This window comes from Papaver somniferum, chromosome 11, assembly GCF_003573695.1.
Source record: "Papaver somniferum cultivar HN1 chromosome 11, ASM357369v1, whole genome shotgun sequence".
Lineage (NCBI taxonomy): Eukaryota > Viridiplantae > Streptophyta > Magnoliopsida > Ranunculales > Papaveraceae > Papaver > Papaver somniferum.
Window position 1 is genome coordinate 10,966,711 of NC_039368.1, and position 72,089 is coordinate 11,038,799.

At 37.5% G+C, this 72,089-nt stretch overlaps 1 protein-coding gene and 3 long non-coding RNA genes across 6 annotated transcripts; all 4 read left to right on the forward strand.

The window, feature by feature from the left end:
• Window positions 1–10,936: 10,936 nt before the first annotated feature.
• Window positions 10,937–12,474, forward strand: LOC113323046. 2 transcript variants are annotated; one of them, XR_003347405.1, is made up of 5 exons: window positions 10,937–11,066; window positions 11,161–11,379; window positions 11,497–11,539; window positions 11,643–11,797; window positions 12,043–12,474. It is a non-coding gene; the product is annotated as an uncharacterized LOC113323046 (long non-coding RNA). The 2 variants fall into 2 exon arrangements; XR_003347406.1 differs by having other exon boundaries at window positions 11,237–11,379.
• A 13,326-nt stretch (window positions 12,475–25,800) lies between these two features.
• On the forward strand, window positions 25,801–26,377 carry LOC113320564. Of its 2 annotated transcripts, none has more exons than XR_003346172.1 (3): window positions 25,801–25,930; window positions 26,025–26,243; window positions 26,357–26,377. It is a non-coding gene; the product is annotated as an uncharacterized LOC113320564 (long non-coding RNA). The 2 variants fall into 2 exon arrangements; XR_003346173.1 differs by having other exon boundaries at window positions 26,101–26,243.
• Window positions 26,378–26,381: 4 nt separating this feature from the next.
• LOC113320565 lies at window positions 26,382–26,997 on the forward strand. Its single transcript, XR_003346174.1, has 3 exons — window positions 26,382–26,397; window positions 26,501–26,655; window positions 26,901–26,997. It is a non-coding gene; the product is annotated as an uncharacterized LOC113320565 (long non-coding RNA).
• Window positions 26,998–64,994: 37,997 nt separating this feature from the next.
• On the forward strand, window positions 64,995–65,477 carry LOC113324081. Its single transcript, XM_026572422.1, has one exon. It carries the CDS (start codon window positions 64,995–64,997, stop codon window positions 65,475–65,477), a length of 483 nt encoding a protein of 160 aa, XP_026428207.1.
• Window positions 65,478–72,089: the final 6,612 nt, after the last annotated feature.

Here is a 72,089-nt window from a genome sequence, read left to right on the forward strand (position 1 = left end):
GGATTGTTGCCTTGCTCAATATTAACAATTTGTGGCCATTACTAAATCAAAACCATTCGCAATATATAGAACCAAGATTTGCTAAATATACAATCAAACAAGAGGACCCTTGAGTGAAAACTTTAAGCTAAATTAAAACATTACTCTAAATATTGCAAGCATCAAGAAATTCAATCAAGGATGGTAGTTAAAAGATGGAGAATAAGTCAGATGAAATAATTTACATAAGCATTTTCTTTCGTGCTTGTCATTAATATTGTATGAACTTCGGCGAAGTTAATTTTCACCAAAAAATTATATTTACATGATCCTAGTGTACAAAATTTGAGAATTCGGTGTTGTCATTTGATCACAAGTCATTTAGCTATCGTAAATTATATTTACATTATATTATTGTATGTACTGTTTTTGATGGTGGATTGAAAAGTAAACCTATGAATTCCAAATTATAGTCATACGAAATTGTTAGCCGATACTTTTAAGATAGCTTATAAGAAGCTAACCCTTATATGAAAATATTTGACCAAACTAAATCTATTACTCTAGAATCTAGATATTGCACTCATCAAGAAATGAAATGTTAATTTAAGATGGAGAATAAATCATTTGCAACAATTTTCATAAGAATTTTCTTTCTATACTTCTCATTAATGTCAGTTATGAATTTCAGTAAAGTTTGCTTTTACAGAAAAATTATATTTACATGATCCTAGTATACAAAACTTGAGAATTCGATGTTGTCATTTGATCACAAGTCATTTAACTGGGAAACAAGATCAATAAAAGAGGCTTCACTGCAAGGAATTGTGAGCCCGCCCATTGGATGATCAAATCCAAATTCTTCTTCGGCTAGACTTAAAAGGTGTTGGAAAGAAGGCTGGTTCAAGTACCACATTGGAACCACAAATCTCTTCTTGAGTTGAGTACCACCACCAACATAAACTGCGAAATGTCCTTTTGGAATTATCTCAGCATCAGTCCTTCCTTTGGAAAATGATCGTCTGATAATCTTTGCATGTAAGTTGAAACCCATGTTGCTAATGAAAATAGAGATCGAATTAGATCTTAAAATGCTAGTAGGAGAATAACGAGAGAATACGAGAGTTGTAGAAGGATATGCAAACTACTGGTTTTGGATGTTTGAAGTACTACATATATGGGTGACTATATATACTAGAAAATGAGAACTGGATAAAAGAAATTGCAAAATAGGTGGCTATGCAAATGTTTCTTTTGAATTGAAACGATTGGCGAACAAACATTTACTTGTCTATTCGATAAGTGTACACTCACATGGGTTTGCCTCCTTACAAAACATTGTGTGGCCAAGTGGGTAATCTCAATAATATTCTGATGTTGTATATCTTGCATGTAGCCCTACCTTTTGAGAGAGCTCTTACAACTATAATGGACATCTCATACAGCTATAAATGTTGTATATCTTGCATGTAGAAGATTATTTAGTGTCCAGACATGTTTAATTGTCCAGGCTAATTAATATCTTTATATATAGTTGAGATGACGGACAGTAGAAGAGACCATTAGTTTGACGAGGTGCCTACTAAAAAGTTAAGGTGGAAATTGAAAGATGGGAGAAGAAGTATTTGTTTGGTTGGTTCACAGATCATTATTTACTATCACATCAGATGGTTTGGTTCGGTTTACTTAAGATGGTGTTTGTTTGTTTGCCTCCAAAGAATATGACAAGTGACAACTACCATTACAAAAATACAAAAGAAATCTAACACGAGTGGACAGCATAAACTGGTATCTGAAGACTTAAGTTTTGAACACTATATATGTCTAACAAATCTAATAGGGATCTCTAAATAGTTTTGTTGCTGGGTTGTTGAAACACACAATGGCCTAGTGACTAGTGTACTACTTGATGGAAGCTGAAGAGATGAAGATCTTATCTCGTTAGTCACATGGATTTGCTTCCACACTAATAATCAACTCTTTGTGTTTTCACGAACTGCTTAAAGTAAGTTGTACTCTAGTGGTTTTAACACTGTATATGGCCTATGAATTAATTGGTGAGAGACCTTAAACCACCACATGTTCCATATCTATCATACACAAACTCAGTCAGGGGTCCATTAGCTTGTCTTCTTGATACCCGTGGTTTTTTGATCGGCTAAGATGAAGTCGCAAGGACCAAGGAAAGAACAAAAAAAAGCTACAATTATGTCCAATATATAAGGTGGATTGAAGAATTACGAGGTCCAATATACAATTATGTTGTCAAGCTTATAGCATTGGAGAAAGAAGGGAAAGAGCTAGCCCAAGTAAAGGACTTCAGCTTTACTTCCACAATGATCGCTTCAGGAGATCTTTCCTTGTTGTGGAAAGTCCTTCCATGGATATTAAAAATAATTGATGGCCAATTTTAAACTAAATATGATCACTTAATCAAAAATGTTGAAGCAAAAAATAACGGTCAGTTGAAAATGTATAAATTCTGCTAATTTTTGTATTGTCAATTTGTACAAGAGATTAACATGACCCTATTTTACAAAATTATGAGAGACTTTCTCTGCACATAATTACAAGTTATTTAATTGACACATAAGATTCAAAAACATTTCTTCGTTGCAAGGAATCGTTACACCTCCCATTGGATAATCAAACCCAAATTCCTCTCCTGCTTGGTTTAGAAGTTCTTGGATACAAACATGATTCAAATATGATATCGGAACTACAAATCTCTTCTTGAATTGAAACTCTCCAACGTAAACTGCAAAATGTCCTTTGGGGATCACCATCTCATCATTCTTTCCTCTAGAAAATGATCGTCCGAGAATTTTTGAAGTCAAATTGAAACCCATATCTTTTGCTTAATAAGGGAAAAATAAAAGGTAGATGATCACTATGTTGTGGATGTACACTTGATTGAACAATCTTAGAGAAAGAGGTTTAATATGCGAAAACTTTGTTTTGGTTGTTTGAGTCCTTGAAATATGTATTTGTATATATTGAGAGACGATGGACAGCAGTAGAGACCATTATTTTGGTCGAGGTGCCTACCAAAAATTTAAGGTGGAAATGAGAGGAGGGGAGATGACAGATTTGTGTATGTCATAGATCAATATGTATACTATCACATGGTTTGGTTCTTCATACCTAATTAAGATGACTGTTTTGTTTGTTTGCTTCCAAAGAAATATGACCAGTTATTCCCTACCAAAAGCTTAAATGAGAAGAGGGGAGACGGACAACTCATCCAACTTTTAATACGATAATAATGAAAAGAGTGGTGAAGCAACATTTGCTTGGGTATAACAATTTGGCCTGATCACATGGTTTTGCCTCCTTTGTAGTACTCCATGTGTGGTCAAGTAAGTAGTTGCAGACTGCAGTCGTATATATGTATTATTATGTTTCAACGTATTATGCCCTTACCAAACTTGGAAAGTATAATTCGAGATATTAAGATCCAAGCTTACCTCTGGGCGGAGTCAAATACTAGCATGTTGGATTTAACGGCTAACATGATGATAGTTTTATGGGATTCGTATTTCCATCGGCCGCTTTGATTTGGATACGAGACGTTTGGTGTATGGTTTGTTTGTTAAATTCTTTTGGCTCTTTGTTTTTTTGTTTTGGGTGATCGTTTCCAAACTCGATCTCCCTCTTTTGGATCGGTTGTATTTATTGGGTTGAGGTACCCCTTAAGTACCTATTTTTCAATGAATTTTTTCCTTTTGACCAATCAAAAAAACTAAACATATGATGCCCTTACCATTTGGGGATGTTGGAAGTTAAACCAAGATATGGTGATTTGGTTTTGGATCAACAATTATAGTTGACACAGTATGAAGTAGACAACATGGATCAACAACTGTAGTTCATGCAGTCAGGATGAATCAACAAGAAAAGTTGACACATCGTGTCATATTTGGAAATCGAGTTTACTTGAGAAGAAAGATGTTCGAGTTCTAGAGAGTTCTATTTAGAGTCTGTTTTATGTTAGGAAAGTGTGTTTGCTTCGAGTTTTATCTTTGTTAGAAAAGTTTGCTTTGAGCGATCATCAAGTTTGTGAGACTATAAGTAAGCTATTCAGCCATAAGAATTGTACACCGAATTTTATTATCAATGTAGTCTTTTTATTGCTTCCGCGTGTGCTCTCTCTCTTGCTCCATCCTACATATGGTATCAGAGAAAGATGAGAGGAAGAGGTGGAGAGGAGATAGAGTTCGAGAAGATTCATAAGTTTTTTCTTTTCGATGTTAGAGAATTGTTTTGAAGGTTATCTTGTTGTTGTGTCGCTGTTTTTTTTTTTCTTGAAGGTTCGAGAGTTGTAAAAAAAAAAGAGTTTGTAGCTGCTACAACAACATCGAGAACGAGTAAAAGAAGGAAAAAGTTGTTTCCCTTGATTTGATTTCCGGAGACGATGGTTCTGCTTATAGTTAGATGGTGAGATGGAAAAAGGGACGTTCACTGTTTTTCTTTTGATGCTGTTAACGATGAACATGAATAGGTTGATGATGATCGTGATAGTAACCGGAATGCTACTGTATCTATCAAGTCAATGATGAACAAGGTATAGTACGTAATCTTGTGATGCTGCTAAAGAGTTTAAAAACCGTGTTAAAAAAAAGAGGATCAAGTTCGACAGGTTAGGTTTAATGGATTGTAAGCTGCTGGATCCATAAGGTGATGTTGTGGGCTTAACAAAAGTTGCGCAACAAGTTGCTGGAAGAAAAAACAATTAGGGTTGAAAACTTGTGAAAGTTCGAGTTATGTTAGAAGAGATTTGTTGCAAAGGTTGACGTGAATCGAAGTCAAAAAGATAGCTGAATCTAGGTCACGAAGACTTGGATATTAGTTTCATCGAGAACAGTCAAGAAGGAAAGGAGATTTGGTATTATTTTAGTTCGACTTGTTGGTGAGATTTGATCAAGCAGTTTCGGGAAGAAGAACTGACGCCGGAAAGGCATGGTCATTGTGAGTCTGAACGAGTTTTAGAAGCCGAGAAATCAGCTGGATATCTTTGCAGAAGGGAAACTTCGTTCTGGAGTTTGCAACTGAGAAGAATTAGAAGTTTAGATAAACAAGCAGGAGTTTGGAGAAGAAGAGTTGTTTATGGAAACGGGTTGATCAATAGAAAGGTGCAGTGAAGAAGGAAACAGAGAAGATGATGTTGTTGTGATCGAATCTGAAGGATAAGTAGCCTGTAGGGATCAATGAAGACTGATGCCGTTTGAACGAGATGCTGCTACTGAGAAGGAAAAATATAGCAGTAATAAGGCAAGGCGAAAGTTGTCGTTGTAGTTTTGATCGTGTGGTCGTTGGCATGATGGAAATCCAAAAAACATGGGTATATGGCTCAATTCTGTCGAGATCATATTAAACAGAGATTTGTTCGAAGTTTGGTAAGGGTTCGGAGCTATAAAAAAAAGTGGGAAAGTGCTATTGAAAGTTTGTAACAGTATGGGTGTTACAAAGGTTAAAGTCACAGTTGAAGGAGATTGTTACAGATGAACAAAGGTGTTACTAAAGAATTGTTACAGAATCTTAACAGAAAAAAGAAGCGTGATATAGGGTAGTGACAGTAAAAAGGTGTGACAGTTTCTGTCAGAAATGTTGCAGAAAACAGTTTTTTGTGTATGTTGATGATTGTTGAGGTAGTTTAAGAAAGGGTGGTTGTGGAAGAGCATTGGTTGATTTTAGAAGGTGAAGAAGCTTTTCGAAGGGTTATGGATTCGAAATAGATGCAATAGGATCAAAGTTGGTACTGCAGTCAGATGATTGCTACAGTTTGATGGAGGTCAAAGCTGGTATTGCAGTCAGAGTTAGTACAATTTGATTAAGTTGATCGAATTCAGAGACTTAGAATGACAATGAATGTTGGGTGGATATGTTTGAGCTTAAGGTAGGATGTTGAAGTTCAAGCTCAAACATGTTAAGCTTAAGTGTGGTTGAAGAGTTTGTGGCAGAAACTTGGAAGACCTGCAAAGTGTGGCAGACTTTGTGATAGTTATTTCTTGTGGCAGAAGCGTAACAAGAGAAAGATTGTGAGAGAATACTAAAGAAGAAGAAACAACAGTAAGGTTGTGAAGATGATGAGAGAGTGAAGAAAAGATAAGTAATAACCAAGGGTGATGTGTGAGAGAGAACAACAATAGTAGGTGAAAATCCCATGACTTGTGATCGTGAAGATAAAGCAATGTATGCTTGAGAAGAGACGTCACATGGTGTGCTTGTGAATAGTGAAGCAATCCCATGTAGGAATTTGAATAGAGAAGTGAAGCAAGTCCAGTGTGTAATTTGAAGAGTATGGAAATCCTACAACAGAAGTAGGTAAACAAGAAATGAAGTTGAGATACAATGCTTGGTGATGAGTCATATAATTTGGTTTCGGGTTTGTTAAGGATATCTTGGTTGAAAGGAGGATGTTGGAAGTTAAACCAAGATATGGTGATTTGGTTTTGGATCAACAATTATAGTTGACACAATATGAAGAAGACAACATGGATCAACAACTGTAGTTGACGCAGTTAGGAAGGATCAAAAAGAAAAGTTGACACAGTGTGTCATATTTGGAAATCGAGTTTACTTGAGAAGAAAGGTGTTTGAATTCTATAGAGTTCTATTTGAAGTTTTCTTTATGTTAGGAAAGTGTCTTTGTTTAGAGTGTTATCTTTTTTAGGAAAGTTTGTTTTGAGTGATCATCAAGTTTGTGAGACTATAAATAGGTTATTGAGCCATAAGAATTCGGTGTGCCGAATTTGATTATCAATGTAGTCTTTTTATTGCTTCCGCGTGTGTTTTCCTCTCTCTTGCTCGATCCTACATACGATATCAGAGCAAGGTGAGAGGAAGAGGGAAGAGAGGAGATAGAGTTCGAGAAGATTCATAATTTTTTTTTTTGATCCTTCCTAACTGTGTCAACTACAATTGTATTGCTGCTGTGTTGTGTCGCTGTTATTTTTTTTTTTTAAGGTTCGAGAGTTATAAAAAAAAAAGAGTTTGTTGCTGCTACAACAACATCGAGAACGAGTAAAAGAAGGAAAACGTTGCTGCCCTAGATTTGATTTCCGGAGACGATGGTTCTGCTGATAGTGAGATGGTGAGATGGAAAAAGGGACGTTCACCGTTTTTCTTTTGATGTTGTTAACGATGAACATGAACAAGTTGATGATGATCGTGATAGTAACCGGAATGCTACTATATTCATCAAGTCAAGGATGAACAAGGTATAGTATGTAGTCTTGTTCTGCTACTAAAGAGTTTAATAATATAAATAATATTTGATCATTACTTAATTAAAAATGGATGCAAAGAGTGCATGTATAAGTGAACTTATGTAGTTAAACCCAGCATATCGAAATGTCAAATGGTTTATCTATCTTGGTAAAGCTACTATTATATGTACTGTTTTTTATGGTGGATTGAAAACTTATGAATTCCAAATTTTAACTATTCAAAAATTTTAGCAGATACTCTTAAGATAGTTAATAAGAAGCTAACCCTTATGTGAGAAGTTTTAACCATATGTTGATGGTGGTTTTTAGCTTAGGGTTAAAATCGTAAAACCTTACATCTGACATGACGTCACTACAACCACTAGCGTATTTATTGAATAATTCAACATACCTACGTAAGAATTACCAGGGTCCCTTTTTTTATATACATGTGTGATGTTCCACGGCAGAACCCTTAGTATTGACCGACATCATCTTCGTACATACCAAACCCTAATTCTCATGCTACCACGCCAAGGCATGCCAACCATGCCAGCCGCACCACTGTGCCAATAGCAAACCATGCCAGCCACATCTCTGCGCTAAGGCATGCCAACCATGCCAGCCGCACCACTATGCCAATGGAAAACCATGCCAGCCACATCTCCGCACCAAGGCATGCCAACCATGCCAGCCACATCTCCGCGCCAAGGAATGGCAACCATGCCAGCCGCATCACTGTGCCAATGGAAAACCATGCCAGCCACATCTCCGCGCCAAGGCATGCCAACCATTCCAGCCTCACCACTGTGCCCATGGGAAACCATGCCGGCCACGTCTACCGAGCCAAGGCATGCCAACCATGCTAGCCGCACCATGCGCCAATGGCATGCCAAACCCTTGTCCCCACCATGCCAAGCCAACTGCACCTTGCCTTGGCCCACCCATGCTAGCCGCACCATGCGCCAATGGCATGCCAAACCCTTGGCCCCACCATGTCAAGCCAACCCCACCTTTCCTTGGCCCCAACCACACTATCCGCACCATGCGCCAATGGCATGCCAAACCCTTGGCCCCACCATGCCAAGCTAACCGCGCCTTGACTTGGCCCCAACCATGCTAGCCGCACCATGCGCCAATGGCATGCCAAACCTTGGCCCCACCATGCCAAGCCAACTGCACCTTGCCTTGGCCCCACCATGCCAAGCCGTCCGTACCAAACCCTTGGCCCCACTATGCCAAGCCTTCCGCGCCATGGGCCTTGGCCCCACCATGCCGGCCTTCCCTATGTGGCTACCAAAACGAAGGCGTGTGATGATCAACGACCACCCTTCCATATTAGATGCAAATCCTAACCGCCCAAGGTCGCCAAACAACGCATGGTAACCTTTGGCCCAAAACCCTAGTTTTGGCCACGCCAAACCGCGACAAGGCATGACATGCCACATGTGCCAATGGCATGCCAACCACCTTGCCGCTCCATACCATGTCGGCCTTCCCCATGCGGCTACCAAAACGAAGGCGTGCGACGATCAATGACCACCCTTCCATCCTGGATGCAAATCCTAGCCGCCCAAGGTCGCCAAACAACGCATTGTAACCTTTGGCCCAAAACCCTAGTTTTGGCCACACCAAACCGCGCGAAGGCATGCCATGCCACATGTGCCAATGGCATGCCAACCACCTTGCCGCGCCACACCATGCCGGCCTTTCCTATACGACTACCAAAACGAAGGCGTGCGACGATCAACGGCCACCCTTCCATCCTAGATGCAAATCCTAGCCGTCCAAGGTCGCCAAACAACGCATGGTAACCTTTGGCCCAAAACGCTAGTTTTTGCCACGCAAAACCGTGCCAAGGCATGCCATGCCACATGTGCCAATGGCATGCCAACCACCTTGTTGCGCCATACCATGCCGACCTTCCCCATGCGGTTACCAAAACGAAGGCGTGCAACAATCAACGGCCATCCTTCCATCCTAGATGCAAATCCTAGCCGTCCAAGGTCGCCAAACAACGCATGGTAACCTTTGTCCCTAGTTAACTCCTGGACTTCGTATATTTTTGTTCCTTCTAGTGGTACTGGGTGGCACGAGAGCCAGTTATGAAGAATATTACTGCTAGCGGTTTGTGTATAAAAACATCTCACTTTGATGACGCATTCAGTTGGGACTCCCTATTTATGTGGCTGTGCCCTATTTATGTATTCTGTAAGCTTGTTTCCCTTCGCACATTCTCATTTATTGTATAAATACAAGAACACCACATTTTCCACCAGGAAAAGTATGTGCGGCATGCTACATGGCTTACAAAAACATCTCACTTTGATGACAGAAGGGCATTCAGTGGCATTGGCTTGTAGATTAGCCTTCAGATTATGCCAAGTTATATATGTTGGAAATCTAAGGCAATGGATGTTATAAATACGAGTAGAACTTGATCTAGGCGTGAACATGTTATTGTCTTTAAGAATAGATTTCGCCTCTCAAGATGCAATGCGATCTAACGGCGTCTATTCCCCAGGGTTCAACGATCACAATCCGGTTAGAGTGCACTCTCTGAAACTGGATTCTAATGAACAAAATGAAGTATGTTTTATTGGCAATCAAAGTGTCACAATAGTGGTGCCGATTTAGAGAGAACGAATGAGACAAATTTCTCCTTTCCCATATTACAGTTGAGAAGTCTCACTGTTTATATCGGAGTTCAACATATTATGAATCGATGTGTCTCTTAGGATTAGAACCCAACTACACATCTGTTCATTCTTATGCAACGGCTGTCTTTGGTGTTAACCAATCAACACAACTCCTCACCAAATGGTGCAATTCTCTTTATCACTCTTCTCTGTAACCAACCGATTCTACCTATTTGAACGGTAGGGAATGATGTTTGTAACTGCCTGTAACTTAAATGGACAGATACAAAACCACATTACAGTATGTATTTGAAACACATGAGTAAATCTCCAACAATATATATAGTTCTTTTCATGCTTAGTAATTTATGCAGCATGGGGAGGATGGAAACTTGCAGAGAAAATAGAGTTCTGGGGCATATATATGGTATATATGCTCAGCCTCTGACCTCTGAACAAAACATTGGGAATTCAAAACAATGGGGTATTTGCACTCCGTTCTTTTCTTTTTCACAGTGAGTTTTTCTTATTAAAGAAATAAGTTTGTGCACAACTATCGAATCTGAGTTCTGAAGGTCTGTTGCTTAACAGTTAACAACTGCATTTTCTTAGGGCTCCAATTCTGCATGTTTAGTTCCAAAATGGAATAATTTTTTTCCCAGGTGCGATAAATAATTTGATGAAGTTGTGTGAATCTCTCAGTATTGTCAGCTGCATTACCTGAAAACTGTAATGAGGGGATATACTTCTGAAATGAAGGATAAATATTCGTAGAAAATGAGAGGAACTTCCTCACATAAATCAAATGTTGGCTTACAACCATGCGAGTCTCAGGAGACACTATCTCTGTCAGGCCTCTCCAATACCCACGATAAATTCACCCCCAACCTCTGCTTCAGATCTCTATTACTCTTTCTACTTAGGGAAAATCCAAAGATATCGGGCAATCATGGCTTGAACAGATTGTACACTGAGGTAAGCAGGGTATGGGCTTATAGGAACGTATGGGCTTTTCTCATCAACGGGCCTTAGCAAACCTGATCCTACAAAAGATTTTTTTCCCATTATAAAAACAAGTTACACCGGCATGCAGAAACGCGCAAATTATTCTCTCACGCTCGCTCTGCTCTATCACATAATACCACTTCTGCAGCTCCCTGCGAATAATCAAACCACTTCTGCAGATCCCTGCGAACAATCAAACAATCAAACCAGCGTCGCAACCGCAAACCACCAAAAGGTAATTTGAGGTTTAATGAGCTGATTTTGATACTATTTCGGTTTCATCTCAATAATTATGTGTGTGAATTAGGTTTTTCCCGTTTTGATCTTAGGTTTCGAAATTTGTTGGATGATTCGTAGTGGTGTTTAGAGAGAGATAATACTGAACGTTTGAATTGTTGCAAGCAGCAGCAGGTTAGGTACTCTCAATTTCCTCAAATGGCTAGTATCCATGATGAGCCGGAAATTTCTCCCGAGGAGGAGGAGCATATGAAGAACATGGCTAGATACAGGGACCATTTGATAGCAAAAACAATTGAGCGAAGAGAACGGTAATTTTATTTTGTTTTTAGATTTTGTTAAATCCTCTACATTATTATAACTTATAATTTCTAAGTAACTCTGTATGAACTGATTAATCCACCTCAATATATTCTCTTGTTGTGTAGTGCTGCCAAAGAGGCTATAGCTGCGGGGGCGCGAGCCCGAAAGGTAATTAAGCAGTAAATCATCATCCATTTTGATTCATTATGTTTTGTATCAGTGTCCAGCGGTTTCTGTCATTCACACTCTAATGTATACTACGCTCTTGCAGTTACAATCACAAAATCACCCAATATGATTGGCTCCTTCTTCCCCCAAGCATACTCAATTAACCAATATCGTATGACGAGCTCAGGAGATGGTCATTGCACGTCAAGTGCTCCCAAGGAAGCCACTAGTGCCAATAAGGAAGCTAATGGAGTGGAGGTGTGTTACTAGCTAATTCATCAGCTTTGATTATTTACAGTTAACTAGACGCAATCATTTTCTTTAATACGAACGAATGAATTATATTTTACATTACTTTGTTAGGAATGAATGAATCATACGAGTATTGAGCGTTATCATTATTTCCGTAATCAGCTAACTTAGATTCAGCTTGTTTTCTCATCTGTAATTACTCATATACTTATTTATTTATACTGACATTCCCCTTGGAATTCATAATTCAGGGTAAAACTGTTTGAAAATGTTTAAAGTCCATTCCCTGTTGCCTCGTGAAGGAAAGGTAGTTATGCACCAGTCTTCTCTCATTTGGCAGAAGTCTGCTCTGGTTTCTTTTTTGTCCCATTCAAATTCTTTTGTACATACTGTAATCTGGATATTTCTAACGCACAGAGTCCGTTTTGGTTCATTATCAGTATTCAATTCAGTCTCGTGTTTAACTATTTTCTACCGAATGTATGCATCACATGCTTTGGTGATTGGCGTAAGGATGGATCTTAATCCATCACAAACTGTTATTGGTTGCGGTCCTTGATCTTTAACGTTACAATATTTTACATACATCTTTAAATATATGTTAGCATCGCCAGTGGCAGAGCCAGGCCACGGTTTTTTATTTGAAATGATATTTGTTCCCAATAATTTTGGGTTTGGATGGATTATTTATGGATTCTAAAAAATTAGTACAAGAACTTTACACAATAAGAACACTTAATTAAAGATCGACAAGGAATTACTATCATTTGATTGATTAATATGTTCTAACTAAATTTGGTATTTCAATATCATAAATTTGTACAAGATATTAACACGACCCTATATTACAAAAAATTTGAGAAGGTTTCTCTGCCCTTGATTACAAGTCACTCAATTGGGATGTAAGATTCATAAACGTTTCTTCGCTAATAGGAATCGTAACACCTCCCATTGGATAATCAAATCCAAATTCTTCTCCTGCTTGGTTTAGAAGTTCTTGGATACAAATTTGATTCAAAAACGATATTGGAACTACGAATCTCTTCTTGAATTGAGTCTCTCCAACGTAAACAGCAAAATGTCCCTTGGGAATCACCATCTCATCATTCTTTCCTTTAGAAAATGATCGTCGGAGAATTTTTGAAGCCAAATTGAAACCCATATCTTCTGCTTAAAAGAGAACTAGGAAAATTAGGTTATCTGGACGTACAATTAATTAAACGATGTCAGAGAAAGAGGTTTAAGATGTGAAAATTTTACTGTTTTGGTTGTATAATTTCTTGAATGTGTTTACGTATATATAGTTGAGATGGTAGACAGTAGAAGAAACCATTATTTGGTAAGAGGCCTACCTAAAAGTTGTGGTTTAAATTGGAAGATGGGAGAAGAAAATATGTGTATATGGTGGGTTCGTAAAACATCATTATGTACTATCACATGGTTTGTTTGTTTGGTTCCAAAGAAATATGACCACTTATCCCTTACCATTACAAAAGAAATCTAATACGATCAGTGGACAGCGTGATCTGGTTATCTGTAGACTTCAGTTTTGAACACTATGTCTAACAAATCTAATAGGGATCTCAAAATAGCTTTGTTGCTGGGTTGTTGAAACACACAATGGCCTAGTGGCTAGTGGACTACTTGATAGAAGCGGAAGAGGGTTTGGTTCCACGCTAATAATCAACGTCTTTGTGTTTTCACGAACTGCGTAAAGTAAGTTGTATTCTCGTGGTTTCAATACTGTATATGGCCTACCATTAATTGGTGAGAGACCTTCAACCACCGCATGTTCCATATCTATCGTACACAGACTCAGTCAGGGGTCCATTAGCTTGTCTTCTTGATATAACTGGTCGAAAAATGGTGAATTGGAATTACTAGAAAATAGGTAGTTTTCTAATAGATGTATTTACGTTGGTTTGTTTGTTTTCTTCTGGGCAACATAGTACCGATGGTAGAACAGAAGTCGCAAGGATCGAAAGAAAAAAAAAAACAAGCTAGGGTAGATTAAAGAATTTCGAGGTCCAATATATTATGTTGTCAAGATTATAGCGTTGGAGAAAGAAGGGAAAAAGCTAGCCCAAGTAAAGGCCTTCAGCGTTACTTCCACAATGATCGTTTCAGGAGATCTTTCCTTGTTGTTGAAAGTCCTTTCATGGATATTAAAAATAATTGATGGACAATTTTAAACTGCATGATCACTTAATTAAAAATGTTGAAGTAAAGAATAACTATTCAGCTGAAATGTATAAATTCTACTAATTTTTGTATTTCACTTAATATTATCAATTTGTACAAGAGATTACATGACCCTAGTTTACAAAATCGTGAGAGATTTTCTCTGCACTTAATTACAGGTCATTTAATTGAGATGTAAGATTCATAAATGTTTCTTCGCTACAAGGAATTGTAACACCTCCCATTGGATAATCAAACCCAAATTCTTCTCCTGCTTGGTTTAGGAGTTCTTGGACACAAGTGTGATTCAAATATATATTGGAACTACGAATCTCTTCTTGAATTGAGACTCTCCAACGTAAACTGCAAAATGTCCTTTGGGGATCACCATCTCATCATTCTTTCCTTTGGAAGAAGATCGTCGGAGTATTTTAGAAGTCAAAGTGAAACCCATGTCTTTTACTTAAGATTAAGAGAAAAAGGAAAGCTAGTTGAAAACTAGAAAAAGAAGTTTAAGATGTGAAAACTTTGTTGTTTTGGTTGTTTGAGTTCTTGAAATGTGCATTCGTATATATAGTGGAGATGATGGACAGTAGAAGAGACCATTCGTATATATGTGGAAATGAGAGAGAGGGGAGAGAGACAACTTACCCAACTTTAATTGCGATAATGGAGAGTGGTGAAGCAAAATTTGCTTGTCTATTAACAATTTGGGTTGATAATGAGCCTAATCACATGGTTTTTCCTCCTTTGCAGTACTCCTTGTGTGGTCAAGTAAGTAGTTGGAGTCGTATGTATTATTATTATGTTTCAACATATTATGCCCTTACCGTTATGAGGTGCGGAAATGAAAGGAGTGATGATGAAAGAGTCGTCTTTCAATAAGGGGTGGGCTCATCGTCTTAGCTATATATGACGGGATCGAATTTCACATGGGATTGTTGCCTTGCTCAATATTAACAATTTGTGGCCATTACTAAATCAAAACCATTCGCAATATATAGAACCCAAGATTTGCTAAATATACAATCAAACAAGAGGACCCTTGAGTGAAAACTTTAAGCTAAATTAAAACATTACTCTAAATATTGCAAGCATCAAGAAATTCAATCAAGGATGGTAGTTAAAAGATGGAGAATAAGTCAGATGAAATAATTTACATAAGCATTTTCTTTCGGTGCTTGTCATTAATATTGTATGAACTTCGGCGAAGTTAATTTTCACCAAAAAATTATATTTACATGATCCTAGTGTACAAAATTTGAGAATTCGGTGTTGTCATTTGATCACAAGTCATTTAGCTATCGTAAATTGTATTTACATTATATTATTGTATGTACTGTTTTTGGATGGTGGATTGAAAAGTAAACCTATGAATTTCAAATTATAGTCATACGAAATTGTTAGCCGATACTTTTAAGATAGCTTATATGAAGCTAACCCTTATATGAAATTTTTGACCAAACTAAATCTATTACTCTAGAATCTAGATATTGCACTCATCAAGAAATGAAATGTTAATTTAAGATGGAGAATAAATCATTTGCAACAATTTTCATAAGAATTTTCTTTCTATACTTCTCATTAATGTCAGTTATGAATTTCAGTAAAGTTTGCTTTTACAGAAAAATTATATTTACATGATCCTAGTATACAAAACTTGAGAATTCGATGTTGTCATTTGATCACAAGTCATTTAACTGGGAAACAAGATCAATAAAAGAGGCTTCACTGCAAGGAATTGTGAGCCCGCCCATTGGATGATCAAATCCAAATTCTTCTTCGGCTAGACTTAAAAGGTGTTGGAAAGAAGGCTGGTTCAAGTACCACATTGGAACCACAAATCTCTTCTTGAGTTGAGTACCACCAACATAAACTGCGAAATGTCCTTTTGGAATTATCTCAGCATCAGTCCTTCCTTTGGAAAATGATCGTCTGATAATCTTTGCATGTAAGTTGAAACCCATGTTGCTAATGAAAATAGAGATCGAATTAGATCTTAAAATGCTAGTAGGAGAATAACAAGAGAATACGAGAGTTGTAGAAGGATATGCAAACTACTGGTTTTGGATGTTTGAAGTACTACATATATGGGTGACTATATATACTAGAAAATGAGAACTGGATAAAAGAAATTGCAAAATAGGTGGCTATGCAAATGTTTCTTTTGAATTGAAACGATTGGCGAACAAACATTTACTTGTCTATTCGATAAGTGTACACTCACATGGGTTTGCCTCCTTACAAAACATTGTGTGGCCAAGTGGGTAATCTCAATAATATTCTGATGTTGTATATCTTGCATGTAGCCCTACCTTTTGAGAGAGCTCTTACAACTATAATGGACATCTCATACAGCTATAAATGTTGTATATCTTGCATGTAGAAGATTATTTAGTGTCCAGACATGTTTAATTGTCCAGGCTAATTAATATCTTTATATATAGTTGAGATGACGGACAGTAGAAGAGACCATTAGTTTGACGAGGTGCCTACTAAAAAGTTAAGGTGGAAATTGAAAGATGGGAGAAGAAGTATTTGTTTGGTTGGTTCACAGATCATTATTTACTATCACATCAGATGGTTTGGTTCGGTTTACTTAAGATGGTGTTTGTTTGTTTGCCTCCAAAGAATATGACAAGTGACAACTACCATTACAAAAATACAAAAGAAATCTAACACGAGTGGACAGCATAAACTGGTATCTGAAGACTTAAGTTTTGAACACTATATATGTCTAACAAATCTAATAGGGATCTCTAAATAGTTTTGTTGCTGGGTTGTTGAAACACACAATGGCCTAGTGACTAGTGTACTACTTGATGGAAGCTGAAGAGATGAAGATCTTATCTCGTTAGTCACATGGATTTGCTTCCACACTAATAATCAACTCTTTGTGTTTTCACGAACTGCTTAAAGTAAGTTGTACTCTAGTGGTTTTAACACTGTATATGGCCTATGAATTAATTGGTGAGAGACCTTAAACCACCACATGTTCCATATCTATCATACACAAACTCAGTCAGGGTCCATTAGCTTGTCTTCTTGATACCCGTGGTTTTTTGATCGGCTAAGATGAAGTCGCAAGGACCAAGGAAAGAACAAAAAAAAGCTACAATTATGTCCAATATATAAGGTGGATTGAAGAATTACGAGGTCCAATATACAATTATGTTGTCAAGCTTATAGCATTGGAGAAAGAAGGGAAAGAGCTAGCCCAAGTAAAGGACTTCAGCTTTACTTCCACAATGATCGCTTCAGGAGATCTTTCCTTGTTGTGGAAAGTCCTTCCATGGATATTAAAAATAATTGATGGCCAATTTTAAACTAAATATGATCACTTAATCAAAAATGTTGAAGCAAAAAATAACGGTCAGTTGAAAATGTATAAATTCTGCTAATTTTTGTATTGTCAATTTGTACAAGAGATTAACATGACCCTATTTTACAAAATTATGAGAGACTTTCTCTGCACATAATTACAAGTTATTTAATTGACACATAAGATTCAAAAACATTTCTTCGTTGCAAGGAATCGTTACACCTCCCATTGGATAATCAAACCCAAATTCCTCTCCTGCTTGGTTTAGAAGTTCTTGGATACAAACATGATTCAAATATGATATCGGAACTACAAATCTCTTCTTGAATTGAAACTCTCCAACGTAAACTGCAAAATGTCCTTTGGGGATCACCATCTCATCATTCTTTCCTCTAGAAAATGATCGTCCGAGAATTTTTGAAGTCAAATTGAAACCCATATCTTTTGCTTAATAAGGGAAAAATAAAAGGTAGATGATCACTATGTTGTGGATGTACACTTGATTGAACAATCTTAGAGAAAGAGGTTTAATATGCGAAAACTTTGTTGTTTTGGTTGTTTGAGTCCTTGAAATATGTATTTGTATATATTGAGAGACGATGGACAGCAGTAGAGACCATTATTTTGGTCGAGGTGCCTACCAAAAATTTAAGGTGGAAATGAGAGGAGGGGAGATGACAGATTTGTGTATGTCATAGATCAATATGTATACTATCACATGGTTTGGTTCTTCATACCTAATTAAGATGACTTTTGTTTGTTTGCTTCCAAAGAAATATGACCAGTTATTCCCTACCAAAAGCTTAAATGAGAAGAGGGGAGACGGACAACTCATCCAACTTTTAATACGATAATAATGAAAAGAGTGGTGAAGCAACATTTGCTTGGGTATAACAATTTGGCCTGATCACATGGTTTTGCCTCCTTTGTAGTACTCCATGTGTGGTCAAGTAAGTAGTTGCAGACTGCAGTCGTATATATGTATTATTATGTTTCAACATATTATGCCCTTACCAAACTTGGAAAGTATAATTCGAATATTAAGATCCAAGCTTATCTCTGGGCGGAGTCAAATACTAGCATGTTGGATTTAACGGCTAACATGATGATAGTTTTATGGGATTCGTATTTCCATCGGCCGCTTTGATTTGGATACGAGACGTTTGGTGTATGGTTTTTGTTAAATTCTTTTGGCTCTTTGTTTTTTTGTTTTGGGTGATCGTTTCCAAACTCGATCTCCCTTTGGATCGGTTGTATTTATTGGGTTGAGGTACCCCTTAAGTACCTATTTTTCAATGAATTTTTTCCTTTTGACCAATCAAAAAAACTAAACATATGATGCCCTTACCATTTGGGGATGTTGGAAGTTAAACCAAGATATGGTGATTTGGTTTTGGATCAACAATTATAGTTGACACAGTATGAAGTAGACAACATGGATCAACAACTGTAGTTCATGCAGTCAGGATGAATCAACAAGAAAAGTTGACACATCGTGTCATATTTGGAAATCGAGTTTACTTGAGAAGAAAGATGTTCGAGTTCTATTTAGAGTTGTTTTATGTTAGGAAAGTGTGTTTGCTTCGAGTTTTATCTTTGTTAGAAAGTTTGCTTTGAGCGATCATCAAGTTTGTGAGACTATAAGTAAGCTATTCAGCCATAAGAATTGTACACCGAATTTTATTATCAATGTAGTCTTTTTATTGCTTCCGCGTGTGCTCTCTCTTGCTCCATCCTACATATGGTATCAGAGAAAGATGAGAGGAAGAGGTGGAGAGGAGATAGAGTTCGAGAAGATTCATAAGTTTTTTCTTTTCGATGTTAGAGAATTGTTTTGAAGGTTATCTTGTTGTTGTGTCGCTGTTTTTTTTTTCTTGAAGGTTCGAGAGTTGTAAAAAAAAAAGAGTTTGTAGCTGCTACAACAACATCGAGAACGAGTAAAAGAAGGAAAAAGTTTCCCTGATTTGATTTCCGGAGACGATGGTTCTGCTTATAGTTAGATGGTGAGATGGAAAAAGGGACGTTCACTGTTTTTTTTTTGATGCTGTTAACGATGAACATGAATAGGTTGATGATGATCGTGATAGTAACCGGAATGCTACTGTATCTATCAAGTCAATGATGAACAAGGTATAGTACGTATCTTGTGATGCTGCTAAAGAGTTTAAAAACCGTGTTAAAAAAAAGAGGATCAAGTTCGACAGGTTAGGTTTAATGGATTGTAAGCTGCTGGATCCATAAGGTGATGTTGTGGGCTTAACAAAAGTTGCGCAACAAGTTGCTGGAAGAAAAAACAATTAGGGTTGAAAACTTGTGAAAGTTCGAGTTATGTTAGAAGAGATTTGTTGCAAAGGTTGACGTGAATCGAAGTCAAAAAGATAGCTGAATCTAGGTCACGAAGACTTGGATATTAGTTTCATCGAGAACAGTCAAGAAGGAAAGGAGATTTGGTATTATTTTAGTTCGACTTGTTGGTGAGATTTGATCAAGCAGTTTCGGGAAGAAGAACTGACGCCGGAAAGGCATGGTCATTGTGAGTCTGAACGAGTTTTAGAAGCCGAGAAATCAGCTGGATATCTTTGCAGAAGGGAAACTTCGTTCTGGAGTTTGCAACTGAGAAGAATTAGAAGTTTAGATAAACAAGCAGGAGTTTGGAGAAGAAGAGTTGTTTATGGAAACGGGTTGATCAATAGAAAGGTGCAGTGAAGAAGGAAACAGAGAAGATGATGTTGTTGTGATCGAATCTGAAGGAGAAGTAGCCTGTAGGGATCAATGAAGACTGATGCCGTTTGAACGAGATGCTGCTACTGAGAAGGAAAAATATAGCAGTAATAAGGCAAGGCGAAAGTTGTCGTTGTAGTTTTGATCGTGTGGTCGTTGGCATGATGGAAATCCAAAAAACATGGGTATATGGCTCAATTCTGTCGAGATCATATTAAACAGAGATTTGTTCGAAGTTTGGTAAGGGTTCGGAGCTATAAAAAAAAGTGGGAAAGTGCTATTGAAAGTTTGTAACAGTATGGGTGTTACAAAGGTTAAAGTCACAGTTGAAGGAGATTGTTACAGATGAACAAAGTGTTACTAAAGAATTGTTACAGAATCTTAACAGAAAAAAGAAGCGTGATATAGGGTAGTGACAGTAAAGGTGTGACAGTTTCTGTCAGAAATGTTGCAGAAAACAGTTTTTTGTGTATGTTGATGATTGTTGAGGTAGTTTAAGAAAGGGTGGTTGTGGAAGAGCATTGGTTGATTTTAGAAGGTGAAGAAGATTTTCGAAGGGTTATGGATTCGAAATAGATGCAATAGGACAAAGTTGGTACTGCAGTCAGATGATTGCTACAGTTTGATGGAGGTCAAAGCTGGTATTGCAGTCAGAATTAGTACAATTTGATTAAGTTGATCGAATTCAGAGACTTAGAATGACAATGAATGTTGGGTGGATATGTTTGAGCTTAAGGTAGGATGTTGAAGTTCAAGCTCAAACATGTTAAGCTTAAGTGTGGTTGAAGAGTTTGTGGCAGAAACTTGGAAGACCTGCAAAGTGTGGCAGACTTTGTGATAGTTATTGCTTGTGGCAGAAGCGTAACAAGAGAAAGATTGTGAGAGAATCATAAAAAACTAAAGAAGAAGAAACAACAGTAAGGTTGTGAAGATGATGAGAGAGTGAAGAAAAGATAAGTAATAACCAAGGGTGATGTGTGAGAGAGAACAACAATAGTAGGTGAAAATCCCATGACTTGTGATCGTGAAGATAAAGCAATGTATGCTTGAGAAGAGACGTCACATGGTGTGCTTGTGAATAGTGAAGCAATCCCATGTAGGAATTTGAATAGAGAAGTGAAGCAAGTCCAGTGTGTAATTTGAAGAGTATGGAAATCCTACAACAGAAGTAGGTAAACAAGAAATGAAGTTGAGATACAATGCTTGGTGATGAGTCATATAATTTGGTTTCGGGTTTGTTAAGGATATCTTGGTTGAAAGGAGGATGTTGGAAGTTAAACCAAGATATGGTGATTTGGTTTTGGATCAACAATTATAGTTGACACAATATGAAGAAGACAACATGGATCAACAACTGTAGTTGACGCAGTTAGGAAGGATCAAAAAGAAAAGTTGACACAGCGTGTGTCATATTTGGAAATCGAGTTTACTTGAGAAGAAAGGTGTTTGAATTCTATAGAGTTCTATTTGAAGTTTTCTTTATGTTAGGAAAGTGTCTTTGTTTAGAGTGTTATCTTTTTAGGAAAGTTTGTTTTGAGTGATCATCAAGTTTTGTGAGATAAATAGGTTATTGAGCCATAAGAATTCGGTGTGCCGAATTTGATTATCAATGTAGTCTTTTTATTGCTTCCGTGTGTTTTCCTCTCTCTTGCTCGATCCTACATACGATATCAGAGCAAGGTGAGAGGAAGAGGGAAGAGAGGAGATAGAGTTCGAGAAGATTCATAATTTTTTTTTTGATTTAACTGTTGAACTACAATTGTATTGCTGTGTGTTGTGTCGCTGTTATTTTTTTTTTAAGGTTCGAGAGTTATAAAAAAAAAAGAGTTTGTTGCTGCTACAACAACATCGAGAACGAGTAAAAGAAGGAAAACGTTGCTTGCCCTAGATTTGATTTCCGGAGACGATGGTTCTGCTGATAGTGAGATGGTGAGATGGAAAAAGGGACGTTCACCGTTTTTCTTTTGATGTTGTTAACGATGAACATGAACAAGTTGATGATGATCGTGATAGTAACCGGAATGCTACTGTATTCATCAAGTCAAGGATGAACAAGGAATAGTACGTAGTCTTGTTCTGCTACTAAAGAGTTTAATAATATAAATAATATTTGATCATTACTTAATTAAAAATGGATGCAAAGAGTGCATGTATAAGTGAACTTATGTAGTTAAACCCAGCATATCGAAATGTCAAATGGTTTAGCTATCTTGGTAAAGCTACTATTATATGTACTGTTTTTGATGGTGGATTGAAAACTTATGAATTCCAAATTTTAGCTATTCAAAAATTTTAGCAGATACTCTTAAGATAGTTAATAAGAAGCTAACCCTTATGTGAGAAGTTTTAACCATATGTTGACGGTGGTTTTTAGCTTAGGGTTAAAATCGTAAAACCTTACATCTGACATGACGTCACTACAACCACTAGCGTATTTATTGAATAATTCAACATACCTACGTAAGAATTACCAGGGTCCCTTTTTTTTATATACATGTGTGATGTTCCACGGCAGAACCCTTAGTATTGACCGACATCATCTTCGTACATACCAAACCCTAATTCTCATGCTACCACGCCAAGGCATGCCAGCCGCACCACTGTGCCAATAGCAAACCATGCCAGCCACATCTCTGCGCTAAGGCATACCAACCATGCCAGCCGCACCACTATGCCAATAGCAAACCATGCCAGCCACATCTCCGCACCAAGGCATGCCAACCATGCCAGCCACATCTCCGCGCCAAGGAATGGCAACCATGCCAGCCGCATCACTGTGCCAATGGAAAACCATGCCAGCCACATCTCCGCGCCAAGGCATGCCAACCATTCCAGCCTCACCACTGTGCCCATGGGAAACCATGCCGGCCACGTCTACCGAGTCAAGGCATGCCAACCATGCTAGCCGCACCATGCGCCAATGGCATGCCAAACCCTTGTCCCCACCATGCCAAGCCAACTGCACCTTGCCTTGGCCCACCCATGCTAGCCGCACCATGCGCCAATGGCATGCCAAACCCTTGGCCCCACCATGTCAAGCCAACCCCACCTTTCCTTGGCCCCAACCACACTATCCGCACCATGCGCCAATGGCATGCCAAACCCTTGGCCCCACCATGCCAAGCTAACCGCGCCTTGACTTGGCCCCAACCATGCTAGCCGCACCATGCGCCAATGGCATGCCAAACCTTGGCCCCACCATGCCAAGCCAACTGCACCTTGCCTTGGCCCCACCATGCCAAGCCGTCCGTACCAAACCCTTGGCCCCACTATGCCAAGCCTTCCGCGCCATGGGCCTTGGCCCCACCATGCCGGCCTTCCCTATGTGGCTACCAAAACGAAGGCGTGTGATGATCAACGACCACCCTTCCATATTAGATGCAAATCCTAACCGTCCAAGGTCGCCAAACAATGCATGGTAACCTTTGGCCCCAAACCCTAGTTTTGGCCACGCCAAACCGCGACAAGGCATGACATGCCACATGTGCCAATGGCATGCCAACCACCTTGCCGCTCCATACCATGTCGGCCTTCCCCATGCGGCTACCAAAACGAAGGCGTGCGACGATCAATGACCACCCTTCCATCCTGGATGCAAATCCTAGCCGCCCAAGGTCGCCAAACAACGCATTGTAACCTTTGGCCCAAAACCCTAGTTTTGGCCATACCAAACCGCGCGAAGGCATGCCATGCCACATGTGCCAATAGCATGCCAACCACCTTGCCGCGCCACACCATGCCGGCCTTCCCTATACGGCTACCAAAAAGAAGGCGTGCGACGATCAACGGCCACCCTTCCATCCTAGATGCAAATCCTAGCCGTCCAAGGTCGCCAAACAACGCATGGTAACCTTTGGCCCAAAACGCTAGTTTTTTCCACGCAAAACCGTGCCAAGGCATGCCATGCCACATGTGCCAATGGCATGCCAACCACCTTGTTGCGCCATACCATGCCGACCTTTCCCATGCGGTTACCAAAACGAAGGCGTGCAACAATCAACGGCCATCCTTCCATCCTAGATGCAAATCCTAGCCGTCCAAGGTCGCCAAACAACGCATGGTAACCTTTGTCCCTAGTTAACTCCTGGACTTCGTATATTTTTGTTCCTTCTAGTGGTACTGGGTGGCACGAGAGCCAGTTATGAAGAATATTACTGCTAGCGGTTTGTGTATAAAAACATCTCACTTTGATGACGCATTCAGTTGGGACTCCCTATTTATGTGGCTGTGCCCTATTTATGTATTCTGTAAGCTTGTTTCCCTTCGCACATTCTCATTTATTGTATAAATACAAGAACACCACATTTTCCACCAGGAAAAGTATGTGCGGCATGCTACATGGCTTACAAAAACATCTCACTTTGATGACAGAAGGGCATTCAGTGGCATTGGCTTGTAGATTAGCCTTCAGATTATGCCAAGTTATATATGTTGGAAATCTAAGGCAATGGATGTTATAAATACGAGTAGAACTTGATCTAGGCGTGAACATGTTATTGTCTTTAAGAATAGATTTCGCCTCTCAAGATGCAATGCGATCTAACGGCGTCTATTCCCCAGGGTTCAACGATCACAATCCGGTTAGAGTGCACTCTCTGAAACTGGATTCTAATGAACAAAATGAAGTATGTTTTATTGGCAATCAAAGTGTCACAATAGTGGTGCCGATTTAGAGAGAACGAATGAGACAAATTTCTCCTTTCCCATATTACAGTTGAGAAGTCTCACTGTTTATATCGGAGTTCAACATATTATGAATCGATGTGTCTCTTAGGATTAGAACCCAACTACACATCTGTTCATTCTTATGCAACGGCTGTCTTTGGTGTTAACCAATCAACACAACTCCTCACCAAATGGTGCAATTCTCTTTATCACTCTTCTCTGTAACCAACCGATTCTACCTATTTGAACGGTAGGGAATGATGTTTGTAACTGCCTGTAACTTAAATGGACAGATACAAAACCACATTACAGTATGTATTTGAAACACATGAGTAAATCTCCAACAATATATATAGTTCTTTTCATGCTTAGTAATTTATGCAGCATGGGGAGGATGGAAACTTGCAGAGAAAATAGAGTTCTGGGGCATATATATGGTATATATGCTCAGCCTCTGACCTCTGAACAAAACATTGGGAATTCAAAACAATGGGGTATTTGCACTCCGTTCTTTTCTTTTTCACAGTGAGTTTTTCTTATTAAAGAAATAAGTTTGTGCACAACTATCGAATCTGAGTTCTGAAGGTCTGTTGCTTAACAGTTAACAACTGCATTTTCTTAGGGCTCCAATTCTGCATGTTTAGTTCCAAAATGGAATAATTTTTTTCCCAGGTGCGATAAATAATTTGATGAAGTTGTGTGAATCTCTCAGTATTGTCAGCTGCATTACCTGAAAACTGTAATGAGGGGATATACTTCTGAAATGAAGGATAAATATTCGTAGAAAATGAGAGGAACTTCCTCACATAAATCAAATGTTGGCTTACAACCATGCGAGTCTCAGGAGACACTATCTCTGTCAGGCCTCTCCAATACCCACGATAAATTCACCCCCAACCTCTGCTTCAGATCTCTATTACTCTTTCTACTTAGGGAAAATCCAAAGATATCGGGCAATCATGGCTTGAACAGATTGTACACTGAGGTAAGCAGGGTATGGGCTTATAGGAACGTATGGGCTTTTCTCATCAACGGGCCTTAGCAAACCTGATCCTACAAAAGATTTTTTTCCCATTATAAAAACAAGTTACACCGGCATGCAGAAACGCGCAAATTATTCTCTCACGCTCGCTCTGCTCTATCACATAATACCACTTCTGCAGCTCCCTGCGAATAATCAAACCACTTCTGCAGATCCCTGCGAACAATCAAACAATCAAACCAGCGTCGCAACCGCAAACCACCAAAAGGTAATTTGAGGTTTAATGAGCTGATTTTGATACTATTTCGGTTTCATCTCAATAATTATGTGTGTGAATTAGGTTTTTCCCGTTTTGATCTTAGGTTTCGAAATTTGTTGGATGATTCGTAGTGGTGTTTAGAGAGAGATAATACTGAACGTTTGAATTGTTGCAAGCAGCAGCAGGTTAGGTACTCTCAATTTCCTCAAATGGCTAGTATCCATGATGAGCCGGAAATTTCTCCCGAGGAGGAGGAGCATATGAAGAACATGGCTAGATACAGGGACCATTTGATAGCAAAAACAATTGAGCGAAGAGAACGGTAATTTTATTTTGTTTTTAGATTTTGTTAAATCCTCTACATTATTATAACTTATAATTTCTAAGTAACTCTGTATGAACTGATTAATCCACCTCAATATATTCTTTGTGTAGTGCTGCCAAAGAGGCTATAGCGGGGGGCGCGAGCCCGAAAGGTAATTAAGCAGTAAATCATCATCCATTTTGATTCATTATGTTTTGTATCAGTGTCCAGCGGTTTCTGTCATTCACACTCTAATGTATACTACGCTCTTGCAGTTACAATCACAAAATCACCCAATATGATTGGCTCCTTCTTCCCCCAAGCATACTCAATTAACCAATATCGTATGACGAGCTCAGGAGATGGTCATTGCACGTCAAGTGCTCCCAAGGAAGCCACTAGTGCCAATAAGGAAGCTAATGGAGTGGAGGTGTGTTACTAGCTAATTCATCAGCTTTGATTATTTACAGTTAACTAGACGCAATCATTTTCTTTAATACGAACGAATGAATTATATTTTACATTACTTTGTTAGGAATGAATGAATCATACGAGTATTGAGCGTTATCATTATTTCCGTAATCAGCTAACTTAGATTCAGCTTGTTTTCTCATCTGTAATTACTCATATACTTATTTATTTATACTGACATTCCCCTTGGAATTCATAATTCAGGGTAAAACTGTTTGAAAATGTTTAAAGTCCATTCCCTGTTGCCTCGTGAAGGAAAGGTAGTTATGCACCAGTCTTCTCTCATTTGGCAGAAGTCTGCTCTGGTTTTTTTTTGTCCCATTCAAATTCTTTTGTACATACTGTAATCTGGATATTTCTAACGCACAGAGTCCGTTTTGGTTCATTATCAGTATTCAATTCAGTCTCGTGTTTAACTATTTTCTACCGAATGTATGCATCACATGCTTTGGTGATTGGCGTAAGGATGGATCTTAATCCATCACAAACTGTTATTGGTTGCGGTCCTTGATCTTTAACGTTACAATATTTTACATACATCTTTAAATATATGTTAGCATCGCCAGTGGCAGAGCCAGGCCACGGTTTTTTATTTGAAATGATATTTGTTCCCAATAATTTTGGGTTTGGATGGATTATTTATGGATTCTAAAAAATTAGTACAAGAACTTTACACAATAAGAACACTTAATTAAAGATCGACAAGGAATTACTATCATTTGATTGATTAATATGTTCTAACTAAATTTGGTATTTCAATATCATAAATTTGTACAAGATATTAACACGACCCTATATTACAAAAAATTTGAGAAGGTTTCTCTGCCCTTGATTACAAGTCACTCAATTGGGATGTAAGATTCATAAACGTTTCTTCGCTAATAGGAATCGTAACACCTCCCATTGGATAATCAAATCCAAATTCTTCTCCTGCTTGGTTTAGAAGTTCTTGGATACAAATTTGATTCAAAAACGATATTGGAACTACGAATCTCTTCTTGAATTGAGTCTCTCCAACGTAAACAGCAAAATGTCCCTTGGGAATCACCATCTCATCATTCTTTCCTTTAGAAAATGATCGTCGGAGAATTTTTGAAGCCAAATTGAAACCCATATCTTCTGCTTAAAAGAGAACTAGGAAAATTAGGTTATCTGGACGTACAATTAATTAAACGATGTCAGAGAAAGAGGTTTAAGATGTGAAAATTTTACTGTTTTGGTTGTATAATTTCTTGAATGTGTTTACGTATATATAGTTGAGATGGTAGACAGTAGAAGAAACCATTATTTGGTAAGAGGCCTACCTAAAAGTTGTGGTTTAAATTGGAAGATGGGAGAAGAAAATATGTGTATATGGTGGGTTCGTAAAACATCATTATGTACTATCACATGGTTTGTTTGTTTGGTTCCAAAGAAATATGACCACTTATCCCTTACCATTACAAAGAAATCTAATACGATCAGTGGACAGCGTGATCTGGTTATCTGTAGACTTCAGTTTTGAACACTATGTCTAACAAATCTAATAGGGATCTCAAAATAGCTTTGTTGCTGGGTTGTTGAAACACACAATGGCCTAGTGGCTAGTGGACTACTTGATAGAAGCGGAAGAGGGTTTGGTTCCACGCTAATAATCAACGTCTTTGTGTTTTCACGAACTGCGTAAAGTAAGTTGTATTCTCGTGGTTTCAATACTGTATATGGCCTACCATTAATTGGTGAGAGACCTTCAACCACCGCATGTTCCATATCTATCGTACACAGACTCAGTCAGGGGTCCATTAGCTTGTCTTCTTGATATAACTGGTCGAAAAATGGTGAATTGGAATTACTAGAAAATAGGTAGTTTTCTAATAGATGTATTTACGTTGGTTTGTTTGTTTTCTTCTGGGCAACATAGTACCGATGGTAGAACAGAAGTCGCAAGGATCGAAAGAAAAAAAAAAAACAAGCTAGGGTAGATTAAAGAATTTCGAGGTCCAATATATAATTATGTTGTCAAGATTATAGCGTTGGAGAAAGAAGGGAAAAAGCTAGCCCAAGTAAAGGCCTTCAGTGTTACTTCCACAATGATCGTTTCAGGAGATCTTTCCTTGTTGTTGAAAGTCCTTTCATGGATATTAAAAATAATTGATGGACAATTTTAAACTGCATGATCACTTAATTAAAAATGTTGAAGTAAAGAATAACTATTCAGCTGAAATGTATAAATTCTACTAATTTTTGTATTTCACTTAATATTATCAATTTGTACAAGAGATTACATGACCCTAGTTTACAAAATCGTGAGAGATTTTCTCTGCACTTAATTACAGGTCATTTAATTGAGATGTAAGATTCATAAATGTTTCTTCGCTACAAGGAATTGTAACACCTCCCATTGGATAATCAAACCCAAATTCTTCTCCTGCTTGGTTTAGGAGTTCTTGGACACAAGTGTGATTCAAATAATATATTGGAACTACGAATCTCTTCTTGAATTGAGACTCTCCAACGTAAACTGCAAAATGTCCTTTGGGGATCACCATCTCATCATTCTTTCCTTTGGAAGAAGATCGTCGGAGTATTTTAGAAGTCAAAGTGAAACCCATGTCTTTTACTTAAGATTAAGAGAAAAAGGAAAGCTAGTTGAAAACTAGAAAAAGAAGTTTAAGATGTGAAAACTTTGTTGTTTTGGTTGTTTGAGTTCTTGAAATGTGCATTCGTATATATAGTGGAGATGATGGACAGTAGAAGAGACCATTCGTATATATAGTGGAAATGAGGAGAGGGGAGAGAGACAACTTACCCAACTTTAATTGCGATAATGGAGAGTGGTGAAGCAAAATTTGCTTGTCTATTAACAATTTGGGTTGATAATGAGCCTAATCACATGGTTTTTCCTCCTTTGCAGTAGTCCTTGTGTGGTCAAGTAAGTAGTTGGAGTCGTATGTATTATTATTATGTTTCAACATATTATGCCCTTACCGTTATGAGGTGCGGAAATGAAAGGAGTGATGATGAAAGAGTCGTCTTTCAATAAGGGGTGGGCTCATCGTCTTAGCTATATATGACGGGATCGAATTTCACATGGGATTGTTGCCTTGCTCAATATTAACAATTTGTGGCCATTACTAAATCAAAACCATTCGCAATATATAGAACCCAAGATTTGCTAAATATACAATCAAACAAGAGGACCCTTGAGTGAAAACTTTAAGCTAAATTAAAACATTACTCTAAATATTGCAAGCATCAAGAAATTCAATCAAGGATGGTAGTTAAAAGATGGAGAATAAGTCAGATGAAATAATTTACATAAGCATTTTCTTTCGGTGCTTGTCATTAATATTGTATGAACTTCGGCGAAGTTAATTTTCACCAAAAAATTATATTTACATCATCCTAGTGTACAAAATTTGAGAATTCGGTGTTGTCATTTGATCACAAGTCATTTAGCTATCGTAAATTGTATTTACATTATATTATTGTATGTACTGTTTTTGGATGGTGGATTGAAAAGTAAACCTATGAATTCAAATTATAGTCATACGAAATTGTTAGCCGATACTTTTAAGATAGCTTTATGAAGCTAACCCTTATATGAAATTTTTGACCAAACTAAATCTATTACTCTAGAATCTAGATATTGCACTCATCAAGAAATGAAATGTTAATTTAAGATGGAGAATAAATCATTTGCAACAATTTTCATAAGAATTTTCTTTCTATACTTCTCATTAATGTCAGTTATGAATTTCAGTAAAGTTTGCTTTTACAGAAAAATTATATTTACATGATCCTAGTATACAAAACTTGAGAATTCGATGTTGTCATTTGATCACAAGTCATTTAACTGGGAAACAAGATCAATAAAAGAGGCTTCACTGCAAGGAATTGTGAGCCCGCCCATTGGATGATCAAATCCAAATTCTTCTTCGGCTAGACTTAAAAGGTGTTGGAAAGAAGGTTGGTTCAAGTACCACATTGGAACCACAAATCTCTTCTTGAGTTGAGTACCACCACCAACATAAACTGCGAAATGTCCTTTTGGAATTATCTCAGCATCAGTCCTTCCTTTGGAAAATGATCGTCTGATAATCTTTGCATGTAAGTTGAAACCCATGTTGCTAATGAAAATAGAGATCGAATTAGATCTTAAAATGCTAGTAGGAGAATAACAAGAGAATACGAGAGTTGTAGAAGGATATGCAAACTACTGGTTTTGGATGTTTGAAGTACTACATATATGGGTGACTATATATACTAGAAAATGAGAACTGGATAAAAGAAATTGCAAAATAGGTGGCTATGCAAATGTTTCTTTTGAATTGAAACGATTGGCGAACAAACATTTACTTGTTTATTCGATAAGTGTACACTCACATGGGTTTGCCTCCTTACAAAACATTGTGTGGCCAAGTGGGTAATCTCAATAATATTCTGATGTTGTATATCTTGCATGTAGCCCTACCTTTTGAGAGAGCTCTTACAACTATAATGGACATCTCATACAGCTATAAATGTTGTATATCTTGCATGTAGAAGATTATTTAGTGTCCAGACATGTTTAATTGTCCAGGCTAATTAATATCTTTATATATAGTTGAGATGACGGACAGTAGAAGAGACCATTAGTTTGACGAGGTGCCTACTAAAAAGTTAAGGTGGAAATTGAAAGATGGGAGAAGAAGTATTTGTTTGGTTGGTTCACAGATCATTATTTACTATCACATCAGATGGTTTGGTTCGGTTTACTTAAGATGGTGTTTGTTTGTTTGCCTCCAAAGATATGACAAGTGACAACTACCATTACAAAAATACAAAAGAAATCTAACACGAGTGGACAGCATAAACTGGTATCTGAAGACTTAAGTTTTGAACACTATATATGTCTAACAAATCTAATAGGGATCTCTAAATAGTTTTGTTGCTGGGTTGTTGAAACACACAATGGCCTAGTGACTAGTGTACTACTTGATGGAAGCTGAAGAGATGAAGATCTTATCTCGTTAGTCACATGGATTTGCTTCCACACTAATAATCAACTCTTTGTGTTTTCACGAACTGCTTAAAGTAAGTTGTACTCTAGTGGTTTTAACACTGTATATGGCCTATGAATTAATTGGTGAGAGACCTTAAACCACCACATGTTCCATATCTATCATACACAAACTCAGTCAGGGTCCATTAGCTTGTCTTCTTGATACCCGTGGTTTTTTGATCGGCTAAGATGAAGTCGCAAGGACCAAGGAAAGAAAAAAAAAAGCTACAATTATGTCCATATATAAGGTGGATTGAAGAATTACGAGGTCCAATATACAATTATGTTGTCAAGCTTATAGCATTGGAGAAAGAAGGGAAAGAGCTAGCCCAAGTAAAGGACTTCAGCTTTACTTCCACAATGATCGCTTCAGGAGATCTTTCCTTGTTGTGGAAAGTCCTTCCATGGATATTAAAAATAATTGATGGCCAATTTTAAACTAAATATGATCACTTAATCAAAAATGTTGAAGCAAAAAATAACGGTCAGTTGAAAATGTATAAATTCTGCTAATTTTTGTATTGTCAATTTGTACAAGAGATTAACATGACCCTATTTTACAAAATTATGAGAGACTTTCTCTGCACATAATTACAAGTTATTTAATTGACACATAAGATTCAAAAACATTTCTTCGTTGCAAGGAATCGTTACACCTCCCATTGGATAATCAAACCCAAATTCCTCTCCTGCTTGGTTTAGAAGTTCTTGGATACAAACATGATTCAAATATGATATCGGAACTACAAATCTCTTCTTGAATTGAAACTCTCCAACGTAAACTGCAAAATGTCCTTTGGGGATCACCATCTCATCATTCTTTCCTCTAGAAAATGATCGTCCGAGAATTTTTGAAGTCAAATTGAAACCCATATCTTTTGCTTAATAAGGGAAAAATAAAAGGTAGATGATCACTATGTTGTGGATGTACACTTGATTGAACAATCTTAGAGAAAGAGGTTTAATATGCGAAAACTTTGTTGTTTTGGTTGTTTGAGTCCTTGAAATATGTATTTGTATATATTGAGAGACGATGGACAGCAGTAGAGACCATTATTTTGGTCGAGGTGCCTACCAAAAATTTAAGGTGGAAATGAGAGGAGGGGAGATGACAGATTTGTGTATGTCATAGATCAATATGTATACTATCACATGGTTTGGTTCTTCATACCTAATTAAGATGACTGTTTGTTTGTTTGCTTCCAAAGAAATATGACCAGTTATTCCCTACCAAAAGCTTAAATGAGAAGAGGGGAGACGGACAACTCATCCAACTTTTAATACGATAATAATGAAAAGAGTGGTGAAGCAACATTTGCTTGGGTATAACAATTTGGCCTGATCACATGGTTTTGCCTCCTTTGTAGTACTCCATGTGTGGTCAAGTAAGTAGTTGCAGACTGCAGTCGTATATATGTATTATTATGTTTCAACATATTATGCCCTTACCAAACTTGGAAAGTATAATTCGAAATATTAAGATCCAAGCTTATCTCTGGGCGGAGTCAAATACTAGCATGTTGGATTTAACGGCTAACATGATGATAGTTTTATGGGATTCGTATTTCCATCGGCCGCTTTGATTTGGATACGAGACGTTTGGTGTATGGTTTGTTTGTTAAATTCTTTTGGCTCTTTGTTTTTTTGTTTTGGGTGATCGTTTCCAAACTCGATCTCCCTCTTTTGGATCGGTTGTATTTATTGGGTTGAGGTACCCCTTAAGTACCTATTTTTCAATGAATTTTTCCTTTTGACCAATCAAAAAAACTAAACATATGATGCCCTTACCATTTGGGGATGTTGGAAGTTAAACCAAGATATGGTGATTTGGTTTTGGATCAACAATTATAGTTGACACAGTATGAAGTAGACAACATGGATCAACAACTGTAGTTCATGCAGTCAGGATGAATCAACAAGAAAAGTTGACACATCGTGTCATATTTGGAAATCGAGTTTACTTGAGAAGAAAGATGTTCGAGTTCTATTTAGAGTCTGTTTTATGTTAGGAAAGTGTGTTTGCTTCGAGTTTTATCTTTGTTAGAAAAGTTTGCTTTGAGCGATCATCAAGTTTGTGAGACTATAAGTAAGCTATTCAGCCATAAGAATTGTACACCGAATTTTATTATCAATGTAGTCTTTTTATTGCTTCCGCGTGTGCTCTCTCTCTTGCTCCATCCTACATATGGTATCAGAGAAAGATGAGAGGAAGAGGTGGAGAGGAGATAGAGTTCGAGAAGATTCATAAGTTTTTTCTTTTCGATGTTAGAGAATTGTTTTGAAGGTTATCTTGTTGTTGTGTCGCTGTTTTTTTTTTTCTTGAAGGTTCGAGAGTTGTAAAAAAAAAAGAGTTTGTAGCTGCTACAACAACATCGAGAACGAGTAAAAGAAGGAAAAAGTTGTTTCCCTTGATTTGATTTCCGGAGACGATGGTTCTGCTTATAGTTAGATGGTGAGATGGAAAAAGGGACGTTCACTGTTTTTCTTTTGATGCTGTTAACGATGAACATGAATAGGTTGATGATGATCGTGATAGTAACCGGAATGCTACTGTATCTATCAAGTCAATGATGAACAAGGTATAGTACGTAATCTTGTGATGCTGCTAAAGAGTTTAAAAACCGTGTTAAAAAAAAGAGGATCAAGTTCGACAGGTTAGGTTTAATGGATTGTAAGCTGCTGGATCCATAAGGTGATGTTGTGGGCTTAACAAAAGTTGCGCAACAAGTTGCTGGAAGAAAAAACAATTAGGGTTGAAAACTTGTGAAAGTTCGAGTTATGTTAGAAGAGATTTGTTGCAAAGGTTGACGTGAATCGAAGTCAAAAAGATAGCTGAATCTAGGTCACGAAGACTTGGATATTAGTTTCATCGAGAACAGTCAAGAAGGAAAGGAGATTTGGTATTATTTTAGTTCGACTTGTTGGTGAGATTTGATCAAGCAGTTTCGGGAAGAAGAACTGACGCCGGAAAGGCATGGTCATTGTGAGTCTGAACGAGTTTTAGAAGCCGAGAAATCAGCTGGATATCTTTGCAGAAGGGAAACTTCGTTCTGGAGTTTGCAACTGAGAAGAATTAGAAGTTTAGATAAACAAGCAGGAGTTTGGAGAAGAAGAGTTGTTTATGGAAACGGGTTGATCAATAGAAAGGTGCAGTGAAGAAGGAAACAGAGAAGATGATGTTGTTGTGATCGAATCTGAAGGAGAAGTAGCCTGTAGGGATCAATGAAGACTGATGCCGTTTGAACGAGATGCTGCTACTGAGAAGGAAAAATATAGCAGTAATAAGGCAAGGCGAAAGTTGTCGTTGTAGTTTTGATCGTGTGGTCGTTGGCATGATGGAAATCCAAAAAACATGGGTATATGGCTCAATTCTGTCGAGATCATATTAAACAGAGATTTGTTCGAAGTTTGGTAAGGGTTCGGAGCTATCAAAAAAAGTGGGAAAGTACTATTGAAAGTTTGTAACAGTTTGGGTGTTACAAAGGTTAAAGTCACAGTTGAAGGAGATTGTTACAGATGAACAAAAGTGTTACTAAATAATTGTTACAGAACCTAAACAGAAAAAAGAAGCGTGACATAAGGTTGTGACAGTAAAGAAGTGTGACAGTTTCTGTCAGAAATGTTGCAGAAAACAGTTTTTTTTGTATGTTTATGATTGTTGAGGTAGTTTAAGCAAGGGTTGTTGTGGAAGAGCATTGGTTGATTTTATAATGTGAAGAAGCTTTGGGTGAGAGGTTGATTCGAAGGGTTAAGTCATGGATTCGAAATAGACGTAATAGGATCAAAGTTGGTATTGCTGTCAGAGGATTGGTACAGTTTGATGGAGGTCAAAGCTGTTATTGTAGTCAGAATTGGTACAATTTGATTAAGTTGATCAAATTCAGAGACTTAGAATGACAATGAATGTTGGGTGGATATGTTTGATCTTAAGGTAGGATGTTGAAGTTTAAGCTCAAACATGTTAAGCTTAAGTGTGGCTGAAGAGTTTGTGGTAGAAACTTGGAAGACCTGCAAAGTGTGGCAGACTATGTGATAGTTATTGCTTGTGGCAGATGCGTAACAAGAGAAAGATTGTGAGAGAATCATAAAAAAACTAAAGAAGAAGAAACAACAGTAAGGTTGTGAAGATGATAAGAGAGTGAATAAAAGAGAAATAATAACCAAGGGTGATGTGTGAGAGAGAACGACAATAGTAGGTGAAAATTCCATGAGTTGTGATCGTGAAGATAAAGCAAGGTATGCTTGAGAAGAGACGTCACAAGGTGTGATGGTGAAAAGTAAAGCAATCCCATGTAGGAATTTGAATAGAGAAGTGAAGCAAGTCCAGTGTGGAATTTGAAGAGTATGGAAATCCTGCAACTGAAGTAGGTAAACAAGAAATGAAGTTGAGATACAATGCTTGGTGATGAGTTATATAATTTGGTTTCGGTTTTGTTAAGGATATCTTGGTTTAAGGGAGGATGTTGGAAGTTAAACCAAGATATGGTGATTTGGTTTTGGATCAACAATTATAGTTGACACAATATGAAGAAGAAAACATTGATCAGCAACTGTAGTTGACGCAGTTAGGAAGGATCAACAAGAAAAGTTGACACAGCGTGTCATATTTGGAAATCGAGTTTACTTGAGAAGAAAGGTGTTTGAGTTCTATAGAGTTCTATTTAGAGTTTGCTTTATGTTAGGAAAGTGGCTTTGTTTAGAGTTTTATCTTTGTTAGGAAAGTTTGCTTTGAGTGATCATCAAGTTTGTGAGACTATAAGTAGGATATTGAGCCATAAGAATTGTACACCGAATTTGATTATCAATGTAGTCTTTTTGTTTCTTCCGCGTGTGCTCTCCTCTCTCTTGCTCGATCCTACATATGGTATCAGAGCAAGGTGAGAGGGAGGAGAGGAGATAGAGTTCGAGAAGATTCATAAGTTTTTTTTTCGATTTTAGAGAATTGTTTTGAAGGTTGTCTTGTTGTTGTGTCACTGTTTTTTTTTTTCAAGGTTCTAGAGTTATAAAAAAATAAAAAGAGTTTGTTGCTTCTACAACAACATCGAGAACGAGTAAAAGAAGGAAAAAATTGTTGCCCTAGATTTGATTTCCGGAGACGATGGTTCTGCTGATAGTTTGATGGTGAAATGGAAAAAGGGATGTTCACTGTTTTTCTTTTGATGCTGTTAACGATGAACATGAACAGGTTGATGATGATCGTGATAGTAACCGGAATGCTACTGTATTCATTAAGTCAAGGATGGACAAGGTATAGTACGTAGTCTTGTGCTACTGCTAAAGAGTTTAATAATATAAATTATATGTGATCATTACTTAATTAAAAAATGGATGCAAAGAGTGCATGTATAAGTGAACTTACGTAGTTAAACCCAGCATATCGAAATGACAGATGGTTTAGCTATCTTGGTAAAGCTACTATTATATGTACTGTTTTTTATGGTGGATTGAAAACTAATTAATTCCAAATTTTAGTTATTCAAAAATTTTAGCGGATACTCTTAAGATAGCTAATAAGAAGCTAACCCTTACGTGAAAAGTTTTGACCATATGTTGATGGTGGTTTTTAGCTTAGGGTTAAAATCGTAAAACCTTACATCTGACATGACGTCACTACAACCACTAGCGCATTTATTGAATCATTCAACATACCTACGTAACAATTACCAGGGTACCTTTTTTTATATACATGTGTCATGTTCCACGGCAGAACCCTTAGTATTGACCGACATCATCTTCGTACATATCAAACCCTAATTCTCATGCTACCGCGCCAAGGCATGCCAACCATGCCAGCCGCACCACTGTGCCAATGGAAAACCATGCCAGCTACATCTCCGCTCCAAGGCATGCCAACCATGCCAGCCGTACCACTGTGCCAATGGCAAATCATGCCAGCCACATCTCCACGCCAAGGCATGCCAACCATGCCAGCCGCACCACTGTGCGAATGGAAAACAATGCCATCCACATCTCCGCGCCAAGGCATGCCAACCATGCAAGCCGCACCACTGTGCCAATGGCAAACCATGCCAGCCACGTCTACCGCGCCAAGGCATCCCAACCATGCTAGCCGCACCATGCGCCAATGGCATGCCAAACCCTTGCCCGCACCATGCCAAGCCAACCGCACCTTTCCTTGGCCCCAACCATGCTAGCCGCACCATGCACCAATGGCATGCCAAACGCTTGGCCCCACCATGCCAAGCCAGCCGCGCCTTGCCTTGTCCCCAACCATGCTAGCCGCACTATGCGCCAATGGCATGCCAAACACTTGGCCCCACCATGCCAAGCCAACCGCACCTTCCCTTGGCCCCAACCACACTAGCCGCACCATGCGCCAATGGCATGCCAAACCCTTGGCCCCACCATGCCAAGCCAACCGCGCCTTTCCTTAGCCACAACCATGCTAGCGGCACCATGCGCCAAAATGGCATGCCAAACCTTAGCCCCACTATGCCAAGCCAACCGCACCTTTCCCTAGTTTGGTCGCACCTAACCAAATCCAAAACCCTAACTTTTGGCCGCGCCTAAACTGGGACATATTAAAGCCATACTGATTATACTTTTGTGCCACTGGCTACCAAACGAAAGGTTGCAATAATCAACGGCTCCCTTCCTCTTAAGATGCAAAATCTCGACCGTTGAAGGTCACCACAGAGACGGCAAGTCTCCCAAGCTCAACTTTCCATACAACAACAATATGCTACATGTTTTCCACGAAAACACTCGAGACATCAACACATGTCACAAACTGGGGGATGCTCATTGGGTATTGGTTTGGCGGTTTACATCTTGCGGCGTACACTACGCTCGTTATTAGAAAGTGTCATAAGGATGAGGCGGTTAGTAAATACAGGGAGTAATGGTGAAACGCTTTCTTTTATGGAACATCAATTCCAAGCGTTACCGGTTACCACCGTCTCCCATTTACTCACCCGTTTTCCATTTCCTAATGAGACCAGAGTACGTTTCACTTTGACTTGTATAAATAGACATTACCTATTTTCACCGAACGACGGGTTCTGGTCAGGAGCATACAACAATCAGAAAACGTTTGCTAGCTTTCCCATCTGTTAGCTTCCCACTTTCTGATATAAGTCACAAAACAACTACTCTTCCAGAATCAACTATTCTGGTCTCAACACTCTCTTCGCTTTCCTCCCCGAAACCAACCCTTCTCCTCCACTTTGTGACCGAAGCAAGTCTAGAAAGGCCATTTCTTGATTTAGGCCGGACTTGTACAGATTGATCTCTCGAATCTAAAGTACTCCGTTGCAGTACATTATTTAGGGTTTAGATTTGTTTCTCACCCACATCACACGAAATTACCAAAACCAGCAGAAACTGTTTCCACCCTCAAACACCATATTAAAGCTAATACTCTAAAATCGAGAGTCAAGATGTTGCACTCATCAAGCATTGAAATCCAGGATTGTAGTTAATATAAGACGGAGGATAAATCACTTGAGACAATTTTCACAAGAATTTTCTTTCTGTGCTTTTCATTAATATCAGTTATGTACTTCAGCAAAGTTCGCTTTTATAGAAAAATTATATTTGCATGATCCTAGTATACAAAATTTGAGAATTCGGTGTTGTCGTTTGATCACAAGTCATTTAGCTGAGAAACAAGATCAATAAAAGAGGCTTCGTTACAAGGACTTGTGAGCCCTCCTATTGGATGATTAAACCCAAATTATTCTTCGGATAGACTTAAAATGTCTTGGAAAGAAGGCTGGTTCAAGTACCACATTGGAACCAAAAATCTCTTCTTGAGTTGAGTACCATCACCAACATAAACTGTGAAATGTACGTTTGGAATTATCTCGGCCTCATTCCTTCCTTTGAAAAATGATCGTCTGAGAATATTTGCATGTAAGATGAAACCCATGTTGCTAATTAAAATATAGAATTAGATCTTAAAATGCTAGTAGGAGAAGAACGAGAGAATATGAGAGTTGTAGAAGGATATAATAGTTTGACTACTGGTTTTGGATGTTTGAAGTATTACATATGTGGGTGACTGTATATACCAGAAAATGAGAAATGGATAAAAGAAATTGCAAGCAGCATCACCTGTAAATATGAGGAGAGGCAGATTTGGAAGGGAGGTCGTACACAGGGAGAAACTAGGGTTTGAGTTTTCAATATGCTTAATTTATTTCCTTTATCAATTTCTATGATTTTCTAAATATTGTTAGGATGAAGGATGAACTTGTAGGTTAATATTGCTTGTGTTTCTTAAACAATGGTTTCAAAAGTAAAATCTTAATTTCATGTTTGTGTTTCTCAAAAATGGGTTGTTTGTTTAATGAGTTTTTCATGTCTTATAGCATGTATATTTCAGAGTTGAATTCTAAAACAACATCCATAGGAAACCTTGGTAACAATTGCTTTATGAATATTCTTTGACTATATATGCCATGTATGCCTAGTACTTTGGATTTCTATATTTAGGATGAAAACAAACATATCCTCTTGATAATTCTTGTCTATTGTTTCTAACTGAAATATCTTCCGTGTTTCGATAGCTAGGTTTTCTATTGTACATGAGTTAAATGAAACCTTTGGATAGAACATGAGTAAAACCTAACCTACAAAGGATTCCGAAGCTCTAATATCTCCACATCCTTGATTATAATTCCTTATAAATTTTCTTTATTCTACTTGTTAGTTTATTTTCTTGGTACCACAATCTCTGAAAATATTGAATTTGGTTGGATAGTTCTTGATATTAATTAGTAGTAGTTTTCACACTCCTTGAAGGAACGAACCGTGCTTGCTATTGTGTGCTCTTTTTGACACCGTGCACTTGCGATAAAACAAAGTCGGTCTACCGACCCATCAAGTTTTTAATTCTCTAGAGCATTATGAGAAACAGGATTTGTCCAGGGCCAAATTGGACAAAACGGCACGAGCTTGGCAGCAACCTTGTAGATATCATCCGTGGTCGTTATCGCGAATTACATCAAACGCTAGCAGTTCAAGACATAGTTCACTGTCTTTAGATAGTAATTCATGTAATATCTCACTAAGCAAAGGTTCAAGACCTCATGGACACCTCTGCCTAAAATGGTATTTCCTGCACGTTTTATGTGATTTTGTTTTGATGGTTTTGGTATTACTGGAACTTAGGACCTAAGGGTCAGTAAGGGTTCACTAGTTCATGCTTTTTCACTTTGGTGAAAGGAACCTTTAGTCTCACTTGTGAGAAACTAAAGATGAAAGCTCTCTATACTATATGATTTTTGCAATCCATAGTATGACCCTGGGGTCAACACACTGTTGTGCGAGGGAGATGACGTTGGAATGCTTAGTATGACTTCAACATACATGATTTGTCTTCAAGTTCATTCAGTTCGGGTCGTGAGATTGGGTTATTGACTTACCAAGATCTATATGTGTTTTCGTGTTTTATTGAGTTTTCATTCATGTAGGGGATTGTTGTAAAACGATTAATAAAATATAATTTTTAAAGTTTTAATAAAAATTATAATTTGTTGTTTTCTTTTGTGAATGAAAAATTTATTAGTCACACTCCATGGAGTTTCCACTTTTTAGTTGTTTTAAGAGACTATATAAGATAATTAGTCCCACACCGGGGAGTTCCTCTTCTTAAGTTGTATTTGTCAATTATATAAACAAATAAACTAGTTTTGTAAAATCTATGGGAAAGGGGATTCTCTATTTTTTAGAGAGACCCCCAAGGGAAAATATTTTATAGTGATTTCTTTAACGTTCGTGATTTTCCTTAAGGGTTTTTTCGGAGTTTCCAAGCTCAAGTTGAGCATCTACTACATATGCTAGTAGTAGGTGTAGTAGAGGTGTTTTATCCTGGAGATATCAGTCCTGTGAGGATTATAGAATCACTCTTGAGTGTAGCCGGGCGCTAATGCCTTAAGGGAAGCGTGTTGAATACGTGACTTACTCTGTTTTTCAAAGTTTTGCCTTGTTGTTGTTATGGAGATATGGGAAGCTCGCTCGTTTCGTCAAATCCATAACTTCCATTATAAAGGAACTAAGTATCAATAACTATTTTCTTATTTGATTTTTCTTTGTTTTGATTATTGAACCCAACAGAAATATTTCAGGATATGGTGAAACAGACTCATATGGAGACATAACAATCGTAGATGTGAAATAAACACAACATAATATCGTAAAAATGTAATTGATTGCAGGGGACACTATACATTATAATTCATTGTCAAAATCATCAAGATTAACACATCTTTGATGAGAACGTTCGAAACCTTAAATGCTTATCTATGGAGAAGCATAACTAAGAATGAAGGACCTAAAGAAAATTAAGCTACCGTACTTGTTACTGGTACTTTTCAATAATTTCCATTGGAATCTATACTAACGAATAGTAACATTTCACCATTACAATTGACATTATTGAAAAATATTAGCATCTGATATCGCGGGAATGAAACGACACTTCTAGGAAATTATTAAAATAATCTAATGCATTAACATTGCTAGAATTACCGAGGGAAATCCCAAGAGAATATTCAATGGTAACTGGACAACTCCTTTATCATTGGGGTAGGTAATGGACAGAGTGAGGCAATTGCTTCTCTCAGTCTGAATTTTCCACGAAAAAATTATTGATAAAGCTGAAAACGCGGGGTATAACAACCAAACCCAATATTTCGTTCGGAAATCTGTATGGACTAAACTCCAATATAATTCTGAGAGCACCAACTTAAAAGTGAGACTCAATCAAGAAAGATATCAAATATCTTTATCTCTTTGTCAGTACAATCAGTAAATTAACTAGATAGAAATCCGCGAGACTGATTGATATGAGAATAACTCGGATGGTACCAAAGACCAATGTCCGAGTGTCAATCAAGTCTTATACAACAAACAAGGTCGAATTTATTAACTATGATTGAACTACGCACAACCTGTGATATTTCAATTATATAAACAAATATAATGTGGAAAAAAAATAACACAGACACCAGAAATTTTGTTAACGAGGAAACCGCAAATGCAGAAAAACCCCGGAACCTAGTCCATATTTTAACACCACACTGTATCAAGTTGGTATAAACTCATTCCTACTACAAGTTAACTTGGGACTGGAATGTAGTTGAAAACCTAACCAAGTCTCACACCGATTAAGGTACAGTCACGTTCCTTACGCCTTTTGAATCCCAACAGGACTCTGCGTACTTGATTCCTTTAGTTGATCTCAACCACAACTAAGAGTTTCTACGACCCAAAGTCGAAGACTCATAAACAAATATGTATCCCACAGATAAGTCTATTCTGGTTATTTTTTTCGTCCTTAGATAAAGATCAAGGTGTACAGGAAGCTCAACTAATAACTTAACTGATTAGCATAAGAAGTTATTGCGGACTGAGATGAAGAGCTTTTGTGATTATTTTTTATATCTTACCTATCGGAGATAAATCTCGAGAAAATCTTAGAGAAGATTAAACTAAACATCATAGAAAAAGTAAGATCAGAATATGCAACTACAAAAAAAATATTTGGATATGTCTTCACAAATCACAAATGAAGTCTTCAAGTTGTTAACCTAATAATGGTTTTGGAAAACCCTAGGTTAATGGAAAATCGACTCTAGTTTGCAACTAGGATACATGAGAGTGTCGGGATTAGGTTTCCCAGATGCTCGAGTTCTCCCTTATATAGTCTTTCAAATCAGGGTTGCTTACAATAAAAGCTAAGATAGCTTAGTAACAAAGAAATTAATTTTCGCCGTAAGATGAACTCCTTATTTAAGATTCAAGCTAAGTATGCTTAGAAAATAAGCAATCAATCTCCACTGTGAGATGGTATTAGTTTGATACACACAAATGAAATATACTTATATTTAGATATGGATGAACCGTACCTAAACGTGTATAAGTGTTGGCTCAATAATAGTTAACTGAAGTTAGCCACATGAACACTTATAGTTTAGCCATATTCATCTAACACTTCTAGATTAAACATGATGATCAATCAATCATGATAGATAATTAAATGAATCTAAATGTGCTTCAAGAGAGTTGTTCAAATGTTCACCATATCATAGAAATATATATGAACCATTTGAAACATATTCGGTTTGGTTTGTAATTGTACAAAGTACTTATACAAGAACCAATTCATGAACATAATGCCACGGCTTGCAAAACAAGATCGTACACCTTATTTCATTAAAGTTCCGGGGACTTTAGTTTGCAAAAGAACCTGAGTTCATGAGTATGAATTTTCATACTTACTGATTTTAGAACCTAACCAATGTGTTTGCAAATAGAGTACGCGAAACACAGTTCCGGACCTACCTAGTCTAGCCTTTCGCAAACAATAGTTCTGGACCTTTTGATAGTTAAACCCGTTTGCAAACACAGTTCACAAACAAGAGTTCCGGACCTGAACTTGTATTCACAGTTCGCATACAGGGTACGCATATTGTGTTATATCCAGACATTGGTAGTAGTTCTAAAACTCTCATTTAATTATTGAAACATCCTTAGAAGACAACAATGGTAATCTTACACATACTACTAGCTTCAAGTAATTCTCAAGTGATTAATCGATCAATACGAAACTTCCCAAGTTAATATCAAATTATTGTGTCACACAAATCATGTAAGATGTTCAAGGTAATTTTCACATGATAATCTTGACTTAATATTTAGTTTCCAACAAATAAATTGTCAACAACTAAACTCGTCAAGTAAATGATGAAGTTTAGTTGAATCTGAAAAGCTTTCAACACGTATTTGAAAAGTATACAAACGAGATAAACTCGGCTCAAAATTTCAAATGTGTATAATGTAAAAGTCTGTATAGCTATCCGACTTAGTCTCTTTAAAAGATAGAATAGAGTAGACTTCTGAGTGATAGATAAGTTTTTGTCTCCACATACCTTTTGTTGATGAATTTCCTCCAAGATATTAATTATATCTTATCTTCATTTGGTGAACGCCATGAAGTCTAATGCTCAACTACACACTTCTATCCTAATCTGACCGAGCAGTGCTCTAACAAAAACTAATATTTTTGTATCTTCGTTTTGTGAGTGTTCATGCATGCAATGATCATATAAAAGTGGAAAAGTACATTTTAGCATAAATTCATGCGTTAAGGCCTAGTACATATATAAAATCAACATAAACATGTTTTAGTTCGCTAAAGCTTTAAGCTATGAAAATGGATATCTTCACTGCATCATTTCTTCTGATAACTGAAAGTGAAGCGGAAACGAATGAGCATATCATCTTAAAGGGGCGCGCAGTGGAAATGGATCACACTCAAGTAATCACTGATATGCTTGTAATACCCCTATATTCAGCAGTGGTTGGCCGAATGTAATATAAGTAATAGTTCGTCCTTTCCTAACACCGTGGAGTTTTCAGCACAATTGGCTCCATAGTTGTCAGAAACTCTGCAGTTAAGCGTGCTCTGACGGGAGTAATCCAGAGATGGGTGACCTCCCGGGAAGTTGTTTTTGGACTACCGCAACGATGCCGGTTAAAAAACCCACAATGTCGGATCACCGCAGTGGCTAAGTGGGGACAGTATCGGTGTATGGACGGGTCATTACAATGATTCATAATTCTAAAAGAACGATAACTTAAGGAGACAATAATGAATGCAGTTTAAGCATTTATGAAAATAATGAATGAAATCATTCAACAATCTAAGCCTTTATGAAGCAAAGTGTTACCCTAACCTCAATCTACTTATTGGAGAAGACAACGTTAGAACAATCCAAATCAATATATAGTATATATAATATTGAGACAGGAAAAACAAGCGCCCTATTAAACAATACTCAAACGGACAAAGTAATTCCCTTACCATATTAATAAAATAGGTATAAATAATATTTAAACATTAAATTAGTTTCCCTATTATTTGACAATGAATGAATATAGTAATATCAAGACAGATAAAGTAACCGCTATCAGAACATATTTAGGTTGAACTCACCAAGCGTTGGTATGTAAAGTTTGGTTATCCTTTTTGGAATTAACTTTGCTTATCTATTAAGCTAATCTGTCGGGTGTGAATATCTTAAAATATATTCTCAGAATTCTTTGTTGAAAAACTCTAACATGCTCCAAGAAGCAAACCTAAATAGACACGACATGGATATGATTTTATGTCTTTACTGCACTTAATAGATTGAATTATACGGAATACCTTCGTAACTACGTACTTGTCATATATTTGAGGTTTATTCTGATTCTTAAACTAATAAAATTTTCAGAAAATGGGCTATATAGCCAAAAATATAGTTCTTCTGGGTCAAATGGGCGGGTAAGAATTGGGTCTGGGTGAGATGGACAGTTAAAGAAAGAGACCATTATATCCCTATTCTCCATTATCTTTTACCATTTCCCATTACAAACGATACTCATTCTTCTTCCCATCAAAACCAGATCCAAATTTTCTCCGAGTTCTCCATCATCGTCATAGGCAAACAACACCATCATCATCACCACCAAAAACTCTAACACCACCATATGGATATTACTCCTTCTCTTTCTCCTCCACCACCATCATGAACTATGACCACAACTACCACCACCACCAACGACAATAACTACAACCAACACCATCTACAACAAGTACAGCCAACACCACCACCTTCCCCCACCATTTTCAGGGTCTTTAAGAATGATTCACTTCCACAAAATACCGAATATTGATATTCGACATCCACCACCACCCAATAAACCCTAGTTAGTTTCATCTTCACGAATCAACATCACCACCAAAAACCCTATCCAATTAATTGCTTAATCATCACCACAAACAGGGTAATTACCATTTCTATCTATTAATTTTAGGTTTTCTTTGATTTATTTTTTTATGATTTTGAAATTGGTTTCATTTGCTTCTTAATTTCACCATAATCTTCTCACATGCTTAATTTTAAGGAAATTTTGCACATTACCCATTTAAAATTGGACGAAACTGAAATCATACATTTAAGTTCTATTAAATCTGGTCAAAGTTTTTGTAAACCTGAAATTTGTTGTGAAATTGGTGTGTATGCTGTGAAGTTGTATTGAGTTGTTATTGGTGAACCATGTTACTATAAAATAGGATGAAATTAGTTTCATCCAGGTTTAATATGTGATGTATTGGTGTACCTAATTCTAATGATTAGGATGAAACTGAATTTGGTTCCATCCACATTTACACTAGGATGAAACTGGTTTCATCCCGTTTTAAATTGAGTTAAATTGAACTGGTTTCATCCTTTCTTAGATTGAATAGAATTTTGTTTTCATCCATGTTTGAACCAGGATGAAACCAGTTTCATCCAATTCAACAGTGGATTGAATTTGGTTTCACCCATGGTTAAACTAGGATGGTAATAGTTTCATCTAATGTTATGTTGGCTTGAATTTAGCTTCACCTATGTCTAATATAAGATGAAACTGGTTTCATTGTATGTCAGATCGGGTTGAGTTTAGTTTCACTCATTTTTAAACTCAGATGAAACTGGTTTCATCCAGTTTTATGTTTGGTGGAATTTGTTTTCGTACAAGTTTAAACTAGGATGAAACTGGTTTCATCCTTTCTTAGATTGAATAGAATTTTGTTTTCATCCATGTTTGAACCAGGATGAAACCAGTTTCATCTAATTCAACAGTGGATTGAATTTGGTTTCACCCATGTTTAAACTAGGATGGTTATAGTTTCATTTAATGTTACGTTGGCTTGAATTTAGCTTCACCTATGTCTAATATAGGATGAAACTGGTTTCATTGTGTGTTAGATCGGGTTGAGTTTAGTTTCGCTCATTTTTAAACTCAGATGAAACTGGTTTCATCCAGTTTTATGTTTGGTGGAATTTGGTTTCTCCATGTAAGTGGGCATGAATGTTATGGTACTATTGGTGGATACATCCCTGAAGGGGACATGGGTTGGAGTTAGTGTGTGGGGGAGGATAAGGAGTTAACCATGTGGGATGTGGTACTTGAAATGTTATTCGTGGCGCAAGGGAATGTTAAAGCTCTTGCTTCTGGCGATATTCACGGATGCACCATTTCATGGCTATAAATGACATATTCTTGAGCAGGCTTGGAAGAAGATGGCCGAAACACTAACTTGGAGGCGCATTTGTAAGTAAATGATCGATTTAGTTTTTAAATTTGCGTATGGCTGGAAAGGTTGGGATACTTACTCGCTATGCGAAATTTTTTGTTGTGTAGGCTCCCAAGCCATCATCAGGTCCACACAAATCCAGGGAATGTCTTCCCTTGATTCTTATCCTGCGAAACAGGTTGAAGTACGCCCTTACATACCGTGAGGTTATTGCTATTTTGATGCAAAGGCACATTCTTGTTGATGGAAAAGTGAAGACAGACAAGACCTATCCATCTGGATTCATGGGTATGTGTGTATAATATCCTCCTTTATCTGATTCTTCCGTTTAGTCTCATTTTTCTTTAGTCTCATTTTTCTCTTGAATCAAGACATTTTTAACTTTTGAGCATATCTCCAAAGGATTGTTCTTAACCTTCTTCCTACCTACAGCATTTTGATGGGCATAGAAAATGTGCACCTCTTTAGGAGATAATTCATTATTGTGGAAGTTGTTTTATATGCTTTCTTATTGAGCCCCGTATGTTTGTTTCATGTCCCTTAATGTATGCTGGTTACCATGTCTTGACCTTAGAAGTATGTGAAACCCTGATATTGCTTCTTTGTCAACCTTAATAGATGTTGTTTCGATTCCCAAGACGAACGAGAACTTTCGTCTCCTGTATGACACCAAGGGTCACGCAGTTTCCGAATCATGACATAACAGAACTCTGTTTTTTGCTTTGTTTTGCTGTATTTTGTTTTTTTTCTGTTGTACTCTGTTTTTTTTTGCTCTGTTTTACGTACTCTGTTTTTAGTCTGTTTTACGTACTCTGTTTTTTGATATGTTTTACGTACTCTGGTTTGCTTGCAATTAATTTGTAAAACATAGCAATTAATTCTGTTTTTTTTTTTTGTTGTACTCTGTTTTTTTGCAGATTACTCTGTTCTTCCCCAACCTAGTAAACATTTGAAGAACATAAGGACATATTGGTCTGTTCCAATTAATTCATAAAAAATATTCTGGGTGAAATAACCAAATTAGTTATTTAAACAGTATATTTCTGATTTTTGGCTATATAAACAGTATCTAAACCTAGAAATCTATTTCACCCAGAAATTCTTGCTTTTGGTCTTTTTGACCAATTTTATGTAAAATTTTATTTCCATGTGAATTTCCCTAGCAAAAAAGAATTATACATTGGTTTTTTTAGCAATAAAACAAAACCCAACATTCATCTTTTCAACAACAAGAATCAAACATTGATAATGAGGAAATTTTTAAATATGGATTTAACACACGTTAACCACTAACCTTAACTTTTTTTTGGTAGCTTTAACTAATTAGAGTCGTCGTACTAGTCAGATAACATATTGTAATTCTAATTCTAGAAGTATTTTTGATGTTAAATACTTCTCAACTCGTCAAGTAACCTTATTGAACATTCCAAAAAAAAAGAAATTTTATAATATAGATCCTAGTTAGCAATTCGGGATTCGGCAAACGTACGGAACGTCAAACGTACGAGTATTATACGGTTTTGTAAAATCCAGATTCGGTCCAAAATTCGGTCAACGGGACCTGATTCGTCAGTAATTCGGAACGGCATACGTACGTGTATAATTCGATTTATAAATGTGAGTTCGACTCTGAAAATTCGGTATCTATATATAACAAATAATTTGTATTTATAAGGTCATAGACCAATTTTTATGCATATGTGTGAGTTATTTAAAGAAAAAATAAACTTAATATGATGATATCAATAATATATACAACATTAGTTATCCAAGAGGACGTCGTATGGTGATTTAGATGCTTGGTTAGTGAGTTTGAGATCTCTCTCACCTTCACCTTCAAATCTCTTCAGTCGTTTTTGTTTCATAAAAATTACAACACGTCTAATATTCGGTCGTGTATGCTCGGAAGGCAGTAAAGCCCAAAAAGTGGAGTCTTTGAAAAGTAAAAGCTAAAGAATTTATGGCGAATTAAGCGGACGTATCATTCGGAATACGTAAAATTCGTGAACGGTTCGCGAATAATCCGGGAATGCCACATAATACGCGACTTGGGTTCGGAGTTGCAAACGTACGCGAATAAGACGGTAAAATTCGTAATACGGAAAAATTCGCGAATGATTCGCGAATCATTCGCGAACTTACTAACTAGGATATAGATCAAGAAAAGTATTTTGTTGTTAGGTTTAGGGAAAGTATTTCTCTTGAATAAAAGAAATTGACGAAAAGAGATACTTTAAGGATTGTAATTACCTTTGAGTTCAAAAACTTAGGATAGCTCAAACCAGGGATGGCAAAGTACAAACCAATAACACAAAACAAATAATCCTACAAGTTACTTACCAAGAGACAACTTTGTATAGATAAACCAAGATGCTAAAGTTTCAAGATAAACCAAAATGCTAAAGCTTCAAAAACCAACTGGATCAGCAAAACCCTATTCTAAAAATATGATGTAACCACTCATGTCTGTGCTCCTTCTCCATTGACAGCCGACGGTGTGGCACCTCCATTGGCAGACTGTTCCTCTGACCTGTGAGCAAAAGGTAGACAGACTTATCAAAGCCAGTGCTCTTCTTGGAGTGCCCAGTGGAGGAAAAGAAAATCCATCTAAAGCTTCCACCACCTTACCAGAGCTTTGGTTCTCTTTCAATGCCCCGATGCTTTCTTTAGCATATATACTCTTTTGGTTTAGGCATCCACACCTTCTTGCTGGCCTTAGGACATTTAGCACATGAGTGGCCAAATGTAGCACAATTCTTACGTCTTGTAGGTTTCCAAGTATATTCAATTGAAACCTTAAATTCTTTGTCATCATATAAAACATGAATAAAAGAAAGGAACTCTTCCTCCATTTCGATACATACTCTAGCATATCTCATTCTGGTTCTAGCTAGAATATTGTGATCAGCAAACGATAGGGCTCCAACTACACTAGTAATCATACTTAGCCATTTTGCATTACATAGGTGAGTTGGAATATTCCTCAAGTTCATCCATATAGTACCGATTTCATTTCAAGAATGTCTTGCTCAATAAAAAATCCTGCTATGGACGAATTAAAAATAATCTACTTTAAATAGCTAGTGACCCTAATTCCCTGATAGTAACTCTATCTTCATCTAAATCAAAATCAAAGAAGAGAAATTCTAAAAGCCCCTTTAAGCTTCCAAGCTTGATCCATTGTTTCTTTCACTTGGTAAAAAGGTAATCTAACAAAACACCCAACTAGAAATTTGTCGCAAGCCTTATACATCGACTAAATCAGATGGAGAGATGATTGATTTCAACTTACCATCAATTGAATGTGGTTTATGGAAAGACAATTTGCAGGTTGTTGAATCTACAGTGCTGCCCCAATCATTGTTTCCCCCAAATAGAGATCTCCATTTTAGGTTTTTCTGAAATCCCAATCGAATCTCCATTTCCACCAGCTCCATCCTTGTTGACTCCAACATAGACTCCCCCACTAGTAGTAAGAGCACCATTCGTTCTAGCTTAAACAACCCTACGGGCCTACCCGTTAAAGCGGAAAATGATTCTTTACCCTCTGGCACTAAACCCCTTAAATTAATGTGGTAACTGATTGCGCAACTTTTATTATTACATATTTTCTAAATGGGAACGTGGTTGAACCGGGAAGTTCCAGTAACTTTTACGTGTTACAGTATAGCCGGCCTAGTCAGTGTTTATCCATGATGGCGTTACACTGTATAGACCATGAAGCGCTAAGATAGCAAGACCCTGCAGGGACAGTAAAGCGTCAAGATGGTGCTATACAGTAGAGTCAATGGTCAGGTAATAAAGTTTATTGGGCGATACAATGAAGCTTCATTGAAAAAGGTAAGACAAGGCCAAGTTGACAAATACAACATCCGATGTTGGCGCTAATGCATATCCATAGAATTGAGTTGTCCCAAACTCAAGGATGATGCGAGAGTGAATAATAGGCCAAGAAATAGCCTATGCATTAGTCCAAGGCTGGCCAAAGCTTGAACGGTGCAAGAAAACTCGTAATGAAAGAATAAGCATTGAAATATGGGGAGAACGGTGTGATGTTGATATCATGTTTTCTCAAAATAGTTCAACAAAAATCCGTGAAAGATTCAAGGCGGTGGAGTCTTGTTAATAGAGGGAATAAATCGATATGAAGAGAATATGGACGGAATTAATTAATATTCAAAATTTGTAAGATAAAATAATAGATTTGGAGGATTTTTTCCCAATTATCCCTGTAATTAATAGTTTACCTAAACCCTAAGATCACATTTGAGTTATCCAAATAAAAACTCCCATACAATAGTTGATCATTATAAATTCCTTATCCGTTTCTACTTCATATTTCTCTTTGATTTAACGTGATTGACAACTTGCTTTGTAAAATAATTAAATCATCCTACATGATTCAAATTGCAAAATCAAACCTCATAATTATACTCAAAATGTTTAAAAAATGAGCATTATTCCGTTCCTAATCATTCGAGTCAGTCTTACATTTCTATAAAGTTTTACTTTCATTCAAAAAATTTCCCTTCCCACATCTATTTGTTTCCTCATATTAGCAAGACTCGGGAAAAGTTTGCTGAAAATATTTTGAATTTTTGTTCTACCCTTCCAAAAGTGAAAAATGTCTTGGGTTTTTGCTTGACATATGGACTACAAATAGTCCCTTGAAAGATAGATATCCTGCAATCTTTTAAGCTCATATGCAGAAATAAGAGCTTAAGTGATACTCTGATGGAAGATTATTTTCAATGAAGAAAAAATGAAGTTATCAAGAAGTCCAGCAGTAGACTTTATCGGTGAAGAAAAAAACGGTTTCACTCTTTAAAATAATTATTGTGCAAAGACCTATACAATGCAAATTGTAGTTCAACATTTTCTTTTTTATTATAAACAAGCATATGATGATAAATGATTAGGGCCTAGGAAAATAGAGATATGCCCTCCCCTAAACATCAGCAAACTGTACAGCTGCAATAAAGTCTAGAGGAGTATGAGTCCAGGCGGAATCCATAAGTCCAAATAACAGCTTTCTTAGACAAATCATCATCCACAAAATTGGCTTCTCGAAACTTATATGAAAAGAGAACATTACAAAATAAAATAAAAATAAATAAAATAAAATAAAATAAACTGGACCAAGTATTGAATATCATCAACTAGATGTCTTAAGTACCAAGGACTAACGCATAAAAGAAGGATTAACTTATCAAGAAGTTCTGCTATATACTTTATTGGTGAAGAAAACACGGTTTCACTCTTTAAAATATTTATTGTGCAATAGTTCAACATTTTTTATGTGATATATCAATTTGAATTAGTAATTCCCTTGAATAAATTATAAACAATTGGTTTGGTTTAAAATAAAATGTATTTTTCATACTAAAGGATCTTTTTAATTTAGATTTTGGGGATGCACAACGTCCAAACTTGAATTTTAAAAGCAATTACCTTTACGCTTATTCAAGATCCGGAAATATAAGCCTAAAGCCATTTAAACTACTATTACTGAAAATCATATCCACCGAAGCCTTTGAAGAATTCCCTACAGAAAACAACATACCTAATGAAAAAAATTCTAAAGATCTTAGTTAACTTCTGATGCATCTAATTGCAAGTGAAGGGAATGGAATATAATATTCGAGAACATAAGACAATTTTTTGTTACAACCTCGGACATACCTTACAAGACTTTTACTTTAAGCGATATAAGACATAAGATAATAGTTGTCAGTGTGGGTACGTATGTAGAGATACTTACCTATAGTCGGTTGCTTTGGTAATTTATTATCGTTAACTTTTTATGAAAATTTTATGACTAAAATTATAGTGATTAATAAATTATAGTCTGTTGCTCATTTTTACGTGCTGGATGAGTAGTAACACTATATAAAAACCCATCCAAGTATGTTGGGCATCCAATTACAGCGAAAAAACTAAGTTAAATATAAGAACAAAAGTTTCTGAATCTTTCCAATGTAGCTTTAACACATATCAACCACCAACCTTAAGTATAGTAAGTTTAACCAAAATATACAGATATAATATACTCTAGAAATTTTCAAAAGATGTTAAATACTTCTCAATGTAAGAAGATTCAATAATTTCCATTTATTTTTCTTTTACTGGGCAATAAGGTTTAGTTTATTATAAGTGTTTTAATTTAAAGTTATAGCATAATTTTATATAATGAATTTTAATTGATGTTATTGATTTTAGGTATATCTAAGGTTTGTCTTTATTAATTTTAAAAGACCGTGTCTATAAAATATGTGATTATACATGCATCGGAACAAGTTATACATTAGTTAAAAATGGTTCTCTTAACACACACTTATATTAAAATATCTAACAACAGTTACATCAAAATAAAAAACGTATTAATAAGGAGAAAAAAATTTCAACTAACCCTATCTCTATTTAGTAGATTTAACTTCTCAAAATAACATATTGTAGTTGTAATTGTAGAGGTGTTTCATGTTACATATATACTTCTCAAGCTACAAATATATATCCTGAAACAAACGCCCAACTAAAAAGAGACATGTTTTTTCATATGTTTGAACTGATAAAAAAAAACATGTAAGCTACACTTCAAGAGTTTGAAGGTTTGAAGTACCTAAACTAAATATATGTCCCTTATTTTTGGATTGAATCCATCAAGATATTTAGTTCAAGTCCGTGGTCTATGGTTGTAAGACTTTGGAGCTGATCAACTAGAACTTAATCATCAGCTAAAATAGCTACCAAATTCAAACAACATCGAAGGTAAAGATGCAAATGATAAAAATATTTCTTATGAGAAGATGAAAAGTGCATTATTTTACTTTAAATGGTGATATTTTGTATAGTTAGCGGGAGTTACCAGGTGTATCGCTAATGTTGTGGGTAGAAACTCATACGCCACGTGGATGAATCTCAAGGATCCAATATAGGGAGTTCAAATACAAAGGAAATATTGAGGATTAGTATTTGTTGCTCTACTAAAAGCTAAGCCACGACTTCTTGTATCTATATACTTGGTGGAGATTCTAACTCCAACGAAGTGTCTCAATACAGTCTTCAGCCTCATTAGTGGAGGCAGAACTGCAAGATTCTCAAAGGGAGTTCCAAGTCAAGTGTTCTACACCAAATCCAGTTGCATCTCGCGGTTCGTAGTTCATTTGGTTTCTTTGAGAAACTTCAGACAACCACTTTGGGGAGATTTATCTTTAGATCCGAGTTTGATCGCTGGAAGGTAATAGATTCAGATCCATTTGTAAGTGGACCTGTAGCGGCATCCCTTTTGGAGGACATTAGGAAGTTTAAGAGGTTAAGTGCTTAAACTTCCTGATATAAACTTATTCTAGTTCAAGATTATATTAGTGGTGAAATCCTTAAGATTCTGCTTCTTAGTGCAGATTTGGTTGGTACGTACTTGTACATATTTGAATCTAGAGTTGGTAGATGTAATGTAATTTCGATCTTTGTTTTTGTTGCCCATGGTTTTTATGGTATGTTTTGTTTGTGCTACTATTATTTGGAATGGACTAGGGTAAAAAATATAGGCGAAAATTAGCTGTTATATTTCATTCAACCTAAATATTATAGGAGCATGTGACAAATTCTGGGGATAGGTTCATGATACCCGTGCAAGAGGAAAAACATTAGTAACACATTGTTCTGTAAAATTTGCTAATTTCTTCAAAGCTTGCAATGAACTTTATAAACTTCGGGGTGTTTTCTAAGCTTTTTTATTATTTTTTTCTTCTTATAATCCAGATTTCACTATTGTATCTAGGCCTTACCTTGGATTAAAGTCATTTCTTGTTGGACTCGTCGGTGTGTCTTGTTTTATCGGTGTATCCTGTTTTATCATCTACGCAAGCAAGCAAGCAAGCACCGTATGATCTTTTGTAAGGAAAACTTATATTGTTAATTGACTAAACTGACACATGCGAGTACTGACGCCAAACATGAATATGAAAGTAAAATAACCACACCCCAACTATTGTAAGTAAATGAAAGGGTTCCTCGGTTCCTCCTCTTCCGCCCGGAGACTTTTATTCTTTTCATCTTCTCTTTTTTATGGTGGAAATATACGAGGAATCCAAATTTGATTCATCTCTTTTCAACAAATCCATCAATAAGAAGATATATATGTAGCCCAAAATATAATATCTATTTTCATGAGGACTAAATTAACCTTAATTTGTTAAGTATTGTTAATTGAAAATAATTTTATAAACTTCTTTGATAATCTTGGCGATATTTGTGGGCGTTATTATCTTCCTTATCCTCTGCATATTAATTGACTGCGTTAAGAAGGGATGTTTCATGGTATATATATGTCAACGGAATATTTCAACAAAAGAAAAATGTTGGATGTGGTTTATCTTCTTCAACAAAGATTCCATGCATAGATTTTAGTGATACCGTGACCGACTGCTTTTATCATTTGATAGTCTTTCATGAACTCATCTTTATCATAGAAACTCCATTGGATCTAATTGTTCATAACATTTGAAAGTATGAAGATTTGGCTCTAGCTAATTTAGGCTTTTACTTATAAGAATTTCTAGTCTTCTATCTGTCTCTCGCTTGTTCACCCTCAATTCTCCTGATTTTTGTTAACTTTTAATTTTCCTTGTACGTCTTTTTTTTGATCTTATATTTGATAATAACCCTCACTAGTCTTGGTTGTTTGATAGCTAAACCATTAAACTTTTTTGTTCGTAGTTAGTCCAATTTTTGTTTTTAAGGTTTTCACATGCCATTTATTGTCTATTTCTCTTTGTTTTTTCTTTTTTTTTCGAAAAAATTTCGAATTTCAGGTTCTATTAATGGAAACGTCAGTTTTCACCTTTTTTTTTTAGATTTGTTAATTTTTCACCTTTTTGTTGCGCGAAAATTTTGTTTTACATCTATCTTTGGAAGGAAAATTCAGGTTTTCACCGGTAAAAGTTGTAAAAATATCTTTTGTCATGCGGAATTTTTGCGCGAAAAAATTATTTTTCACCCTATTTTTTTTATTAAAACACTCTATTATGCTTCCAAAAAGGAATTCGTAACAAAAGAAATTGAGAGAAAATAAATCATGGAGGAGAAAAATAGGACCAATCACAGAACTACATGAGAGAATAAAGAGATTAAGAGAAAGATCAGGAAAGACGACAAACTAAATTAGAAAGAGAAAATAAAGTAAGAAATGAAGAGTGCAATTTTGGGCACGTGTGCACGTAACAAAACAACCTTATTGGTTGTTTTATACAAACGTGTAGATGGTGGATTTTCAACAAAGGGAAAAACCGTAAAATCATGATGCATGTTTCTGACACGGCTTTCAGACGAGCGACAATTCATATTTTACGAAGCCACGGTGAATATGCCTTTCGAAAAGCCTCCACTAGCTGAGCGTTTGATCCATGGCATTTCGTCGTGCCCTCTATGTAAAATAACATAATTGGGTGGTTCTCCGTAAGATTGAGAGCAATAACGCCTTCAGGACGTCAGTGACACTCACTGTTCCCTGACTACATGAGAGAGACCCCCTCTACATAGAAGAACGATTGGGCGGTTCTCCGTAAGATTGAGAGCAATAACGCCTTCAAGACGTGGGTGACACTCACTGTTCCCTGACTATGTAGAGAGACGTGTATAGACCCAGGCGGTTCTCCGTAAGATTGAGAGCAATAACGTCTTCAGGACGTCGGCAACACTCGCTGATTCACTGACTATACGCAAGAGATTAAATTCTACCGTGACATTCACCACTGAATTCCTAGAAGATAATCTATCTTATCTCATTACTCCTATTTCATGATCGAAATGGTAATAGATAAATGTATTACTCCGGTTTCATGATCGAATCCACGGTTGATCTCATGAAATGGTAATAGATATTACTTCGATTCCATGGTCGAACCCACGGCTGGTCTCATGAAATGGTAATCTCACCATTTATTTTGTTACTCCGATTTCATGGTCGAATCCACGATCCCTTGGAATGGTAATACCTACTTTATTATTCCGAATTCATGGTCGAATCCACGGCTGATCATGTGAATTGATAATAAAAAATCTACTCACTTTTATTACTCAGTTTTATGAATCATTCTCCACTGAATTTCATAAATTAGTGATAAATACCCAACAATTTGGCATCTGGACTACCACTGAGTAAGCCCCATAAAATAGTGCAAGTGTACTCGACAATGATGCACGAACGAGCACCCAAATGCGCGAACGCGCATCCAAAATATGGACAAATGAGGAATCCCACATAAAACAGGATAGATAAAATAACAATATTAAAATAATGGAGAAGCGCCCATGGGCCGGGCCTACCGGACGGCCGGCCGTGCCCTAGCCATGGCCAGTCCCATGCTTCCTCCATTATTTTTCCTTATTTTTGTTGTTTTCATAAACTCATGAAGACTCCTTCATCTCAGCAACTTTCCTTGTTTGAGCAAAACTCATGGTTTCTCCATATTTTATGGTTTCCCCAATTTTGTGTAGTTTCACGAAAAATAATAATAAAAAATAGGGAAAGGTGTTGCGGGACCGGGCAACTTGGCCGGCCGGCCATGCCCTAGCCGTGGACGGTCCCATACCTTGCAATCCCTAATCTTTCATAAATTGTTATTTTTCTCATATTGTGAAACTTCCCAAAAAATCGTGGTTTCTACATATTTTCTCAAATATTGCGCAAATCATGAAAAAGACAAAAGTCAACATGGTCGCATGACCGACTGGGCTACTCAAGAAAAATATATTAAAATATTATTATTTTAATATTCCAAAAATATTGATCAAACGAGCATACTTTCTCATTCGAGCAAAATCGAGGATTTCAGCCAAAGATCGAACTCTTTTGAAAATCCGAAATATTGCTCAAACGCACATCAGAAAATGGCGAAACTCTCATGAATGAGACATGAGCATTATGGAGACACGGGCATGCTCCCTTGACCGACCAAGGGCGTCTCTAAGGCTTGCAATAAGCCGGTCCCACACGTTTTCACACTTTTGACCTAATTTGTGCAATTGCTCATACTGGCTCCAAACTCTTCACAACCAACTCAGAGTTTGTGCAAATACCCATCAGCGGTCCCACGACCACCAAAGGTCGGTCTCATGCCATCCATTTTGGTTGGCCCCCACTTTTCTATAATTAGGTTTTATCACCTAATGCTCAATCGAGCACTATTTTAATAAATGATGAAACTGACATTTAATCGGCATTCCTTCACCAACCGGTCAACTCAAGACCCTGGCGTACTCTCACTTGAGCAATTGGGCATTACATGGACGTCCATAGTCCCATATGGTTGGTCTCTCCTTCGCTCATGACCTATTTTCAGCGATTCATCAATTAATGAGCAATCGATCAAAAATTAGGGTTTCGTACAAACGCTCCACGAATCATCATTCTGAGTAGGATTCAAACACTAATGAATTTATGTTGATCCAGCAAACAACACGCGGATTATTTGTATAATATTTGTAATCTACCAATATTTTTACTGGGTCACGACATCCCTAAATAATTTGCTGAATTGAGCAATACTTGCTCAATCCATCAAAATTCAGTAAATTATCAATAATTTGCTAAAATGAGCAATACTTGCTCAGTTGCTCGAATATTGATCCACTGTCAATATTCAGTAATTTATCAGTAATCCGTCGAATTGAGCAATTGCTCAATTGTTGATCCAACTATCAATATTCAGTAATTCGCAATACTTGCTCAATTGCTCGAATATTGATCCAACCATCGATATCCAGTAATTTGTCGAGCAATACTTGCTCAATGTTCCACTGAACAATTCGTCATTCATGATCAATTCAATAAAAAATAGACTCATTTTCTAAATCAGTCAATGTGAGTAATTAAATACATGTCTGTCATGCAGACTCCACGATTTGTGAGACATCAATCACGTCACAAATGGGGGATGCCACTTAGGGTTTTAGTATGGCGGCCTACGGAACGTGGATACATCCACGATGAGAATGTGAGTAAGTCGTGCAAACGGTTGAACGAGTTAGAAAAGTAATGGGAGAATGATCAACCATGTCTCCACACAACCTGGGACTGGTTTCACCACGATCTTCCACTTTCCCATTCTTTCACTGAAGAAACCGCCACACTTACAGGGATCAGAGTGTTCATCATTCTTGCAATATAAATAAGTCCAAATCGAGGACAACCGATTATCATCAGACATCAGCTATCATCATTCGTCAACAACTCGATAAAAACTTATTCACATAACTCAACTTCAGAAGTTCACCATTATTGCAGAAACCTTCAATACATCCACAATCCTTGATCATCACTGATCCCAAACAATTTTAAGCTTCCCTCCTACAGATCAACCCATCTCCCTCTTTGCGACCGAATTGACTCTGGAACGACCATTGACTTGGTTTAGGCCGGAGTCCTACAAATTGATCTATCGAATCTAAGCACTCCATTTGCAGTGCATCTGTGTGAGGTTGAGCAGTTTGTCCGGTTCTAGGAATCTCCATTGTACGGTGATTCCCTCATTCCCTAAAAAACCAGCAAACCGTTTTTCCCCATCCACAGATTGGCGACCACAGTGGGAGATTAATCTCTCGGTTGCAATCTCTCATTTTTACAAAATGTTTGGTCTTAGGTCTAACTTAACTACTTCGATTTCCAGTCAGAATCTTTCGAATGGAAATGTTCCTCCTTCCAATGGAACAGCTGATGCGGAAATCACGACCTTGATCGAACTGGCACGAGTACAGGAGATTCATACAAGGAACATGGACCTGATGAAAGAGACGTTGAACAACATATTGAATTTCCTCGTCAGACTAACATCAGACTTGAGTGGCTCTCCTGCTCAAGAAACTCTGACGCTGATGGATAATCCCTTGACCGGTTATCATCCTCGAGCCAACAGCTTCACCATGTATGAAAAGCCGGTGGAACAAGAGGTCACACATTTGATTGAGAATCTATGTGAACTGCTGCATTTCTCTAGAGATCAGCGCGCGGACACGTTTGCCGCACTCAACAAAATATCATCTGACGCGTGAATAGTTCCATCATCTCCGGTGGTTGAACAAATGTCCATGGTATCTGAATTTTCGATCAACAACATCACCTTCACTGAGGAAGACCGAATGGAGGAGGAAGGGAATAACCGATCCCTGTTCGTAACTGCTTCCATTAAGGACTCCGAATTCATGAGAGTTCTCATCGACACAGGTGATTCCACGAATCTTATCACTATGAAGAATCTCAAGGAGGCCAAAGTTCCAAAAAGCAAGATCGTTCATCATCCCATATTGGTGACGGGTTTTGAAGGAAGCCAGAGTCACACATACGGGTATGTCTATGCGGATCTGAAAGTGGGTCCAATTCGATCCACTATCAAGTTTCATGTGATCGAGAAAGACCCTGACTATCACATGATACTCGGAAGACCATGGCTTCACGAAAATAAGATTGTTTATTCAACGTACCACCAGTGTATGAAGGATTTTTTCAACAACAAAATTGTCCTCATCCCAGCTTCCGTGTCTCCTTATGCTCCAGTTTATGATGCTGAGTTCCTGGAACCTCCAAAGAGTATCCCCAAACCTCCAAGCAAGATATGCAGCACTTCACTCCCAAGTTGGGAGTCTATTGAGAAAACTGACAAACCATCATCAACATATGCTAAGTCCGTCAAGTCGTCTACCACACCACTCAAGCGTCGTCAGGGTCAAGGTATGACTCATAAAAAGTCCAACTTTATTACTGATTATGATGCAGAAGGGAGAGTCATTTATCTCCATCGTAAGGATTAACAATTAAAAGGGGAGGTCGATGAAAATTATCCCCGCCCTGAAGAATCATGCCAGAGTAAGAAATCACCCTTGAGGAAATTCGATATACACCACGAAAGATGCAAGATGGAACAGATTCCACAACTGACGATCTTGAGACTATCAAAATCGGAACAGATGAGAACCCAAGGCCAATTTTAATCAGTTCTGTTCTCTCACCTGAGGAACGAGAAGGATTGATAGATCTATTGAAAGAGTACCAAGATATCTTCGCCTGGACGTACGAAGAGATGACCGTCCTGGACGATAAATTAGTCACTCATCATTCTGCACATCACTCCCGGTTCCAAACCTGTCAAACAACCGCCCAGACAATTCATTCACGAGGTTGAGGAACAAATCAAGGTGGAAATCCAGAAACATTAACATCAGGATTCATAAAACCCATTCAACATCCAACGTGGTTGATGAACATTGCCCAATCAAGAAGAAAAATGTCCAGATCCGATGTTGTGTGGATTTCAGAAACCTGAACAAGTGTTTCCCGAAGGATGAATTTCCATTTCCAAACATCGATATGCTCATCGACGCAACCAGCGGTCATGACATGTTCTCGTTCATGGACGGTTATAGTGGATACAACCAAATCAAGATGCACGAGCATAACGCTAACAAGACCGCATTTCGGACTCCCATCGGAAACTCCCACTACACAGTGATGCCTTTCGGCCTGAAGAATGCAGGAGCCACTCATCAACGAGCCATGACTGCAATATTCCATGAAATGATACACAAGCAAGTAGAGGACTATGTTGATGATGTGGTGGTGAAATCGAAGACTCGGGCATCCCACCTAGACATCCTAAGGCAAGTCTTCGAAAGATGCAGGGAATACAAACTAAAGATGAATCCTCTAAAATGTGCTTTTGGTGTTTCTTCTGGAAAGATTCTTGGATTTCTGGTTACTGCAAATGGAATCAAGGTTGATCCAGACAAGACAAAAGTTATTACTACCATGCTGATGTGTTTTCAAAGTTGTTGTAGTAATATGATTCGTTCAAGACTTGTGAAAGCGGATTTTTAGAATTTTTTTAATAAATAAAAATAACGAACTAATTTAAAAAGATGTTGTGAAAATTATAGAGAGAATGGGGCTAGGATTCCACCATTGGTGGATATTAGTGATTTAATAAAACAATGATTATGCAACTCAACATTCAAATTGGTTACTCTTTTAAGCATACTTCGAAGTTCTTGACGGTTTCTGTAAGTTGAATGCGTGACTGCACCGCCTTGTAATACCGGTGAGTCCTTGGGTATCAAAGTCTTTATCTCAGTGAGTCCTTATCAAGTCTTTATCAAGATAGAATATGGATTGAACTAAAAATTGAACTAAAAATTGTTTATCAATGCATTGAACTAAAAATTGAACTAAAAATTTAAAAAGAACTAAAAATTTATCAATGCAAGTCTTTATCTTTATCTTTAAAATCAATGCAAGTCTTTATCTTTATCTTTAAAAATTGAACTAAAAATTTAAAAAGATGACTTTGATATTCTAATGCAAGCATGTTCTAAAGATAAAGACTCACTGAGATAAAGACATTGAGATAAAGACTTGATGAAATTAAAAGCATGAACAAAACACTGTTAGAAAGAACGATACAAAAGAACTGTTGTTGTTGTATCTCTGCGACCCTCGTGTGTCTGTCGTTGTCACTGTTCATAAACGACTGCCTCTGGTAGTCTTTTGTTCTTCGTGTTCTTGGTGCTGCAGCAGAAACAGAGTTCTGAAAACTTTTGATTCACGCTTCCTGAGCTCTCCTCTCGACCCCAAACTCTCTGTCCCCCTTCTCTATGATCCCAACAATTTATTTATACTCCTCAGCCTCATTTAATCACGCCATAATTCTCAATATTCTTCATTGAACTCGGGCAGTAAAGAAAATATTCTGGGAATATTTTCTTCCCTGATTTAGCTTCTCAAGCGTTTCTACATCTGTAAAATCTCCTTATTTATCTTTGTCAAGGTCCAAAGTGTTGCTTGAGTCATCAGACATGAACAGAACACGTTTAAATTCTCCAAAACTCATGCAATCCCGTGAACTGATCCTCTCATGCACGTGCGGCCCTGTTTTCTTCTCACGGATTTTTCAGCCAAATTTGATCGAAACAAACACCCATACCAGCTCTGTTAGGACATATCACAACTACCCATAAAGTTTCAGCGATTGACTCGCACAAAAACTCCTCCAAAATCCGATCGAAAAATCTTCCAGTGAATGGAAATATTTTCCCGCCAAAATATTCTTTTGAAATGTTGAAGATGAAGTGCCCCTATCCTTTTCTGGGGTGCGAATAGCAGATGGGTGCTGAGGACAAATTTGGGTGATGAGGATGAATTTGGGCTACGCATAACCTTGGGTGTCCCTTAGCCAAATCTGGGGTCCGTATTGCAAATGTCCTCTAGGGGTCCAAATAGCACTTTTTGAGTGTATTTCTTCAAAAACACCTACACAAACATAAAAACATCATAATAAGTACAAAATCAAGCACTAGCAATAGAGACACTGAGGACAATTCAGACACAAAAATGTGTCTATCACATGCCTCCTCCACGGACTGTGAAGGAGCTCAAGAGTTTCATGGGAAAAGTCAATTATATCTGGCGTTTCATTCCTGGACTCGCTCAACTCATTGCTTCATTCACTTTTCTGTTGAAGAAAGGAGCAAATTTTGAATAGACAGCCATTCAACAAGAAGCATTTCAGAAAATACAGCAAATATTACTATCACCCGATGTCATGAAATCTCCAGTGCAAGGAAGACCGCTGATACTTTACACATCCTTCAGTGATGTTGCCATTGGATCACTCCTCGCTCAAGAGGATGAAAAAGGTATCGAACGTCCGATCTATTACTTCAGTCACACATTGAGGGATTCCCAACTCCGATACCCAAAGGCTGAAAGGGCGTGTCTAGCATTGGTTCACGCAATTCAGAGATTCAGACATTATTCACTATCAAACAGAGTCGTGCTGGTGGCCAAATCTGATCCCATAAAATTCTTACTTTCGAAACCTACATTGATCGGTAGTAAGGGTGCACAGGAACCGAGCTGGACCGAGTTCTTATTACTGTCGATCCCATAAAATTCTTACTATCAATGTCCAGTTCTTATTTTTTATAACAGAGCTCAATGCTCCTTGAACAATTTCCAATTATGAAGTTCTTATTTCTTCTTCATTTTATAAGTATGGAATATGGATGGATCAAGTTTCTTATTTAATTTTTCAGTTGAGTTCTTATTTCATTTCATATTTTTTCATTTCATTTTCATTTCAGTTCTTATTTAATTTTTCAGCACTTAAATTTGTTTTCTCAGTGATAATCTGGCATGGATGAATCAAGTCAAGCTCATGGAACAGATACCCCTACACCTACAACTGCTACACCTACCACTGCCACAGATACAATTGTTGGATCCTCAATCCAACCAAAAAATGAAGCAGCACATCCAGAGACAGCAACAGTAGATGTAGAAGCTACTTCTACTCAAATGGTTGGTAAGATAACTTCTAACATTTGGAATCATTTCAAGAGGTTGAATGTTCAAGATGCTGGATGCAATTACTGCAAGAAGGTGATAAAGGCTCATACTGGAAATAATGGTACAAGTGGAATGTGGAAGCACTTCAACAGATGCAAGCAGAATCCTAACAATCCAAAGCCAAAAGGACAACAAACTCTGACATTAAATCCTGCACAACTGGGTGAGGATGAAGGTCAGTTAGTCTCTACTATTTTCAGTCAAGAGAAATGTAAAAGGGAAGTTGTTGAATTTATTATAATTGATGAGATGTCATTTAGAGCAGTTTGAGGGTGAAGGTTTTAGGAGAATGATGCATGTCTTAGAGCCTAAATTTGTTGTGCCAAGTAGAATGACTATTTATAGATGTTTATTAGACATGTATGTATTAGAGAAAGAAAAGTTGAAAAATTACTTCAAGTCAACCAAGCAGAGGGTTAGTTTGACAACAGACACATGGACTTCACCAAACAATTTCAACTACATCTGTGTAACAGTTCACTTTATTGATCAGCAGTGGAAGTATCAAAAGAGAATTATTATGTTTTGTGAGGTTAGTGGTCACAAAGGAATTGACATTGGTGAGATGTTAGAGAAGTGTTTGTCAGATTGGGAGCTTAAAGATGTGTTTACTATCACTTTGGATAATGTGAGTGCCAACAAGGTAGCAATGGATTATTTGAAGACTAGTATTGTTCCAAAGACAAGGGCATAAGAGAGAGCTAAGTACTTGCATGTAAGTATATGTATATGAATATGACTTATTATTTTTTTAACTTTCTAACTTAGGATTATGTTTATTAGTTTTGTTAAAATATCTAATACTTGTTTGAATTCACCTTTTCAGGTAAGGTGTGCAGCTCATGTACTTGCACTTGTGGTAAAAGATGTTGTGAGGGTCTACAACAAATCAATTGCAAGAATCAGGTCAGTTGTCAAGTATATAAAGGGTTCTCCATCTAGGTTGGCTAAGCTTAAGCGTTGTGCAAAATTAGTTGGAATAGAGTCTAAGGTAACATTGATATTAGATGTTAAGACTAGGTGGAACAACACATTCTTGATGCTACAGGATGCACAAGTGTTAGAAAAAGCATTTATTAGGTTAGAAAGGTATGATAAGGAATATCGGCAGTTGTTTTATTACCCAAAACAGAGTGAGAAAGATCTACCTGATGCTAATGATTTTGATATTGATGTTAATGTTGGTGAAGAAGAAGAAGAATTTAGTGAAGAAGAACAAGAAGAAGTTGAGGTGACAGGGAAGAAGAAGAAGTCACAAAAGAAGAAGAAGAAGGTAGTAGTGAGGAAACCTGCTCCATGTGAAGAGGACTGGATCTTTGCCAGAGGCCTTGTCAAATGTTTGAAAGTATTCTTTGATGCCACTGTTGCATTTTCAGCCTCAACTAAGGTAACAAAAAACACTTTCTTATAGCAATTAGTTATCATATATGAGCAACTAGTTGAGTTTAGAGATAATGTAGATGAAGATCCTTTTATTGCTACTAAGGCTGGAAAAATGTTTAAGAAGTATAACAAATATTGGGGTGATTATGCAAAGATGAACCCTACAACCTTTTTTGCCATGTTGTTGGATCCTAGAGAGAAAGAAAAATGACTACAATTTGCTCTTGAGATCTTGTATGGGAAGAATTCTTCTAAGGTTGAATATGTTATGAAGCTTGTTAAGTTGGATTTTAAGATTCTATTTGAAGAACATAAGGATGCCTATTCAGTTCATGAGGAGGAGTCAAGTAGTTCTATCCAGGGACAAGCCAAAGCAGTAGTAAGTAAACCAGTGGCAGGGCCAAGTCGTATGAAAGAGTTGATGTCAAGGAGTAAGAGGTTCAAGAAAAGCCCAAATGATGATGAGGGAAAACCAGAGTTGGATAAATATTTCATTGACGAGTATGAAGAAGGTGAAGGAGAAGATGATGAGGAGGAGTTTGACTTATTGGGTTGGTGGAAGACCAACAGTACAAAGTATAAGATACTTGGACATATGGCTAAGGACATATTAGCCATTCCTATGTCTTCTGTTGCCTCTGAGTCTTCTTTTAGCACAGGAAAGCGAGTCTTAAGGCCTTGTAGAAGCTATTTATCTACAAGGACAGTTGAGGCATTGCTTTGCACACAAAGCTGGCTAAGGAAGCCAATACAACTTGATCTTCTATCTGATTACATACCAGATGATGATGTTGAAGTTGAAGAAGGTAACATATTACATTATTACTTGTGTTTGGCAGTAATAGATATAGTCTAATAGTTACTAACTGCTATTATTTGTTTTTGCAGCGTTACTTGGTCCTATCAACACTGATGACACCACAAGTGCTGCTGACATGGATTAGAAGATCAAGATTCAAGACTACCGCAGCACTAGCTGCAGTGCTAGTTGTTCTTTTTTCAGATTTTTTCATTTTCAAGACTTAGTGTGTGTGTCTGTGGCTACTGCTACTTTTTTTTCCATATTTTCAAGACATTGTTTGTTTGGTTTGTTAGTAATATTGCTACTTATTAGTTGCTGCTTTGAATGAGAATTTGTTATATAGAAAAAACAGGTAAAAAACAGGTAAAAGAAAAGGCAGTCAGTTTTTCGCTGAAAAGGTACTGACTGGTACCGGTCCCGTACCGGTCCCATACCGGAACCGAATGGTACCGGAACCGAGGTATACGGTACCGGTCCAAAAGTTCAGTACCGACCTCTGGGGGGTACAGGTACTCGGCCTCGGCAAGAACCGAGCCGAACCGTACCGTGTGCACCCTTAATCGGGAGACCAGCAAAATGGCTACTTCAAATGTCATAATTTGGCATAGCATGTGTCCCTCCAAAATAAATTAAAGTAAAAGCAGTCGCATACTTACTTGTTGCTTTCCCTGGGGAAGACATCACAATGTTGCATGAAGAAGTACCCGAGTTTCCAGAAATTTCAGTCATTCAAGAAGAAACATGGCTACCATATTTTAATGGATCTGCCACTCCGAGCAATATACTGGTGGAGCGGGCATTGTGCTAGTATATCCATCCGGTGAAGTCTTCTCACATTCAGTCAAGCTGGATTTTCACTGTACCAACAATTCAGCAGAATATGAAGCTTTTCTCCTAGGGTTATCTTTAGCCAAGAAAGCCGGAGTAAAGCACTTAGAAATCAGAGGAGACTCAAAGTTGCTGGTCAACCAAATGAATGGCGTATACTCTCTCAAAGAAATAACACTTGCTTCATTCAGGACCGAGACGCAACGACTATTATCTCATTTCTCTGATGCAACAATTTTCCATACCGGCCGTACCAACAATAGACATGATGATTTTCTAGGAACTCTAGTATCCAAACTACAATTTGAAGGGTCCGACAAATCCATCACTATACAAAGGCGCTCTGTATCATCTACCTAGCTTACTCAAGTTGAAGATGCTCAATCGAGTGACTGGCGAGCGCCCATCATTCATGAATTGAGCAGTTCTCTTACGGAAGGGAAAATTAGCCTCAAGGAGTTAAAAAAACTTTTTTCTCCTACATGGAGCATTATACTATCACAATCCTGATGGATCCTTGTCACGATTTCTTGGAGATGAGGAAGCAAGTGAACAACTCAAACGCATACATGAGGAAATATGTGGGCAAACCCTAGTGGTCACACTCTACAGGAGAATTTAGCGGCTCGGATACTACTGGCCCTCCATGGAATCTCAATCGAGGATGCTGCAAGGATCTTGTCCGAAATGTCAAACACCGCCTCATCATTTAGAGATTCTAACAATCCATCACACTGGGGACTGGAGAGAACCTTACATAAAGTATCTTCGTGACAACGATCTTCCATCAGAGAAGAAGGGATCAATCAAACTCATTCAGAGAGACAAACGTTTTGTCTACCTGGAAGGGATTTTGTATCCCAAAATCTTTGGTGGGAATCTCCTGAGATGCTTGGCTGAACACGAAATTCCTACAATCTTGAAAGATATGCACGAAGGAGAACACCAAGGAAAAAAGAAATTATTTCTCCAAATTCATGAGAAATATTATTGGCCAACCATGGAATATGATGCAGCCGCCTATGTTCGGAGATGTCATCAATGCCAAGTTCACGATAACCTCATTCACACTCCTTATCTCCCATTAAATTTTTGAACAGTCCATGGCCATTATACAGATGGGGACTGGATATTATCGGGAAAATCAATCCAGCGTCTTCAAAGCAACATGAATATATCATTACAACAACTGAGTATTTGACCAAGTGGGTTGAAGCTATTCCTCTCTGAAGCAACACTGGAGTCACAATTGCAGCTTTCATCAAAGAATATATCATATGCAGATTCGGTGTTCCAAAACACATTATCACAGATAATGGAACTCCTTTCGCCAACAAACATGTTGTCGAATTGCTCGAGGAATACGGAATCAAACATATTTTCTCCACACCATACTATCCCCAAGGAAACGAACAAGCGGAGAGTACCAACAAAAACTTGATCCGGATTCTCAGTCGAACAATTCATGACAATCCACGAACGTGGCATGAGGAATTACCCATGGATTTATGGGCCTACCGTACCGCACCAAGGAGTTCAATTGGGACTTCACAGTATTCTCTTGTCTATGGCGCTGATGTTATCCTCCCAGCTGAGATCAAGATTCCCTCTGCAAGAATCGCGGCGGCCAGTAGAGTGCAATGGGATGAAGCCGAAGTATCTAACTCGAGGATTGCTAAGTTAGACATGCTTGAATCGAGAAGGATCAAGGTAGAAAAATATGTGGAAACCTAAAAAAAAAAAGAATTTCCAAGGCATACAACAAAATGGTAAGACCTCGAATATTTCAAGTAAGAGATTTGGTTTTGAAAATAGCAAAACATATCCAGCAAGACATGTCCCCCCCCCCCCCCCCCCAAGTTCTCTCCTAAATGGGAAGATCCTTATGTAGTTGTCAAGGCAGTATCTAGCGGATATTACGAAATCTTAACTGTTAATGGAGGAGTCGAAGGAAATATCATCAATGGGAAGTGGCTCAAGGCGTATCATGCTTGAATGATCCTCACAGTATTAAATTTCTAAATGTAATTTCCGTTTTCTCCAAAAGAGTATGCAGTATGCACATTCATTCGAAATTCCAAGTATTTTATGAATCTCATAAGAATCTTTCAATCATATACTTTATTCAAAACAAAATCTCAAGCCTACATAAAAAAAAATCTTCTCTCAAATGATCACTCAGACCAAACCATCCAACAGAGGATAATCTCTATAGAAAACCCTGTCAAGCTTCTTCCGGAAAATTTTGGTTTTCAATTTCAAATCCTGAACCGCCTTCTCAACTCTTGCCGACTCCAAAGCAAGTATCTTCTCCTCCTCCAATATGGCAGTGGTCGCAGAAATAGCATCAGCAGCAGTCACCGCCTTGTGAATTTTGATCATCTCGAGACTATGACGAAGCCAGCCTATGTTGAACTGCAGGGTTTCACAGTTTGAAATCATCTCGTCCCATTTGTGCAGCTCATGGTTCTTGACATCTCGCAGATGCATCCGGTTCATCTCTTCAATGATCGGTAACAACCCTGCAACTGTAGTCAGGAGGGTTGGTAGAAAGCCTTTCCATACTTCGGTCGTAGCAATATGCCTGTACCTTCCCCAAATTTTGGTGTACAGGGGTGCGTGACACTTGGGAATGACGAATCCACCAACCACTTCATTATTCGGGTAATTATTGATCCTGGGAGCCTCAAATGGAAGTCCAACTGTTGGGTATTCGTGAGAGTGAACTCTATTCCCATCCTCCACAGAATCAGTAGAATCTTCGTCGACACGTGATGAGTGCCAAATATTGTATATATTTATCCCTTTTTGTTGGCATTTAACTCATCTTTTGCGCATTAATTCTACATTTTATCCCATATTCTGTGTTTTCGTTGTTTTCAAGAATAAATAATTTTCTTAATTAATTTTGCATTTTTAGGTACTAAATAAATCCTGGTTATCTCACGGAGCGAAAAGAGCAAAGGAACGGCAAAGACTCTCGATAGGAGGAAGCGAAGAATGATGTTTGCAAGAGCCGGATCAACTAGAAGTGGGCTTGAAGAAGGAAGAATTGTTCTTAAAGAAGATATGGGCTTGGAATACCCAAGGCCCAAAACCCTTACCCAAATCCATTTCCATTATCCATACCCATTTCCATGAGAGCCGTCAGATCGGATCCATCTTGTCATCCAACGGTCGCCTCATCATTGTGCATCAAAATCCGAAGCTCCTGTCAAACACTATAGTACCTAACTCCATCTGAAGTCGTCAGTTTTGTTGTGTCTCATCATCCAACGGTCGTTCCTATCGCACTGTTGGATCATTCCATCACCTTTTCATCTTACGCTTTCGCTTCGCTGATCATCAACCTTTGATACATCCGCCTCACACCCTAGCATCAGAAACCTATACCCCTAACCAAACAGACCCTTCTTCTCCATCGGGTTCTTCTTCCCAAATCAATTTTCCCCAAAACCAGCTCCTCCTTCCACCCGACCATGGCAGCCTGCAACTGCTGCTCCTCGAGCTTCACTACACCCCTCTCCGCCTCTACCAAAACCCGTACGCACCACAGTTTTCTCTCCCTAGCCTAGTCGTTTCCCCAAACCCACATCTCTCTGACCTAGGTGTGGAGTTGATGAAACAACTCGAGCTAGGGTTGCAGTATATCAATTGGAGCAGGAAGAGCATCAGAGGGACATCAAGGAGCATGGGTCGAGCAGAATTCACACATGGGTGAGAGAATTTGATTTTTCCCAAATCAATTTAGGGTTTTCAAAATTAGGGTTTTTAGAAATTAGGAATTTGATGTAAGCTATAAATAGAAACTGATGTAGGATGTTAAAACGGTTCTTGGGCTAGCCAAGATTCCCCCAAATTTGGGTTAG

Bases quoted from the DNA above. Each gene is read 5' to 3' on its own strand.
- LOC113324081 (XM_026572422.1), top strand. From the start codon at position 64,995: ATGGATGAATCAAGTCAAGCTCATGGAACAGATACCCCTACACCTACA.